The 60,948-nt window shown below is 49.2% G+C and overlaps 1 long non-coding RNA gene and 1 pseudogene across 1 annotated transcript; one reads left to right on the top strand and one right to left on the bottom strand.

The window, feature by feature from the left end:
- Positions 1-2,123: 2,123 nt before the first annotated feature.
- Positions 2,124-29,900, bottom strand: LOC122891948. The gene is made up of 3 exons (XR_006381343.1): positions 29,617-29,900; positions 28,566-28,693; positions 2,124-2,539 (listed from the first exon to the last, which is right to left on the bottom strand). It is a non-coding gene; the product is annotated as an uncharacterized LOC122891948 (long non-coding RNA).
- A 10,484-nt stretch (positions 29,901-40,384) lies between these two features.
- LOC122891947 lies at positions 40,385-41,245 on the top strand (annotated as a pseudogene).
- The last annotated feature ends 19,703 nt before the right edge of the window (positions 41,246-60,948 follow it).

Raw genomic sequence — 60,948 nt, 5'->3', positions numbered from 1 at the left:
GGGCTGTGGGTGGCAGGGCTCCGGACCAGGGCTCAGGGTGAGGGAGGAGGCTGAGCAGAGCAGGGAGGACACCAAGGGCCCAGCATGCGTTGCTACGAGGCAGAATGACATCAGAGCTGGGAAAGTGCAATACACGAAGGCCTATAGAGGAAAGCGGATCACCCCCACGCTCCCACCCCCAGGTCCCTCTCCCCAAAAGTGTCTACAGTCTCCAGCTCACCTGCCGTGGGTCTCCTGACTCTGTGCACGTACAAGGCCGCAGCTGGCAATCTGGGCCTGTTTGTTTCTACTGCGAGAGGGTGGTCCTTCTCTCTTTACTGGAATGCCTCTTGCTTGGGGCTGCGCTGGCAGGTCCCGAACTCAGATGGGGACGGCCAGGTAAGGATCTGCTCCACCCGGCAGTGGAGAAGGACAGGAGCGGGCAGAGGGTTAGGAGCTGAGGGTGGGGGCCCGGCCTCCCTGCCGAGTGACCTTGGGAGGACAGGAGTCCCCACCATAACATCGAGGCTGTTCCAGGGGGTGTGGGAGGATGCGGGGCAGGCAAACACTGGCAGAACCCGACCACTCATAAAAGGATGTTTGGTCAGGCACATTTCTAGTCCAGAATGCCTCCCCCGACGCCGCCCCTCGTTTCTCTGGGTTTGTTTGCTTTAAGCTGGGGAGATTGCTGGGAGGAGGGGAAGCAATGGGGTCCGTGAAGAAGGTGCATTTGTGATTCTCTGCTGCTGAGTGACACCTCTAGCGCGCCTCCCCAAACCCCTGAGAGGGACCAAGGTCACGAAGGGCTGCAGACCCCCCCCAGCGAGCACCAAGGCTCAGCCTGGCCTCCGCCCTCACTAAGAAAGTCTCACTGAATGGAGGAGCTAAGCTCAGTTGTGTTTTCCAGAAGACATGCTCAAGTGCTAAGCCCCGCTCCTGTGAATGTGACCTTATTTAGAAAAAGGGTCTTGGCAGATGAATCTTGAGGTGAAGTCCTCTTGGGTTTAGTGTGGGCCCTGAAGCCAACAGCTGCTGTCCTTCTAAGAACAGAGGGACAGACGAGATCCGGCGTGTTCAGTGGGGGGATATATACAAAGGGATATTACTCAGCCATCAAAAAATTGTAATCTTGCCATTTGCAACGACGTGGATGGAAGTAGAGGGCATCACGCTGAGTGAAATAAGTCAATCGGAGAAAGAGAATTATCACATGATCTCACTGATACATGGAATTTAAGAAACAAAACAGAGGATCCTAGGGGAAGAGAGGAAAAAATAAAGCAAGATGAAACCAGAGAGGGAGACAAACCATAAGGGACTCTTCATCATAGGAAACAAACTGAGGGTTACTGGGGGGAAGGGGGGGGAGGGGGTAACTGGGGGATGGGCATGGAGGAGGCGCATGATGCAGTCAGCGCTGGGTGTTAGAGAAGACCGGTGACCCACGTGCCCGTACCTCTGAAAGCAATCATACATTATATGTTAATTGAATTTAAATTAAAAAAATATATAGGGGCACCTGGGTGGCTCAGTGGGTTAAAGTCTCTGCCTTCGGCTCAGGTCATGATCTCAGGGTCCTGGGATCGAGCCCCGCATCAGGCTCTCTGCTCAGCGGGGAGCCTGCTTCCTCCTCTCTCTGCCTGCCTCTCTGCCTACTTGTGATCTCTGTCAAATAAATAAATAAAATCTTTTTAAAAAATTTGTTAAACTCCCAGACAGTAAAACGCACTCTCTTCTTCAGTGTCGTTCTCGGGGTTTTGACAGATGCATAAACGCAACCACCGACCAGCGTCCATATAAAGAACACTCCAGCGCACCTCCTTCCCGCCAGATTCCCTTCTCTGTCCCCTTGCGGTCAGTTCCTCCCCAGGCCCCTGGCCGCCACGGATCTGTTCTCCTTCTGCATTTTTCCAGAGTGTCAGAGAAGTGGAATCACATGGCACGTGGCCTTTCCAGTCTGGATGCTTCTGAGGTTCACCAAAGCTGTTGCATGGATTCCTTCTTATTCTAGATGATTCCGTCACATCGCCGAGGTGACTGTGCGGCCCGCCACGGTTGGCTTGTCCCTCCGCCCAGCGAAGGATGGGGCCTGTCCTCGGATTGCGGCGATGAGGAACAAAGCTGCTATAAACATCCGTGTCTGGGTTTCTGTGCGAACAGACGTTTTCATTTCTCCTGTGTGAACATCTGGGGCCCAGTCAGGTTGCGACTGTCACCACCAGTCAGGCTGTGCATGACCTCCACGTCAGCCTCGCTTAAAGGTGTGGCTGGGGAGAACACTGCCTCATCGGCTCCAGGTCCCTGCCAGCGGTGCTGGGGCGACAAAAGTCAATCCCTGAGGAGCGGACGAACGTTCGCGGTCACTTCAGCCTCCTGTCATTCCGGGCCTTTTCCCTCCGAATGTCAAATCATTGTTTTGGTTTCATTTCCTTTTATTTCCATGGACGTGAAGAAGTGCACGAGAACACTGAAAGGACCAGGACTGGCTCCAAACAGCCCAGGAAAGTGTTCATAGTCCCCTGAGCAAGATGGCCCCATCTCGAGGAATTGGTAAATCAACCTTAAAAGCCAAAAAAAATAAGTCCTTTAAAAAAAAAAACAAAAAACTCTGATTTTTTTCTTTATCACAAAACATTATATATATTTCCAACTTGCCCTGAACGTGACAGCAGGGAGGATGTCTAACGGCGATGAGGCCGTGCCCCCCATCGGAGGACAGCTGGCTGCCGGTCGGTCTTAGGACTGTCTTAGGACTGGGCTGGGCCCACTCTGCTCGGGGCTCTAGGACCAGGACCCTCGGTCTGCAGGACTCGTTCCAGAACTGCAGCTGGGAAGCCACAGCTGTCTATGCCATTGCCCTGAGCCCCAAGCCCCAATTCTGCCCAAACACGACCCGGCCTGGCTCAAGGTGGGGGCACCTGGCCTCCCTGACTTGTCGGTCTCCCTCGACCTCTTGTTAGAAAAGTCATGGGAGTCCATAGTCTCTCATGGTTCACCTATGGACTCTGAAAAACAGTCTGAGGGGTTTGAAGTGGCGGGGGGGTGGGAGGTTGGGGTACCAGGTGGTGGGTATTATAGAGGGCACGGCTTGCATGGAGCACTGGGTGTGGTGAAAAAATAATGAATAATGTTTTTCTGAAAATAAATAAATTGGAAAAAAAAAAGTCATCAGGGTTCTCCAGAGAAACAGAACAGATAGGGTGTGTGTGCGTGTGTGTGTGTGTGTGCATGTGTGTGTGTAAGGAGCTGTATTACCAACACTGTCCCACAAGACTGCAGAGGCTGAGAAGTCCTAAGACAGACCGCAGCCAGCAAGCTGGGGGCCCAGGAGAGCCCACGGTGTACGTGCCAGCCTGAATCTTAGTCCGAAGGCGGGAGAAAACCAATGTCCCAACTTGAAGACAGCCAGAGAGAACACAAACCCTCTCATCCCCCTCGCCGTTTTGTTCTGTTCAGGCCTTCGACAGATTGGAGCTTCAGCAGACCCCCACCCCTGCACATTTCCCCCTCACTACCCACTCCTTCCCAGCAGTGTGCCAACATGCAAACACACTGTCATTTCTCCCTTCTTACAAAACCATCACTAACCCCACAAAAGCCTCTCTTGGCCCAGCATCGCTTTCCAAGAAGCGTGCAGGTCCTCTGATCTAGAAGATTCCTTCAAAGAATGTCTGCATTGTCTGTGTCCCTCCCCCTCCTTCCACTCCCTCCAGATCTCTCTAACGTCCCCTCCTCTCTCTGAGTGGCCCTTTTCGAGGTGCAATGATCCTGGGGCTCTAATCCCAGGCCACGCCCCCTTGGCTCTGGGATCCGCTCCCTCCTGGTTTCCCCTGGCAAGTCCTAGGCTGTCTTCAAACCTCCCTGCTCACGCTCACCGGTGTGATAAGTCACTGGAGGGCTTGGACTCTCAGCTTCAGCCCTCTGGCCAACCCCTTAACCCTGACTCCAGACTCCAATGCCCAGTGTCCTCCTCAAAGCCTCCACTTGGGGTCCAGTGGGCTCCTCTGATCTTCCACCCAAGCCCATTGTCAAGCCCCTCCCCCACCAACCTGTTCTTCCCCACCATCACCCCTCCCCAGCAAAGGACGAGGTCTTCCTCCCCCCCCCCCCCCCCCATCCTAAACTCTGGAGCCTCCGCCTCACACTTTCCTCCACACCTTCCAGCCACACCACCGTCCTCACTGGGTTGGAACGCACCAGACATCGCCTTGCACTGGCTGTTCCCCATTTTTGGAATGTTCTCCCCACGACCCCCACCTATCTCTGCACGGTTTGTTCCTACCCCCTCCTGGATATATTTCCTCCTTGGCAGGCTGTCACTCTCTCTCACACTATACATGTGATTGGCTGATGGGTTGAGTGAGTGTCGGTCTGTCTCCCCCCACAACTAGAAAGTGCCAGAATGCCATCTCCTTTGTTCACTAGCAGAGCAGTATCTAGTACATGGCAAGTTCTCACAAAGATGTCCTGGATGAGAAAAAATGACTACGATTGTACTTGAGGATTTAATGTAAATGATTAAAAAGTTTAAATGCCAGGTGTCTCTGCAGGGCATGTGGAAAGAGCAGAGTTTTGTGTTTTCAGATTAACTCGGACATTAGTGTTCGCCAGAAAACACCGCCCAGCTGCAACTCTCCACAGCCTTGCTGGGGATGGTGGGGACTGAGGGTTCCAATGGAAATCTAGAACCGAGCAAAAAGCACAGAAAAATCAAGACTTGCGTGGGAGCTCCGCTGAGTCAGATACTTTGAGATACGTGATCTGGGTCGAAATTCCAAGATGCTTTTACTCCAGTGGCCGGTTCACACCGTAGAACCAGCGCGGGGACCACCCGCGGGACCCTTGCAGACACGCCCCCTGGAGCCAGGCTGCCTTTCAGACCCAGCCCCGCCCGCTCCTGGCTCTGGGACGCTGTGTGGATTGCCTACAATGTCCCTGCGTCGTTTTTCTCATCTATAAAGTGGGGTCGGTAATACTTCCTTCATAAGGCTGTTGTGAGAGTTAAACGGGTAAAGCCTGGGGCAGGCTAAGAGGCAGCTTCTAAAAGGCACTCGATCCCCGCCCCCATCCCCCGTTTCCCCCATGCAAAGCAGCGTGTAACCCCTTCCCTCCTGTAGAGTTGGACTTAACTGCCTACTTCCGACCAACAGCAGGACTGATGCGCTGTTGCAGCTGAGATCAGGCTCTAAACCACAGTGACTTGCGAACCCTCCCTCCTTCTCCCCTCCCCTCCCTTGCCCTCCTACTCTCACTTGCTCTCTGATTCTGTATCATGAGCTGATTCTATACCATGATTCTATATCATGAGCTGCTCTTTGGGGAGGCCCACACAGCAAGAAACTGAGGACAACCACAAGCCACCCATCTGCCAGGAAATCCCACCAAAAACCCCATGAGTGAGCTCAGCCACTGGTCCTTCCCCAGCCACAGCCTTGGCGACACTTTGATGGCAGCCTCATGGGACACTTGGGAGTCAGAAGAACCAACTAAACTGTGCCCAGACTACTGACCTGCAGAAACTACCAGATCAAATGTCTATTGCTTTAAGCTAAGATCTTTGGTTTTTTTTGTTGTTGTTGTTACACAGCAAGAGCTAACTCATACAGCCTAGAAAACGCTCAGCATGGGACACCAGTCTGGCTCAGTTGCAAGAGCGTGTGACTTTTGATTTGGGGGTTGGGAGTTTGAGCCCCATGTTGGGTGTAGAGGTTACATAAAAAAAAATCTTGGGGCGCCAGGCCGGGTCAGTCAGTTAAGCATCTGACTCTTGATCTCAGTTCAGGTCTTGATCTCAAGGTTGTGAGTTCAAGCCCCACATTGGGCTTCACATTGGGCATGGAGCCTACTTAAAAAAATACATAAATAAAAAGTAAAATCTTTTTTAAAAATAAAAAAAATAAAATGCCTAGTACAATGACTGGTTCAGGGCATACATTCAATAAATGACTCGTAATGACCATGCTGTGTATACAAGGGGAATTCAAAATACATAGACTATAAACCTAGTCATCAGGTCATTGATATGGCCTTCGAACAAGGAACCCATGTCCTTTGCCACTTTATAAAGCCATCAAATGGGGCGCCTGGGTGGCTCAGTTGTTAAGCATCTGCCTTTGGCTCAGGTCATGATCCCAGGATCCTAGGATCAAGCCCCAGCTCGGGCTCCTTGCTCTGGCTGTTCCCCATTTCTGGAATGTTCTCCCCATGACCCCCACCTATCTCTGCACGGTTTGTGCAGGGAGAAGCCTGCTTCTCCCACTCCTACTCCACTTGTTTGTTTTCCCTCTTTCACTGTGTCTCTCTCTGTCAAATAATAAATAAAATCTTTTTAAAAATTTGTTTAAATCCATCGAACAGGTGCACTGAGTCCAGAGGAGAAAAATGTATATTGTATCCTACTTTTCAAGAAGGAGAAGTGGCCCAAGCATATAAAAGTATTTGTTTATATTAAACAAAGAAAGGAAAACCTAAAAGCCAATATCAGACAGATGGGGTGAGAGGGAACAGTGTAGAGAGAACGTGGGTAGAGCTAGACTTCTCCAAAGACACTGTTTTGTACTTTTGACTCTGGAACCATGGAAATGCTTTATTCGATTATAAACCCTAATTAAACTGAAATGGAAATAATCCCCTAAAAAATAGAAGCAAAATGAAACTAATAGACGTAACTGTATGTAAAGTTGGTGGCTCACCCACCCAGAGGAACTATTTCAAGAGTAAGTAATTTTACCATGGGGAGCCTGGGTGGCTCAGTGGGTTAAAGCCTCTGCCTTCAGCTCAGGTCATGATCTCAGGGTCCTGGGATCGAGCCCCACATTGGGCTCTCTGCTCCGCAGGGAGCCTGCTTCCTCCTCCTCTCTCTCTGCCTGCCTCTCTGCCTACTTGTGGTGTCTCTCAGTCCAATAAATAAATAATATCTTAACAACAAAAAAAAGTTATTTAGTAAAAAAAAAAAAAGAGTAAGTAATTTTACCATACATTCCAGAATGAGATACCCTAAATATTTTTTTAAAGGAGCAAATAAATGGGGGTGCCTGGTTGGCTGTTGGAAGAGTGTGAGACTCTTGATCTCAGATTGTGAGTTCAAGCCACAATGGGTATAGAGATTACTAAAACTAAATAAATAAACTTAAAAATAAATTAAATAAATAAAAATTTAAAATAAAAGGATCAGGGCCACATGGGTGCCTCAGTCAGTTAAGCATCTGCCTTTGGCTCAGGTCATGATCCCAAGTCCCACATCAGGCTCCTCGCTCAGCGGGGAGCCTGCTACTCCCTCTGCCTGCTGCCCCCCATGCTTGTGCTCTCTCTCTCTCTTTCTCTCTCTCTCTGACAAATAAATAAATAAAATCAAAAAATTAAATAAATAGGGGCACCTGGGCAGCTCAGGTCGTGATCTCAGGGTCCTGGGATGGAGCACCACATCAGGCTCCCTGCTCAGCAAAGAGCCTGCTTCCCCTACTCCCTCTCTGCCTACTTGTTATCTCTGTCTGTCAAATAAATAAAATCTTTTAAAAAAATTAAATAGGGGCACCTGGGTGGCTCAGTGGGTTAAGCCTCTGCCTTCGGCTCAGGTCACGATCTCAGGATCCTGGGATCGAGCCCCACATCAGGCTCTCTGCTCAGCAGGGAGCCTGCTCCCCACCCCCTGCCTGCTGCTCTGCCTACTTGTGATCTCTGTCTGTCAAATAAATAAATAAAATCTTAAAAAAAAAATATATATATATATATAATAAATAAATAAAAAGAGCAAATAAATCTTTTAGTAGTTATATTGTTAGCAACACTATTGGTATTTTTCCAAAATATGTAATATAATTTAATATATACTATATTATGTTTATAACAATATAATTATGCATAGGGATAAAACAAATAAGTAAATGCTAATGTTCTTAGGAACCAAGATTTTCAGCAGAAGAGAAAAAAGAAAAGAAAAAAGAAACAAATCAAAGAAGATAAGTAAAAACTCCATAATCCTAAATTTAAGCTGGCAATATGAACATAAATGCATGGTGCGTCACCTATTTATTTATTTAATTTAAAATTATTTTATTTCTTTTTAAAAATTAAATTTAATTAATTGACATATAGTATATCATTAGTTTCAGAGGTAAAATTTCGTAACTCATCAGTTGCATATAGTACCCAGAGCTCACTACAAGTACCCACCTTAATGCCCACCACCCAACTACCCCATCCCTCCACTTACCTCCCAAATATATTTTATTTTTAACTAATGTCTACACCCAACATGGGGCTCAAACTCACAACCCTGAGATCAGAAATTCCACACTCTACTGACTGAGCCAGCCAGGCACTCCACATTTTCTCTTTAAAATGAAAGGTATTTCCCAGCTCTATCCACTAAAGACACTTAAAAACTAATAATCAAGCAGTGACAAAACACTTGACTCCAAGATTGTGGTCTTTAAACACCATTTTCCACTAAAAGGAGCTAGGGCTTCTTGGCTGATTCATAGTCTAGGCAAAAAGGACAAGATGAGCCAGGAAAATCTGGTCAGGCAAGCAAGAAAGGTCTGATAGACTACTGCAGCTCTTCCTCTTTTCTTTTCTTCTCCGCTTTAGAAAATACTCACTGGTTTTCCCCCCTTTTTGTAGGCTGTTAGGACCTGGTAGACCCCTAATGAGTTTGGGGGGGCATTCAAGTCACACACTCAGGTGAATGGCAGCCCACAAGGTCTGGAGGTAAATGTCAAACAGAGTAAATAATGGAAGCCAATTTCTGTCTATCAGAGAAGGGAGATACAAATATGGGAAGGGGGAAATCTAGAATAGCTTTAGCACTCCTGGAATTGTCAGTAATGCTGAGACTCAAGGTTTTTTTAATAGATAGGAGGGGAGAAATGTAGGAACTATTGTAAGGTTTTTATAGTTTCCACCAAGCAGTATATTATCACTTAAAGGTAGATTGTGATTTCCTTCTTGTTTATTTATATTTTTTAGTAACCTTTACACCAACCATGGGGCTCAAACTCATGACCCCAAGACCAAGTGTCACACACTCCTCTGACTAATCATCCCAGGTGCCCCAAGATAGACTGATTAATTCAAGTTGAATTATAAACCCTAACGCAACCATTACAATAATAAAAGTTATAATAAGCCAATAAATGAGATACAATAGAAACTTTAAAATATTCAATTAGGCCAAAAGAAGACAGAAAAGGAAAAAACCAATAAGACAAATAGAAAATTAATAACAAAATATTAGATTTAAATCTTTAGAACAATGGCCATATTAAATATAAATGCCTTAAATATTCAAATTTAAAGGCAGTGAGTGTCAGACTGAATAAAAAAGCAAGACTCAGCTGCATGCTGTCTATAAGAAACACAACTTCAGGGGCACCTTGGTGGTTCAGATGTTTAAGTGTCTGCCTTTGGCTCAGGTCACAATCCCCAGTTCCTGAGACTGAGTCCCACATCGGGCTCCCAGCTCAGCGAGGAGTCTGCTTCTCCCTCTGCCTCTCCCTCTGCTCCTGCTCTTTCTCTCTCTCAAATAAATAAATAAATAAATTTAAAAGAAATAAAGAAAGAGCTCTTAAAAAAAAAAAGCATCTGACTCTTGATTTTGACTCAGGTCATGATCTCAGGGTTGTGTGACTGAGCCCCAAGTTGGGTTCCATGCTGGGTGTGGAGCCTACTTGAGATTCTCTCTCTCTCACTCTTAATCTCACAAAACAGAGGGTTTCTGGGGGGAGGTGGGGAGGGGTAGGGTGGCTGGGTTATGGACATTGGGGAGGGGTAGGGTGGCTGGGTTATGGACATTGGGGAGGGTATGGGATATGGTGAGTGCTGTGAAATGTGTAAGCCTGATGATTCACAGACCTGTACCCCTGGGGCAAATAATACATTATATGTTAATAAAAATAATTTTTAAAAAAGCATTCTTTCTCTTCCTCTCCCTCTCCCCCCCACTCTGCTTGCACATGCATGCACACCCTGTAACACACACTTCAAAATAAAGACACAAATAGATTAAAAGTAGAAAAATGGAAAAAGATGGTGCTATCATTAATCAAAACAAAAAGCTGGACTGACTATATTAATATCAGACCTAGTAGATTTTACAATAAAATATATTACAGTGATAAAAAGGATATATAATAATGACAAAGGGGCCAATTCATCAAGAGGACATAACAGGGGGCACCTGGGTAGCTCAGTCAGTTTAAGCACCTGCCTTCAGCTCAGGTCCTGATCTTGGGATCTTGAGATCAAGCCCCACATCAGGCTTCCTGCTCAGCAGGAAGTCTGCTTCTGCGTCTTCCTCTTCCTCTGCCCCTACCCCCCGCTCATGCACTCCCACTCTCTTTCTCAAATAAATAAGTAAAATATTTAAAAAAGAGAGGACATAACAATTCTAAATGGTTAAGCACATAATAACAGCTTCAAAATGCAAAAAGAAATACACGAATTGACAATTATAGTGGAAGATTTCAATATCCTTCCTTCAATAATTGATAAAACAAGTGGACAGAAAACCAGTAAGTTGGGGGCACCTGGTTGGCTCAGTGGGTTAAAGCCTCTGCCTTCAGCTCAGGTCATGATCCCAGGATCCTGGGATCAAGCCCCGCATCAGGCTCTCTGCTCAGAGAGCCTGCTTCCTCCTCTCTCTCTGCCTGCCTCTGCCTACTTGTGATCTCTGTCAAATAAATAAATAAATAAATAAATAAATATTTAAAAAGAAAGAAAGAAAGAAAGGAAACCAGTAAGTTGGGGTGCCTGGGTGGCTCAGTGGGTTGAGCTTCTGCCTTTGGCTCAGGTCATGGCCTCAGAGACCTGGGATCGAGCCCCACATCGGGCTCCCAGGTCAGCAGGAAGCCTGTTTCTCCTTCTCCCATACCCTTGCTTGTTCCCTCTCTCTCTCTCTCTCTGTGTCAAATAAATAAATAAAATATTTTTTTAAAAAGTCTGAAAATTAAATATCACACTTCTAGATAACCCAAGGATCAAAAAGGAATTCAAAGGGAAATTAGAAAGTATTGTGAATTGACTGAAAAGGAAAACGTGACATATCAAAATTTGTGGGAGTATTAGCTATCGATTTTTTTTTAATTTTATTGATTTATTTGACAGACAGAGATCACAAGTAGACAGAGGGGCAGGTCAGCGGGGTGGGGAAGCAGGCTCCCCAACGAGTGGAGGGCCCGATGCGGGGCTCAATCCCAGGACCCTGGGATCATGACATGAGCTGAAGGAAGAGGCTTTAACCCACTGAGCCACCCAGGCGCCCCTAGCTATTGATTTTTTGGAGATGCTCTTTATCAAATTATTCCTCCTATTCTCAGGTTGCTGAAAGTTTTGGGGTTATTTTAAGCCATGAATGGGTGTTAGATTTTGTAAAAAAGTCTTTTTCTATATTAAGTGATAAGATCATATCCTTTTTCTTCTTTAGCCTGTTGATCTGGTGAGTTACATTAATCGATTTTTTAATATTGACGCAGCCTCACACACGTAGACTGTGACCCACCTGGTTATGTACGGTATGTAATTCTTTTTTATGTACTGCTGAATTTGATTTGTCAGAATTTCACTGAGGATCTTTCCAAGTTCATGAGAACTATCAGTCTATGGTTTTCTTCACACTGTCTTTTCTGATTTTGATATCAGGGTAATACTGGCTTCATAAAATAAGTTGAGAAGTATCCTTCCCTCTCATTTTCAGGAACAGATTGTGTAATATAGGTGCCAATTTTTCCCTAAATGTTTGGTATAATTCTCTTTGAACCCACCCTGGACATAGACTTTTTTTTTTTTTTTAAGATTTTATTTATTTATTTGACAGAGATCACAAGTAGGCAGAGAGGCAGGCAGAGAGAGAGGAGGAAGCAGGCTCCCTGCTGAGCAGAGAGCCCGATGTGGGACTCAATCCCAGGACCCTGGGATCAATGACCTGAGCTGAAGGCAGAGGCTTTAACCCATTGAGCCACCCAGGTGCCCCTGGACATACTTTTTTTAAAAAGATTTTATTTAGATATTTGAGAGAGAAAGAAAGAGAACATGTACATGGGGAGGGGCAGAGGGAGAAGCAGACTCCTCACTGAGCAGGCAGTGGGGCTCACCCCAAGGTCCTAGGACCATGACCTGAGCCAAAGGCAGACACTTAATCGACTGAGCCACCCAGGTGCTCCTAAAGACATCTTTTAAAGTTTGTTATTTTTTAGTTATCTCTACAAACTACATGGTGCTCCAACTCATGACCTCAGATCAAGAATCATATGTTCTTCCAGCTAAGCCAGCCAGGTGACTCTGTAGACATTTTTTTATGGGAGATCTGAAATTATGAATTCAATTTCCATAGTAGTTATAGGACTTTTCAGATTACATATCTCATCATGATTGAGTTTTGGTGGTCTGTGACTTTAAGGAGTTGGTTCATTCCATTTAAATGATCAAGTCAAATCAAGAAATGGGCAGAAGACATGAACAGACGTTTCTGCAAAGAAGACATCCAGATGGTCAACAGACACATGAAAAAGTGCTCCATATCACTCGGCATCAGGGAAATACAAATCAAAACCACAAAGAGATATCACCTCACACCAGTCAGAATGGCTAAAATCAACAAGTCAGGAAATGACAGATGCTGGCGAGGATGCGGAGAAAGGGGAACCCTCCTACACTGTTGGTGGGAATGCAAGCTGGTGCAACCACTCTGGAAAACAGCATGGAGGTTCCTCAAAATGTTGAAAATAGAACTGCCCTATGACCCAGCAATGCACTACTGGGAATTTACCCTAAAGATACAAACGTAGTGATCCAAAGGGGCACGTGCACCCGAATGTTTATAGCAGCAATGTCCACAATAGCCAAACTATGGAAAGAACCTAGATGTCCATCAACAGATGAATGGATAAAGAAGATGTGGTATATATACACAATGGAATACTATGCAGCCATCAAAAGAAACGAAATCTTGCCATTTGCAACAACATGGATGGAACTAGAGCGTATCATGCTTAGCGAAATAAGTCAAGCGGAGAAAGACAACTATCATATGATCTCCCTGATATGAGGAAGTGGTGATGCAACATGGGGGCTTAAGTGGGTAGGAGAAGAATCCATGAAACAAGATGGGATAGGGAGGGAGACAAACCATAAGTGACTCTTAATCTCATGAAACAAACTGTGGGTTGCTGGGGGGAGGGGGGTTGGGAGAAGGGGGGTAGGGTTATGGACATTGGGGAGGGTATGTGCTTTTGGGTAAATTGGAAGGGGAGGTGAACCATGAGAGACTATGGACTCTGAAAAACAATCTGAGGGGTTTGAAGTGGCGGGGGGGGTGGGAGGTTGGGGTACCAGGTGGTGGGTATTATAGAGGGCACAGCTTGCATGGAGCACTGGGTGTGGTGAAAAAATAATGAATACTGTTTTTCTGAAAATAAATAAATTGGAAAAAAATTTAAAAAATAAAATAAAAATAAATGATCAAGCAAGTTGTTCATAGCGTTCTTTTATTATCCTTTTAATGGCTGTAGGATCTGTAGTGATACTCCGTGTTTCTTTCTTTCTTTTTTTTTTTTTTTTTCCTTTTTGAGAGAGCAAGAAGGTGAGTGAGAGGGCATGAGCAGGGCTGGGGCAGAGACTTTTGATCCCAGGGCTCTAGGATCACGACCTGAGCCAAAGGCAGACACTTGACTAACTGAGCCACCCAGGCACCCCAATACTCCTTATTTCATTCCTGATATTGGTGATTTATGTTTTCTCTCTTTTCACCCTGTGGTCATTTTGGAGGTTTATCAAATTTTATTTTATTTTTTTTCAAAGAACCAGTTTTTGTTTCACTGATTTTGTCTGTTTTCCTGTTTTCAATTTCATTGATTTCTACTCTTTATCTTTCCATCCTACTGCTTGCCTTGGATTTATTTTATTCTTCTTTTTTTTTAATCTAGTTTCTTGCAGTGGGAATTTAGGTTATTGATTTGAGACCTTCCTCTTTTCAAACGTAAACTCTCGGTGCTCTGTATTTCCCTTCCAGCTCTACTTTACCTGCATCCCTCAAATGGCTCTATATTTTCATTTTCAGTACTACGTAGCAGGTGATTTTGGGAGGTGGTACCGAGAGATGTCTAGAGAAGACAAAGACAGGATCTACCAAAAGTCACACTCCAGCCCTCAAGAGCAGAGGTGCTGCCAGGAAGTGGCTGTCCAGCCATGTTTCCACGTTTTCCTTGCCCTTGGTGAGGCAAGATGAACAGTTCTTGCCAATGGAGTGTGAGACGCACTGTGTGTTTCTTCCAAGCCAATGCAGTTAAGAAATAAATATTCTTGGGGCACCTGGGTGGCTCAGTGGGTTAAGCCTCTACCTTTGGCTCAGGTCATGATCTCACGGTCCTGGGATCGAGTCCCGCATCGGGCTCTCTGCTCGGTGGGGAGCCTGCTTCCCCCTCTCTCTCCGCCTGCCTCTCTGCCCACTTGTGATCGATCTCTCTTTCCCTCTGTCAAATAAATAAATAAAATCTAAAAAAAAAAAGAAGAAGAAAGAAATATTCTTTGTCTATACTCTCCCTTTCCACTGACAGAGGCAAGCAATGATGACAAATCCTTCAGGGGTGGAGCCAAAAGATGGACGGAATATAGGTCCCTGAATTACTGTGTCTTGGAGAAAAGCCTCGCACCAACCACGATCACGCGTATTAGTCCGTTAAATGGGCAAGACACATGCCTTTTGAATTAAGCCATTAATAGTTTGGAATGCACGTGGTAACAGCAGCTAGTATGTCTTTGCCATTAACCCCAAAAATCAGCCAGTGCACCTTCAGAGATGCCTGGTAATCATACGTATCAATGAACATACTTGAACTTGCTGATTTTATACAGAAGCCATTCTTGGGTATTAAAGGCTCTAAGTTTATTGCCTTGTTATACCTACTACACTGAGAACACTTGAAAAGAGAAGGAGGAGAAGAACATTCTGGACATGAGAGCTGATCAGAACCCCCAGTTCAAAAGCCCTGGGGAGTGACGCGGACAAGTGCACTTCAGAGCTCCTGTTTCTGACGGTTCCTGCCTGGACCTTGGCTCTCTCCCCACTGACATCTGCTGAAGGCAAACATCTGGAGGACGGAGAATCCCTGAACGGTCTCCCCAGACTGTTCTTGCTTCCTACCTTCCCACAATGGGCACGTGGATGCCCTGGGAAGAAGCTCATGCTCCATGGCCCGGAGTCTCATTCTCTGGTCTTGGTGCTTCATTTTTGTATATCAGGGGGGACCGGGTCCAGAGCCATACACAAAACACAACCCCAAACGTCTGCTCTGTCCAGCTCGCAATTAAAACTACCTGCTCTCATCTTAGATCTCCTCTGTATCGCTGTATCTGTATCTGTTCCATTGCCCTCCTCTTTTCTAGCCCAATGCATTACATTCAAAATAGGAAGTTGAAATGGTTGTACCTTTCAATGAGAAATATCTTCACTCCCAGGCCAAATGAGGGTGCTTTTCCCCATCTTTGCTCTCTGCACTTCCTCTCCCATGAGAGCTACTGAATTTGAGAACTATTAACTCCTCTCTGGTTTATAAGCTCTGATTTATAGGACAAATTACCAATGTAGCGCTCGGGAAGGAACTTTTCTGTCGGCTACTGTCGGCTACCGCCGGGGCTGGAGCCCACCGCCCCGCCCCCACGCCCGTTTATTCATTCATGGCATGGAGAGATCCAGAGGGCTGGAGCAATTTCATCAGCCCTTGGAATTCAGGGACTGCCAGCCTCCTCTCCCCGGACCACGCCGCTACCATAAATAGACATCACGTGGCTTCCTTTTATGATAAGGTCAGAGGAAAGGAGTGCACAGGGAGAAGGTATTAGGAGAGCCGGAGCTCGGAGTGTCCCTATAAAACCTGAACACTGCTCGTCTTCTTGCCTGGGGCTGGATCAGAGAGTGGGGGCAAGGAGGAAGCACACAGTGCACCTTCCAAGGCAGCTCCCCTGGATGCCCAAACCCTTCCCTGACCCCCTGCAGTGGTCTCTGCCCTCAGCCATTCTTACCAGGGGGCTAGGCCCGCCGCCGCCTCCCCTCCCCACCTGCCTCACCGGGCTCTGTGGCTCCCCTGGCTCATTTTCTGATAGAGCTGTCAGTTTTTATTGCTGATAGGAGAAATCATTTCCTCTCTTAGCTGAATGTTAATTGGCCTTTCCCCTCTCTCATTCAGTTACTCCACACCATCCCCTAGTCCCTACCTCAAGCAGAGAAGCCTCCCAGAAAGACGAGAGGAAGGTGGTTCTTTTCGAACTGCTAAAGCAGAGGTTTAGGGGAAGCTAAACAGGAAGGTGCAGAGGGAGTTTTACCCCCGTCCTCAGTAGCTGCCTGTGAGCTCTGCCCATCACCCGCTGCGCAGAGGACTCAGATTTCATGAGGCCTGTTGCATCTAGCTGAAGCCTCCACGGAGCACGTTTGAGGGGCCAGGCTCCAAGACGGGGCTCTGAGAGGCAGACTCAGAGACTGGAGGCATCGGTTCGATGTGACCAGAGCCGTGGCAGAGGTGAGCTGGGGTACCAGGGACTCAGAGGGTCGGAGAGCTGCTCCGGAGAAGGCGAAGCCACGGGCCCACTGCACCGATTAACTAGGGTGGGAGGGGTGGCCCCATGGAGGGGACAGTTTGTGCAAAATCATGGGCGCATGAACAGCAGAGTGCACGAGAGGAATGGTGGGAGCTTGATTGGGCTGAAGGTTAAGGTCATGTGGAGGACCCGCCACAGCAGGGCTTGGGTGCAGGGTTTCCCCCCTCATATAATTTCAGGCACTTAAAAAATAAATAGCCTTGGAGAGTCTGGGTGGCTCAGTGGGTTGAGCCTCTGCCTTCTGCTCAGGTCATGATCTCAGCGTCCTGGGATCGAGTCCTGCATTGAGCCCAGAAACGGGGCTCCCTACTCAGCAGGGAGTCTGCTTCTCCCTCTCCATGCTCATGCTCTCTCAAATAAATAAATAAAATATTCAAAAAAAAAAAGGGGCGCCTGGGTGGCTCGGTGGGTTAAGGCCTCTGCCTTCGGCTCAGGTCATGATCCCAGGGTCCTGGGATCGAGCCCTGCATCGGGCTCTTTGCTCAGCAGGGAGCCTGCTTCCTCCTCTCTCTCTGCCTGCCTCTCTGCCTACTTGTGATCTCTGTCAAATAAAATAAATAAAATCTTTTAAGGGCGCCTGGGTGGCTCAGTGGGTTAAGCCGCTGCCTTCGGCTCAGGTCATGATCTCAGGGTCCTGGGATCGAGTCCCGCATCGGGCTCTCTGCTCAGCAGGGAGCCTGCTTCCCTCTCTCTCTCTCTCTCTGCCTGCCTCTCCATCTACTTGTGATTTCTCTCTGTCAAATAAATAAATAAAATCTTTAAAAAAAAAAAATCTTTTAAAAAAATTCAAAAAAAAGAAACAAAGAAAGAAAGAAAGTTCACCAGCTTAAATTGTACAATTCAATGAGTTTTAGTATATTTACAGAATTGGGCACCTATCCTTATAATCTAATTTTACAACATTTTTCATCAGCCCCAAAAGGAAATCTCCTTAGCAGGGTTTTTGACAGGGGCCCAGCCCAGCCCAATTATGCCTCCCATCAGCTTGGTGGCAGTCCAGCGAGGGGTTCAAAGGAGCAAGCCTGGCCCCATTCGTGGAGCCTAAGACATAAGGGATGAGCCCAGCCACAAATGTTCAAGATTTGTGGCAGCCACGGCAGGGGTGGGGGGTGGCGGGGTGGTAGGGGCGAGTTTAGTCTATCTCCTAGATTTTTATTCCTTGACAGGAAGAGAACTGGGTTATGAACACTCAGGCCATTTTTTTGCTGGATGGCTATTTAGTGGCAGTGATACAAATCAGTATTAGAGATAAATGTCGCCTATTTACAAAGAAAAATGGATAGAGAGGCCATATCGCAGCCAAATCCAGAATTCTGAAGTTTCTGCTATGCGGGAGCGACACACAGCCCCGTCCATATAGTTCATGTAGCAAACCTCACAGCTGGTCTGTACCGATGAAAGGGCAGGGCCTCTGTCCTCAAAAGCCCTGGAGGGTGACCAAAAAGCAGTCATTGTGAACCAGGTCAGTGACCAGTAGCACAGCTCTCCCATTCAAACCCAAAGTCCTTAGCAAGGCAAAGACCAGAGAGAACAGTGGCCCCTATGCTGGGGCTCTGGGGGCAGTGGGTCTGATCTGAGCATCATGCTATGGTAATTGTGTCTTTTAAAAAATATATTTATTTATTTATTTGAGAGAGTGTGTGAGTGTGAGTGGGGAGTGTGGGGGTGGGGAGGGACAGAGGGGGATGGAGAATCTCAAGCAGACTCCCCACTGAGTGGGGAGCCTGAAAGGGGGCTCGGGTCCTCAACCCCGAGATCAGGACCTGAGCTGAAATCAGGAGTCAGACACTCAACCAACTGGGCCACCCAAGAACCCCTGTTATTATTATTTTTAATTCCAAGTAAGAAACAAAAAACAAGGGGCGCCTGGGTGGCTCAGTGGGTTGGGGCCTCTGCCTTTGGCTTGGGTCATGATCTCAGGGTCCTGGGATCAAGCCCCGCATAGGGCTCTCTGCTCGGTGCGGAGCCTGTTTCCCCCCTCCTCTCTCTACCTGCCTCTCTGCCTACTTGTGATCTCTATCTGTCAAATAAATAAATAAAATCCTTAAAAAAAAAAAAAAAGAAACAAAGAAAAAGGAAATGAAACTAGTTTTCACAATAAAGGGAACTCAGTTCTGAGAAAATCTTGCCTAGGATCATGTAAAAAAAAACTCTCCCTACCAAAACAGAAATGTGTGATAAGGTATAACCACACACACAGATTGTAAGTGTGTGGGGTGTGATTTGACCCACAGCTGAATCCAGGAGGGAGGCCAGAGAGGGGCGGGAGGATGTCAGAGCTGATAACCCAGGGCCCTCGGCTTTGGCCACGTCGAGATGAACGTAGAGATTGAAAGTAAGATCGCCAGCTGACAGCACATAGAGAGTTGAAACTGTGACTCTTTGGGAAGCCAGGCTCCTTAGAGATCCTCCAAGGGCTGATCACTCAGGGAAAGGCCAGGCTAGGAAAACCCCATCACCAGACACAAGGAAGCTTGTCTGCCACAGCATGGGCAAGAGTAGTGGGGTCTTCAAAAAGCGTCCTCTGGAAACTGAAAACTGCCTGTCTGAGTGGGTTGAAGGTCTAAATTTATATTGCATGCATGGTCTGGGATTCATACATCAAGAGAAAAAAACTGATCCCGAGCTGGTGATAATCCCAGACCACCTGGTAAAGCAGATGCTAAACGGCTGTAGAGAGACACTCTTTCAACTCAGGCGGTAGTCTCCAAATCCCACAGAAGAAACACGCTCCTCCAAAGATGAGCTCACAACGTCGAATCCCAGGATGTGTGAAGAAAGAGGTCATCTTGGACATGGCAGCAGGCGCTGCAAGCATGAGGATGGCGTGCTCAAACCGGGGGGACAGGAGAGCCTGCACAGGAGAGCATACCTGCAGAATGTTTCTCGTGATAGAAGGCCGAGAGGAAAGAGTCAGACACTTAAGGAGACAACAACACATCACGGAGCGAGAACGAACATATCTGGACAATATTTACGGAGGGAGTGACGTGGTGTCTTCGAGTTGGGGAGCAGTATGTGTACAATAGGAATGGCCGTGGGTGGATACCTGTTGAGGGTGAAGAATAAGAAGTGTCTCGGGGCCTTTTGTCCTATTGTCTCTAATTTCACATACATTTGAACATGTCCGTATGGAAGATCAAAAAACAAACGGGTCTCCAGACAGAACTTCTAGAAAGGCACTATAGACATAATGAGATGTAAACGTCAGGACAGACAGGTCTGATGGCAGATCGTACATGGATGAAGAAAGAAATGATGAACTAGAAGGTGTAAAAAAATTCCAGAATGCAAAGTAGAGGGATAAATAGATGAGAACCTTCCAGAGAGATTAAAAGACACAGAGGAGAGACCAGCCAGTTAGAGAGCAGTTTGACATCATGTAGTGACATGCTCCTGTTTTACTTCTAGGCAAGTATCCTAAGGAAACGTACACAGGAGCACTATGCCACGTGTGAGAATGTTCACAGCAGCACTATGTGTAATCGAGAAAAGACGAGGATGAGCTAAATGCCCTTCAGTGGCAGAGAAGATCCACTGATTGCATTTTATTCATATAACCCACGACTAAAGAGCAGTAAAAATAACCTGCAGCTAAATGACATATCAGATAAAGGGCTGGTATCCAAAATCTATAAAGAACTTATCAAACTCAACACCCAAAGAACAAATAATCCAAACAAGAAATGGGAAGAAGACGTGAGCAGACAATTCTGCAAAGAAGACATCCAGATGGCCAAAAGACCCATGAAAAAGTGCTCCACATCACTGGGCATCAGGGAAATACAAATCAGAACCACAGTGAGATATCACCTCACACCAGTCAGAATGGCTAAAATTAACAAGTCAGGAAACGACAGATGTTTCTGTCAATGCGGAGAAAGGGGAGCCCTCCTACACTGTTGGTGGGAATGCAAGCTGGTACAGCCATCTGGAAAACAGTATGGAGGTTCCTCAAAAAGTTGAAAATAGAGCTACCCTATGACCCAGTAATTGCACTACTGGGTATTTATCCTAAAGATACAAATGTAGTGATCCGAAGGGGCAGGCGAGAATTCTACAACTGAACCACCCATGCATTGATCCGAAGGGGCACATGCACCCCAATGTTTATAGCAGCAATGTCCACAATAGCCAAACTATGGAAAGAACCTAGATGTCTATCAACAGGTGAATGGATAAAGAGGAGGTGGTATATATATACAATGGAATACTATGCAGCCATCAAAAGAAACAAAATCTTGCCATTTGCAATGATGTGGATGGAACTGGGGGGGTATTATGCTGAGCAAAATAAGTCAATCAGAGAAAGACAATTATCATATTATCTCTCTGATATGAGGAATTTGAGAGGCAGGGTGGGGTGGGGGTTGTAGAGGTTAGGGAAGGAAAAAATGAAACAAGATGGGATCAGGAGGGAGACAAACCATAAGAGATTCTTAATCTCATAAAATAAACTGAGGGTTGCTGGGGGGCATGGGGGTAGGGAGAGGGTGGTTGGGTTATGGACATTGGGGAGGGTATGTGCTATGGTGAGTGCTGTGAAGTGTGTAAGCCTGACAATTCACAGACCTATACCCCTGGGGCAAATAATACATTATATCTTAATAAAAAATAAAAATAATAACCTTCAGCTAATGTATCTCCTTGGATATTTCTTAAAACCATAACTTGCAGAAGCATACTTCAGAATCATAACTTTTAGGTAAAGCTTAAAAATATAAAACAATACTAATTTTGTTTAGGGCTACAGACCCTCTTAATAAAATGATAAAATGTACTGTTAGGAATAAACAAGATTGTTGCCTATGGTAATAAGGAACATCAAGAAGACATAAGAGGTCTGAACTCTTAGGGACCCAACAACATGTCAAGGATGATCCGAATTACACGCAGAAGTTGACAAACCCATTGTGCTGGTTTGGATCGTCCAAGAAACATGCCCAGATGCAGTGAGATACCCAAGAGATTTACTGGGGGAAGCGTCCATGAGGGACCACGGGGAAAAGGTGCGGGAGCAGGTCGGAGAGCCTCAGCCCACTCGGGCAGGTCTGACACCTGAGAGAGAAGGAGGAAGCCTCCCACTGCAGTATGACTGAGAGGAAGCTCTGGCCAGCCAGGTGGGCTGTCCCCAAGCAAAGACTGGGGCAGAAATGGTCCTGCTTGGCTCTGTGGTGATTAGCAACCCCTCTCCCCCAGAGCAGCTCAGGGAGGCAGGAGGTGGGAAGGTGGTTTTGGTGTGAGTGTCACAGCAGGTCTGAAGGTGTCCCGGATGGAAGCTCGAGGGGACTATATACTCCCCACAGCCGGTTCCTCTAATGGGGACTTTGAGCTGCACCCGTCCACGGCTGCCACAGGTGCCGTCACAGTAGAGTATTGTAATATACACCAGACACAGCCCTCAGTGACTGATAGATCAGGCAGGCAAAATTCAAGATCTCCTCCTGAAGATTAACAGACAATAATCACCACCTATATCCAGAAATTAGAGAACAGACCTTGCAAAGCACACGTGGGACTTTTATAAAAAATCACACGTGTAGTAGGTCACAAAGCCACTTTCAACCAATAAAAAGAACTGAGAGTTGGTCATATAAAATAAAATTAGAATTAAATCGTAAAGCTTTGGTGGGTGTTTGAATGGCTCAGTCGGTTAAGCATCTGCCTTTGGCTCGGGTCATGATCCCAGAGTCCTGGGATCGAGCCCTACATCGGGCTCCCTGCTGAGTGGGAAACCTGCTTCTGCCTCTCCCACTTCCCCTGCTTGTGTTCCCTCTCTCGCTGTGTCTCTCTGTCAAATAAATAAATAAAATCTTAAAAAGAAAGAAAGAAAAGTAGAAGGGAGGAAACACAGCTGGATCTTGGAGAAGACAGGCAAACCAGGCAGATCTTGGCAAGAAGGGCTGAGGACATGAAGGACATAAAGGCGAACACACAAGGCAGGTCCAGAAGGAACAAAAAGAATGCAACACAGCTAGAGCAGAGGTTCAAAAATAAGGGGAGAGCTCACACGTACAGTTAGTCTTTCACACCTCATTCTATAATACAGATTTTATTTAGTTTAGGCTAAAACACAAATCCCTTGCCTGTAGTAGCAGCGATGGACTAACACTTACAGAGGACTTACTGCGAGCCATTCCCTAAACCTGCCCTGTTCTCTCTGGCCTCCCTACCTTTGGCCAGGCTGTTTCCTCAGCTTAAAACCCCCTTTTCCTCTTATGTCTCCTTCAAGGTTTGGCTGAAATGCAAATCCTCTAACTGTTCCGGCCAGTAGCATGCCCATTATTCACTGTACCCCTCTTCCTTACCAAGAGAACCGTAATTTTGTTCAGGATGATAATATGCTCCACTGAAAATGACCACATCTACAATACTATATTCCTAAGCTCCCCTGCATCTCATGGTGGTGCACGACATGATGTTGGCCAATGAGATATAAGTAGATATTTGCTAGGCATATGTTTTGAATTTTTTAAATCTATCTACCCATCCATCTATCCAGCCAGCCAGCCACCCATCCATCCATCCATCCATCCATCCATCCATATATCCACATATCGATCCAGCCAGCCAGCCAGCCAACCAACCAACCATCCATCCATCCATACACCCATCCGTCTATCCATCCATCCATCCATCCATCCATCCACTTGTCCATCCATCCATCCATCCATTTATCCATCCATCTATCCATTTCTATTTCTTTATATAGAGCCTATAAAGTGCCAGGTACAATATTTAGGCACTTCATACAGAAAATGAGTGATATTTGTCCCCTGCCTTATGTAACTACACTCTATTGTAAAGACAGATAAGAAAACAATATCCATTCATGGTAAATGCTAACTAGAGATAAAAGGGGAATATATTTTTTAATATATTGATACTTTTTCCTTCTTTTATTCAGCCAGAGGGAGCTGTTTGCCTCAGGAGGATGTGATTTCCATAAGAATAATGTAACAAGTGAAAAAAAAAAATGGCCTTTTTTGCCTTTTGAGTATTAAGACCAACTCTGAGTACATGAGACAATAGCCTAGAAACTAAGCTTGTTTCGGAAAAGAAAGGGACTTTCTAAATTCTAAAGGCATTGATTTAAGAAGTGATAATTGAGTCTAGTGGACTTGGACATAAGCAGGGTACAGGACCAGAGATGTATATGATTTGGGGAAGTTCCCATGAGGTAGGAAGAGACAGAAGATCTGAGAGGAGGGCCCTGGCTCCTTCCTCCTGGTCAGAACACTGGTGGGAAGGCCCAGCATGAACGTGGGACCAGAACCCAGAAATGCCCAAGCTATGGTTTCAAAGCACATGGGTGGGAACCTGAGACCCAAGCCGGACAGCCTGCCACCAGGAACTACCTCAGCCCCATGCCTCAGAGGCAGGAGCCAGGAGCCTGGACCAATTCTGGGGAAGAAGCAGGAGAAGGCGCCCTGACAGGGAACCTGAACCTGAATGTACTTGAACTACTATCTTGATTCATTTGCATTAAAGTGGGAGTTTTTGAAGCCTGAAAAGACGGTTAGCTTTTATTAGCAAGTTCACGATGTTTTAATTTTTTTTTTCTTTTTCTGGCCCTCATGAGAGTGGGGACTTGGGAGTAAGATGGAATCAGTAGGCCATTTTCAGTTCCACTTCTGTGCAGCTCTGCTCACAGCATGAAGACTTGTATCCCAAGATGGAGGAGTGCACAGAGGGCGAAGGAGCCTGAGGGCTGGGTGTCAGGGTCAGCTTTATGGGCACATACCCAGGGCAGCCAAGTCAACTCAGAAGGGCCTGTATCTAGTTTCATGCTCCACAGTCACTATCTTGAAATTCTTAATAATTTCACCTACGAGTCTGTGTTTTATAAGTGAAGTCCGACGGGACAATGGAAGTGTGGGCCGAGGGCAGTCCCCATCTCTGGACTAGAAGGTTCTCAGCTACCTGCCACCTGACCTCCCCCTCCCCACCCCAGCCTGCTCTGCCCTCAGCCCAGGCTGGTGACTCTGTCATGCTGATGGCAGGGGGACCTAGGGGAGGCTAGTGTGTTGCTATAACCCTCTGTTCCCAGCAGAGGTCTAAGGGGGGACAAAGTGGCAACTGTCTTTGCCCTGGGCGGCCTAAGCCATGGTGTGCTTGACTCGGTGGGGGCGTCGCTTTGCCTACCCCCCTATCCAGGCACCAAGTTGCATTCCCTTGGGGTTCCCCATCCACTGTGGGCTGGGGCGGCAGGCCCACGGGAAGGAGAGATTGACTTCCAGCCCCCAGCCAGGGCACCGTGGTCCCCACTATGGCAAAAGGGGGATCTGACAGTCCATACTTGTCCTCTGAGTATCCTCAGGCCCAAGGGGACACAGCATTAAGTAACAAACCAAAAGCATCCGGTCAGGCTCTAGAAGGTAGAGAAAAGCTTTGTGAGTGTCTGTAATGGCACTTTTTCCTACTTTCTGAACAAGAGGCCCGCTTTTCCATTGTACACGGGGGCCCCCCAAACCACGCAGCCAGCCCTGGCATCAGGGAGGCTCTGCAAGGAAGGAGGGCAGCTGGGCCTTCGGCGGGCTGGCGCATCCCTCGCAGGCCTCCTTGATGGCCGGAACCCAAAAGGCATTGCCCTGCTGTCTAGTGGGACCACCATCAAAGTGGGGCCACAGTTTCAGAAAACCCAAGGCCAGGGGTTGCCTGGGTGGCTCAGTGGGTTAAGCCTCTGCCTTTGGCTCAGGTCACAGTCTCAGGGTCCTGGGATCGAGCCCTGCAGTGGTCTCTCTGCTCAGCGGGGTGCCTGCTTCCCCCTCTCTCTCTCTGCCTGCCTCTCTGCCTACTTGTGATCTCTCTTTCTATCAAATAAATAAATAACATCTTTTTTAAAAAATGGAAAAAAAAGAAAACCCAAGGCCGGACTCTGCCACCGCTCGAGACATCTCCAAGTTCCACCAAGGCTATCCAAGGGCATCTCACTGATTCTCAGGCACAGTTTTCTCAGCTACTGCATAATTGTTGCCATCTTGCTTCTCTTTGACCTGGGAGGGCCACGTTAGGCTCTGTCTGCAGCCCTCAAAGTCCAAGAGAACTTTCCACCACTGTGCGCCTCTGTCCTCCCCAGCACGAACAGATTGGTGTACTCACAGCAAAGATGCCTGCGGGCCTACTGGGTGCCAGGCACCCCACTGTGCACGGACTCATTTAAATCTCTCATCACCCCAAAGAAGTACGAGCTTAGCCCTGCCACTCTGCACGTGGAGGGCGTGCATGAGTAAGCTGGGGGTGGGGAGTTAGGACTTGAACCCCAGCGGGGAAAATGGCAGTTTTAATGATAAAACACAGGAGTTGACAGACGCCTGAAGCGGCGCCAGTGCTGGAAACCTGAGCGCAGGGGCTGAACTTGGAGCTTCACCTGCCTGAAAAAATTTGCCCAGCCGAAGGGAAACGCGGAGTCACTAATGTGACAATGACAGAGCCTTCAGCTCGGAGAGCTTTGGTGAGGTTGGGCAGCCTCCCTGGGATGGAGAAGAGCAGGGAGGGCGTCTGGGACCCAGGAACACAGGGTGGGACCACAGTGGGGTGGGGACGGCATCCTATGGCTGGGGGCGCGGACCCCCCCCCGAAAAGCCGGGATCCGATTGCTCACCGGGGTCCCAGGCCCTCAGGATTCCCAGGCCAGGGAGCGGCCGGGTCTCTAATGCCTACATAGCCGGACCCCTAACTCTAGGTTAACAAGGCCTAGCGCAGGAAGTCATAACTCTACATCTGGTTGGCTTAAAGGCCACGGTGAGATTTTAAATTTTTAATAAAAATCGTACGTACTTGGCCACAGCTGATTTATTGGAAGGCTGTCTTTATTTCTTCCGGTCACAGGTGCCCAGATTCCATTTTTGAGGTTGACTACCGCCCCCCTCCCTCCCAGCAACTACCACGTCTCAGAGACTTCGCCTTTCCCATCGGACCCCAGACCCCTCTCTGCGTTTCTCCCGTGTGGCACCAGGACCCTCTGGGGTTTCGTCAGGAGCCTTGCATGGTTTGTCACTGTCACAGAACTTTCTAGGAACAGATAAAGACCTGTGGCCTCCCCAGCCTGAAGCCTGCAGTGGGGAGCCGTGGTCAGCCCTCGGTTCACCCCTGGAAGCAGGCGCCGCCCCTCCTTCCGGGCCACACGTGTGCGAACAAAGCAGAGGCCACGCTTTGAAGATCATGCTGCAAAGTTTCAACCGTGACCTTTGTTAGTATAGCTGTTTCTGGGAAAGTGCCTGCCTTTGCTCAGACACAACTTTTCCTGAGATCTTTGCCAAAGAATCCTGGATTTAAAATTCGGTCGACTGCAAAATGAAAGTGGTATGTATGTTTGTATGTATTTAAGATTTGTTTATTTATTTGACAGAGAAAGATACAGCGAGAGAGGGAACATAAGCAGGGGGAGAGGGAGAGGGAGAAGCAGGCTCCCCACTGAGCTAGGATGTGGGACTTGATCCCAGGGCCCTGGGATCACCCCTTGAGCTGAAGGCAGACACTCAACTGACTGAGCCACCCAGGCGCCCTGATTTTTAAAATAACATCGAATTCAGTGCCGCCCATGCACATGGGCACGCATACTCAAACCTCAACAGTCTTCTAGGTTCGATGTGGAAATAAAGACCCACCAACAGAGAAAAGCAAAGGCCGTTCCTTGCGAATATGCTAGAGCCAAGGAGTGGGGCCAGGGTCACTTGCATTTTGGCCAAGATTCAAGGCAGGCAGGGTGAGGAAGGCTTGCACTGGAAGAAGGGAAGGCTTCAGGGGGTGCCCTGATTGGAAGCTGTTGGCCCCGGGAAGCTGCAGGGGGCTGACTGCCAGGGGCTGTCCTATGTAATTGTTCAGGGGGACCTACTTGGTTTTATCTGGCTAGTCCTAAATTGGAAGAGGGGACAGAAATTAGGGAAGCTGTCAGTTCTTAATCACCAGCTCGTCATTCTGGATCCATTGTCACGGAAGCCGTTTAGCTTAGTAGATCCTCACCCTCACAGAGCGAGGAACCTGGCTTCCTGCAAATCTGATTTACAGCAGCCTGGCCTGCCAGGTTGTTTACTGTTTACTCTAGCTTGGGGGGCTGAGGGGGGGGGGTGCTGATGTCCTGGGCAGGCAGCGGCAGCCTGTGGGTCCAAGTTCTATCTTTACATTTGCTTGGGCATTGGTCATTTTTATATTCAGACTCTCAGGCTGATTATGTAAGAACTGGTCAGCTAAGTCCATCCCTTCTCTCTGAAGTGTAAATCCGTCCACGTAGCAGGTTGAAAAGGTGACCTTTCGAAGAGGAGCAGGTATCTGCTCGATTCCATCAGACCTCGAACAATGTCATGGAGCAAATTCCCCGGAAATACGCATTACTAAAGGGTAGCCGCCTCCCACATAGAGCCAAGCTTGTATTTGGCGACAGCCTGGGGATCAGACTGGAACTGGGGCTGAGAGCAAAAGGATGGCGTCTCTTCCCGACACTGCGGGCAGCTCCCGACTTCCCGCCCTCCCTGCCTGGGCTCCACGCAGGGTCTCACCAGGCAGTGCGCCTGAAGGAGTCCTGGTGGAAGGGCAGAGAATTAAGGAGGGAGGAAAAGGGGCTTGTTGATACAGTTCAAAAAACCTCATGCTTTCCTCCTAAGTGACTGGGACAAATAACCCAGCCAGACTGCCCTCGGGCGGTGGGGATGAAGGAGGTAACTTCAGAAGATCCGTCCTCGGTCTCCTGGCCATCCGGACGGGGGCAGCCGAGGCGATGCTCCTGAGGCTGGTGCCCTTTCTCCCACCAGGGGCTCTTAGAACTCTTCCCTGGGAGCAACTCTCCATCCTTCGTGCCTCTGCCTCTGAACCTGGGTGCTCCCAAGGCCATTACTTCACTGAGGCACCAAACAAAGGCAAGGGAACGGGTCCAGGAGGTGGGGCAAAGAGGCCCCGGGCCCGGTGGTCACAGAGATAGCATCAGGGGACCGCTGGGCCCAGAGTCAATAATGACTTTGGGCAAACCCGTTGTTCAATGTATTTCGTTTCAGATTTCTTACCGGCACATTGACAGTGAAGAGACCAGTTGCTTTCCACCCGTTCTTTCACTCAGATGCCCACTCCGGGCCGGGCATCACGGGCTGGGGCCGTGAAGACACACAGGGTCCCCACCCTGAGGACCTTCCAGCTACAGAGAGGCAGATGACAAGCACATAAGCAAATCAGCAAATTGCAGTCTGGAAGCAAGGAGCCTGACGCGGGGCTCGATCCCAGGACCCTGAGATCATAACCTGAGCTGAAGGCAGATGCTTAACCCACTGAGCCACCCAGGCGCCCCGAGGACAATCCTTTGATAGCATAAGCCCCATCACATGATTCTGCTCAAAACCTTTGCACAGTTTCCCAGCTCCCCTAGAGCGACCGCCAACATTCTCAAGGTGACCCGCAAGGTCCTCCCAGACACGCCCCCAGCCTCTCAGACCTCATTCTACTCCTTCCTTCCTTCCTTGTGGTCCAGCCTGCCCATGCCTCCCAGCCCAGGGACCCTGCTGTTGCAAGGTGACCTGTGTCCAGGAATGTGGCCATTGGGCTGGCACGATTATTGATGGCACCACTTCCCCTCTCGGGGGCCCCAGCTGGGATGAGGAATTAGATGGCCGTGCTGGCCTCTGCAGTTGCTGTTTTCTCTCTTCTGCCTGGCCTGCTCTCTCCTCCGATAGCCGCTGCCTTCCCTCCCCTGCCTGGGGTCTCTGCCCACACGTCACCTTCAGGGACACATCTGTGACCGTGCCGTTCCTGCGGCACGGCTCCCCCCTCATTTCTCTCCCATGTTGACGATGGGCCCCCCCCCACTTCCCAGCACGCAGGCTCTGTGAGGGCGGACGTCCTCCAGGTCTGACGCTGGATCCCCCATACCTAAAACAGTGCTTAGCCTGCAGCGGGCGGCCTGAGAGAGGAACCGGCTGAGTGTGGGGTGCTGCTTTAGGTAAGACGGTCAGGGACGGTTTCTCTGAGGGGTTGGCAGAGAAATTACAATCTGCGTTACTTTCCCTGGGCTGGTGCAACGAGGTCCTACAAGCAAAACAGCTTAGTACGATATGAATTTATTACCTGAGAGTTCGGTGGGTCAGAAGTCCAAACTGGGCCTCACAGAGCTAAAACGAAGGTGTTGGCAGAAACGCATTCCTTTCTGGAGGCTCTGGAGGAGGGAAACAGGTATCCCCGCCTTCTCGAGCTTGGAGAGGCCGTCCCCATTCTTTGGCTCACGGCCCCTGCCTCCCTGGTCAAAGTCTGCAAATCTCCCACAAGACACCGTCTCTTTGGCTCTGAATCTTCAGCTCTTCTCATCCCCACATGAGGACCCTTGTGATGATGCCGGGCCCACCGAGAAAACCCAGGGTAATCTCATTATCTGAAAGTCCATCAATTAACGAACTTTATTCCATCGCAAACTTAATTCCCCCTTGTATGGAACGTAAGGTAGTCCCAGGTTCCAAGGATTAGGATCTGGGCATCTTTGGAAAGGGGCATTACTCTGCCAACCGCAGTGGGGAAGCTACTTTGTTTTTTGTTGTTTTTTTTTTTTTTTAAGATTTTATTTATCTGTTTGACAGAGAGAGATCACAAGTAGGCAGAGAGGCAGGCAGAGAGAGGAGGAAGCAGGCTCCCTGCGGAGCAGAGAGCCCTATGCGGGCTCGATCCCAGGACCCTGGGATCATGACCCGAGCCGAAGGCAGAGGCTTTAACCCACTGAGCCACCCAGATGCCCCGGGAAGCTACTTTGGATACGGTAGTCAGGGAGGGCTTCTCTGAGGAGTTGACCTCGAAGGCAAGGTATGAAGGACAAGAAGGAGCCACCCATGTGAAAAGCCAGAAGAGCTTTTCAGACAGAGGGAGTAGCATGTGCAAAGACCCAGGGGCAGGGAGAACTTGGCGTATCAAGAGGCAGAAGGTCTCCCAGGGTGGTTACAGTATTTTGACTAAAGGGGACAACAGTCCCGGCTGAGGCTGGGAAGAAAGGCAGGAACTGGATGGTGCAGACGCTTGGCTCTCTCTCCCCATCTAGGTCACGTACGATTCCCGGACTGGGGTCTTGGGACTCCAGCAGCTACATTTCATAATGTGGGATTCTTGTGGGTTTGTACGAAGTTGTTTGTGATTTGACTGCGTAAAGCAGATAACTGCTATTCGTTGATGAGGCCACCTTTTACACTGGAAAAATGGACAGATGTGCCCTTCCAAGAGAAGGGGTGGGTTTATTTTCAGACTACTGGAATGCAGGGAAGCCAACAGATCAGGGTTGATGTTGGGGGCTTTTCCTGGATCACACCAAAGCACAGGGCAGCAGGAGGCTCTTGAGAAAATGGCCACAGCCCTGTTCCCATGACCTGTAATGCTCACTTACTCGGCATGAGGAGGTTTCTATCAGGCATTGACCTTATTTATTTATTTTAAAGATTTATTTATTGGAGAGAGCGAGCGAGCAGGGGGAGAGAGAGATTCTCAAGCAGGCTTCCTACCGAGAGCACGGAGCCAACGCAGGGATGGGGCCCACCCCACGGGGATCATGACCTGAGCCGAAACCAAGAGTCCGACACTTAACCGACTGAGCCCCCCGGGCACCCCCATCGGGCGTCGACTTTAAGATTTTTTATTTATTATTTTATTTGACAGAGATTACAAGCAGGCAGAGAGGCGGGCAGAGAGAGAGAGGAGGAAGCAGCCTCCCCGCCGAGCAGAGAGCCGGAAGCGGGGCTCGATCCCAGGACCCCGGGATCATGACCCGAGTCAAAGGCAGAGGCTCAACCCACCGAGCCACCCAGGCGCCCCTGGGCATCGACTTTAAAACACGCCCCATCTCCTAGCTGCTGCCGCCTTTCCCTGTGAGTAACTGGAGTTTGGGAACTTGTGTCCAGAAAGCAGGTGAGGTCCTGGGAAGGGGTCCCCTTCCATCTGGGGAGGCTGCCCTTCGGTGGCGCCACAGAGTCTGTGGAAGAGGAAAGAGGACGGGGCTCCCTGCAGTGCCCAGCGGTGGGCATCAGTGAGACACAGACGTGGGCTCCCCCAGCTTGCTCTGAAGATTCCTCTCACCGTGCCCGCTTCCTCCAGCAGCCCCTGGGCCGATGGCCACGAACTGGGGGTCCGAAAACAAGAGACGTTCCTTCTCTCACAGTTTTGGAGGCCCGAGTTCAAAATCAAGGGAGCACGATGGCCACGCTCCCTCTGAAGTCTCTGGGGGAGGGTCCTTCCTTGCCTCTTCTAGCTTCTGGTGGTTCCTGGCTGTTATGGACCCAATGTCCCCCCACCCCAGTCCATGTGGTTGACAGCCTAACTCCCAATAGGATGGTCTTAGGAGGTAGGGCCTCTGGGAAGAGTCTAGGTTTAGATGAGGACGGGAAAGGGGCTGGTAGCCCATGATGAGATTTGTGCCTTTATGAGAAAAGACGTGAGGTCTGTTGAGAACGCAGCAAGAACACAGCCGTCTGAAAACCAGGGAAAGAGCCCTTCCCCCATGCCAAATCTGCCAGCGCCTTGATCTTGAACTTCCCAGCCTCTAGAACGGAAATGGGCTCCTGCCCTGCCTTGGGTGCTGTGTGCACTCCCACCCCGAGATTCCAGGTCCGAGGTCCCCAGCACCCGAGGTCACAGAGGCCAGCGGAACGCGGGCTCCCAGTGGTTGTGTGGTTGGGCACCCACAAACCCAGTTGTCCTCTGCAGTGGCTCCTGTCCCTTTCTGCTTCGAAGGCACCTCTGCTTATGCCCACTGAACCTGCGCTCCACAGAAGACGGACACGATTACAGAATCCCTACAACACTGCATTTCACTCCCTTTCTTCCCCACTGGACAGGCCCCGAAGGCTCTGTGTCCCTTTGGCACACAGCAGAGGACCTGACGCAGCAGGGACCCCCTGACTCATGCTTGACGGAGGGATCCCTAGGCTGTCTCCAGCGTGCAGTTCCCAAGGGAACGTCCCTTTCTCATGCTTTATAAATTCCTCTTGGTGAGGAGGGGGAAAGTCAGCAAAGATTCCGCCTGCAGGAACTTTAGAAACGGAAAGCTTCAAATAATTTGCTTTAAATGTACTGCTAAACCAGCAAGGCCATTCTGATCACTGATCTGCAAACCAGCTGGGTCAGGAATTAACACTGGTGCGAAACGCTGATGACGGCGGCGTCCAAGGATGTGGCAATTTGGCCCACTTGGGGAAAAGGCCGGGCTGAATGGGTGAAAAGTCTGAATCAAACAAAGTTGTGTATAAAAATGTAACCATCTTTTCCCTAAAGATTTACCTATTTATTGGAGAGAGAGCGTGCACACGCACGCGCCTGCCACGCATGTGCAAGCTGGAAGGAGAGAGGAGGAGGGAGAGGGGGGAGGGAGAATCCCAAGCAGACTCGCCTTGAGCAGGGAGGAGAGAGGGGGGGCGGGTGCTGGGCTCCAACTCACCATCTGGGATCATGACCAAAGGAGAGTCTGATGCTTAACACACTGCACCAGCCAGGGGCCCCAGACCGTAACCACTGTAAGTGATGCCTTTCCAACCTTATTTTAGACTATTGGTGCATACCATAAAGAAAGGGTCTGTGAAGGCAAATTGATAAGGCCGGTACCTAACTCTCAGAAGTGAAAGAAATGATGTTTTGACGCATGCTATAAATACAGTCAAGGACCGAAGTAAATCATTTCAACTTCATACAGTTTCTTTCGCCCAGGAGGAATGAAAGTGCAGTATTTGTCACCAAATAAGACACTCAAGTAAGAAAGCTTTTCTTTCATTAACTTATAAAACAGTATAACAAAAGATCTGGGAGAATGTGACCAAATGATCAGTATTTTTTTTTCCAATCAGTATTTGGCTATTTAGGAACCAAAGTATCCTTTGATCCCCAGAATATAAGGTTCCTAACACCAGAGAAATCATTTTAACCGTGATCTTTGACCATCTTAATGTTCTTTGCAGGTAGGACTTTCTGAGAATGCTTTACTCTGCACTTAACTTGTGCCATTCGGAAGTTTGCAGAAAAGCTCGCTAAGGCAAAAATCAATCCTGAATTAACACCAAGACTCTTACCAAGACTGAGCTCCCCCTATGAGTTGCTAAGTATTTATCAAACACCTTTAAGAGTGGGGCACCTGGGGGCACCTGGGTGGCTCAGTGGGTTAAAGCCTCTGCCTTCAGCTCAGGTAGTGATCTCAGAGTCCTGGGATCGAGCCCCACATCCGGCTCTCTGCTCGGCGGGGAGCCTGCTTCCTCCTCTCTCTCTCTGCCTGCCTCTCTGCCTACTTGTGATCTCTGTCTGTCAAATAAATTAAAAAAAAAAAAAAAAGAGTGGGGCACCTGGGTGGCTCGGTCCATTGAGCTTCTGCCTTCGGCTCAAGTCATGATCTCAGGGTCCTGGGATCGAGCCCCGTGTTGGGCTCCTTGCTCAGTGGGGAGTCCGCTTCTCCATCTCCCTCTGCCTCTCTCTGCTTGTGCTCTGTCTCTCTCTCTCAAATGAATAAATAAAAATTTTTTTAAAAAGGAAAAAAGAAAAAACAAACAGCCTTAAGGGAAAATCATTAAGTCCATGAATATGCATTACAGACAACCAAATGAACGTGTTTGTGGTTTTTAAAATTTATTTATTCTGGGGCGCTGGGGCAGTGCCGTCAGTTAAGTGTTGGAGACTTGGTTTCAGTTCAGGTCGTGGTTTTAGGGTAGTGAGGTAGAGTCCCATGTCGGGCTCTATGCTCAGCAGGGAGCTTGCTAGAGATTCTCCCTCCCTCTCCCCCTGACCTTACCCCTCCCCAAAATAAATGAAGAAATCTTAAAAAATTTAAAATGAAGTTTGGGGCACCTGGGTGGCTCGGTGGGTTAAAGCCTCTGCCTTTGGCTCAGGTCATGATCCCAGGGTCCTGGGATCGAATCCCACAACGGGCTCCTGGGATGGAGCCCCGCATCGGGCTCTCTGCTCTGTGAGCCTGCTTCTCCCCTTCCCTCTGCTGCTGCTCCCCCTGCTATGCTCTCTCTCTCTCTGTCAAATAAATAAATAAAACCTTTAAAAAAAAAAAAAAGAGAGAGGGAGAGTATGAAAATTTTTCCCTCTTCTCCAAATTAAAAAAAAAAAATCAAGAATAGAGTGGGCGAGGCGCCTGGGGGGGCTCAGTAGATGAGGCGTTGGACTCTGGATTTCGGCTCAGGTCATGATCTCAGGGTCATGGGATCCAGCGCAATGGGGCTCCACACTCTGCCCAGAGTCTGTCTGTCCCTCTCCCTCTTCTCCTCCCCCGCGCATGCTCTCTCTCTCAAATAAATGAATAAAATCTTTAAAAAACGGAAAAACAAAAACAGCCCGAGGCAGCAAATACTCAACTTTTGTATCAGCATGGACGGGACGGGAGGAGATGATGCTGAGTGAAATAAGTCAAGCAGAGAGAGTCAATTATCATACGGTTTCACTTACTTGTGGAGCATAAGGAATAACATGGAGGACATAGGGAGATGGAGAGGAAAAGGGAGTTGGGGAAATCGGAGGGGAGACAAACCATGAGAGACTGTGGACTCTGAGAAACAAGCTGAGGGGCTTGGATGGGAGGGAGGTGGGGGGATGGGGGAGCCTGGTGGTGGGCATTCAGGAGGACTCAGACTGCATGGAGCCCTGGGTGTGGTGCATAAACAGTGAATACTGGAACACTGAAAAGAAATGAAATGAAATGAAAAAAAAAAAAATACAGTGGGCATAATCTAAGAGAAAAGCCTTCAGGCGGAAGTCAGGAGACCCTGGGTAGATCATTTTTCACTTCTCCAGGCCTTAACTTCCTGCTCCCCAGGGTCCCGGGTTCAGCTTACACCAGGATTTAGGACCTTACCTTTCGCTGAGCCTTTCTGTCCAAACCCCAAGCCTTCCTTGAGAAAGCTCGTTCAAAATCACTTTCCCTCTTTTGTTTAGGGTCAGTCTCATGCTATGGGGCTCCTCCACCGGACCCAGGCTCCTCCACGTGGGGCTCAAGGCATGTTTGCTAAATGAATCAATAACCCGAGAAAACACACACACATTACTATGATGAGGCCATGTGGTCTCGTGAGGAAGGAGGGACCGGCATCTGCTTTCTGCACTGCCATTAAAGAGAATGCTTGCCAGACTTGTAAAGCATTTCCCCTTTCCTATCTTTCATCCACCTGTTAAGATATTTTGCAATATCCTACTTGGGGCTGACTTGCCGAGTTTGCTAAAAGCAAAGGACCGAGGGAGGGTAGGAGGTGAGACGCCCGTAGAGCTGTGCGTGTGTTTCTACTGACACCAAAGGTTTGCTCAGAGACGGACTCCGCAGCCCGCTCGCAGCTTGCCGCTAGGATTAGGAAGTGCACACCTGCTCGGTCGGTCTGAGAAACGCACATGGGGAGCTGTCTTTAATAGGAAAATGGGGTGTACCAACCACTGACCAAGTCTTACATGAAAGTTTCTTCCCCGCTGTTTCTGGTCTGTGTCTAATTCTGTGGGTAGGTATTAGAAAACTACACAAGCACTCACAAAATCCCCCTCTCAGCCTGTCAAAAGCTATAAAGGAGAAAAGGAATTAATTACGCTGAAAGTGGAGTCATAAACCCTCAATGGGGATGGCAGGAAGGGCCCAGGATGGTCTATTAGGATCAAACAGACGGCTTCAGCCCTCCTTCTAGAATCATCTATGCACCGCCACCATTTAGAAATCTAGTAATAGTCAAAAACAAGGGGCACTAAGCCACCGAGCGGTTGATGGTTAAGACAAAGAAGCTTGTCTCAGGTGCCCTCTCTGCATGGGAGCCTGGTCTTAGGTCATTGGGTCCCTTCCCCCACACAGATGGAAGGCAGCAGCTTGGTTTAGCGTCTGGTCCTCCTCCTGTGGCCCAGGCTCTGCCCCCGCCTTCACGATCCCTCCACCCCTGCACACATGGTGCCCATCTATGCCCCCAGCTCTGTCGAGACAGCTGTTTTGAATGGCCTCCATAACCCTTTCCAGAAGTCTCCCCAGGTAGGTGGTCAGACAACAGTAAGCCCCTTCGGAAGGAAGCAGAGGATGGAAACATGCGAAAGTCTTTGCGACCTAGCCGGATGGATAAGCGAACTGACCAAAACAACTCGCATCATTTAAGATCAAAAACAAAAAGTGCATATATGGCCACAAGCAAAGTAATTTGTTGTGTAGTCTGGACTCCCTCTGAGGTTTCTTTTTTTTTTTTTTCCAATTTATTTATTTTCAGAAAAACAGTATTCATTATTTTTTCACCACACCCAGGGCTCCATGCAAGCCGTGCCCTCTATAATACCTGAGGTTTCTTTTTAAGAGAAGTTCCAAAAGTATTTTCTCATCAGTGATACGACCAGTGTAGTATTTCCAAATCAGCCAGAAAAGGCTTATCAAGGTTTATATTTTACACATTCTTCTGTCTAATTTTTAACAGACTTCCAGGAACCAAGCCTTCCAAATCAGCTACTTAAAGAAGTGTAAATTCCTGGGGTTAGACACTTGGCACAGTCCCATTCTCTGGGACAGAGAAGATTAGGTGTAAAGTTTCCAGAATTGAGGCCCATGTGTTCCGAGCTAGCCCTTCACACTCAGGGCTATCATGAAATAGCCAATCACCTTTCCAGTTGAAACACAAAAAAATTTTTTTAAATATTTTATTTATTTATTTGAGACAGGCAGAGAGAGATAACAAGTAGGCAGGGAGGCAGGCAGGGAGAGAGGGGGAAGCAGGCTCCCTGTTGAGCAGAGAGCCCGATGTGGGGCTCGATCCCAGGACCCTGAGACCATGACCTAAGCCGAAGGCAGAGGCTTAACCCACTGAGCCACCCAGCACCCCGAAACACTAAATCTTTTATAGGAGTTTTTGCCCAGGATCCCACTGTCAGTAATGAAAGCCCGGATGTGTATATTCACACTGGCCACGTGCCACAGGACAGCCTAAATCTCTACGTAGATTCACTTGCTCCGCATGACTCATCCCCAGTCTTCGATGAAGAAAGTGAGGTTTCCAGAGGGGAGATCATTCATTCACGGCCCCACCGCCGGGCCCACTGGGCTAGGATCCCAACTCAGGCAGTCCAGCTTCAGATCCTGGGTGTGTACCCTTGCTGCATGAGCACGAAACACCTTTCAATCAAGTTACTAAACTCTCTCAAAGTGGGGACCCAGGGGCAGAAAGAGCCACAGCAGTGACATTCCCCAGTGTCACGGTGGCCGGGGGGTCTGAGGCCCTCAGTAGACATATCTGGGTCTGTCCTGACTTGGGGCTCCTAATGCTCTGTGGGTGACAGGTCCTCTGAGATTCTAGGGAGGGCTCTGGAACATTCCCCACAAACATGCGCATGGGTACACCCATGTACACACATGAAACTTCACACAGTCCACAAGATCATTCCCATTAGGGGTACGTCCTGCTCCCCTCTTCTCTTCTCCTCATCCAAAGCTTTTTTTTTAATTTAAAAAATTTTTTTAAATTAAAAAAAATATTTTTTATTTTTTTAAAAATTAAAAAAAAATTTTTATTTATTTATTTGAAAGACAGAGATCATGGGGGGAGGAGCAGAGGGAGAGGGACAAGCAGACTCCATGCTGAGCCCAGAGACAGAGACCAGGTTCAATCCATGCCCTTGAGATTATGACGGGAGCTGAAAGCAAGGGTCAGACCCTTAAGCGGCTGAACCACCCAGGCACCCCAAAGTTTTAGAATTTTTGATTCACTCATTCCCATACCTGAAATGGATTTGGAATAATAAAGTCACTATTTTCCTCAAGACCAAATGTCCTGGACACCCTTGCCTCCTCCTATTCCCCATCCCCACCCCAATACAAAACCACACTGAAATTCCAGAATAAATCTGCCTGAAACCCCAAGTTCGATCCCAGTCGGGAGCTAGTGCTGCAAGCAGGTAGGCAGAGCCCGGGGTGCCTGGCCCTGAGCCGCACTCATTTGTTCACTCAGCTTAGTAAGGGCTCCTGGGTGCCGGGAGCTTGGGATACCCTGGAAGGGAAACAAGTCGCGCCCTCCCCTTGCAGAGCCCCGGTTGCAGCAGAGGGAGACAAACAATACTAGACGTGAAAAGCAATTCCATTCTCTGTCTAGTAGATGACAAAGTGGTACCGCGAAGAAAAAGGAGAAGTTCGACAGGGATGTGGGGGACCCAGATGTCGGAGCAATTCTGAGTCAGGTCCGAGCGGACCTGGCCGAGGAGGTGACCTTCAGGTAAAGCCTTGATGGAGATGGCAGAGCCGCTCCCGTGGATAACTTGCAAGGACACCCTCCTGCTCACGGGGTCGACCCGGGTAAGGAGGGCAGATGCTCCGCGCGTTCCCCGAGGCCGGAGTGGCTGGAGAACAACAAACAAGATCAAGGGCAGCGGATGAGCTCAGACGGGGCCTGGGGCCTGGGGCCCCTCCAGCGGGACTCGAGAGGTCGCAGGAAGGGCGCGGGCTTCCTGGAGGGACGCGGGGGGGGGGGTGCTGCGGCGAGGTTCGGAGCAGCTGCTGAGAACAGACTCCAGCAGACGGAGGAAGAGCAGGCTGACCTCTGGGGGGGGGGGCGGCTACGGCACCGGTGCAGAGGGGAGCCGGAGGGTGGCTCCACAGGTCCGGCCGCACCCACACGCCCACGGACAGACGGACAGACGGACGGACGGAAGGACGGACGGACTCCGCATCTATTTTGACGCAGAGCCCATGGCAGCTCGTGGCAGCTCCGCTCGGGGGTGAAGGAGAAGGAGGAATGGACGGCTGTAGGGCTCGGGCGCGGGGAGAGCTGCGGCCAGCTGCGCGGGGTCAGTCAGTCTGAGAGGTGAGCCTCCCGTGTGTGAGAGGAGGCAAGGGGAGTGGGGCAGCTGGAGATGCGCATGCGCAACAAGCAGGGAGGCTGGGAAGGTGCCTGAGCGCAGGAGCGCAGGAGGGGTGGGGGTGGCGCTCAGGGAGAGGTTCCTGCAGAGACAGAAAAGGGTGGGGAGGGGCATAGGGCATGGGTGGCAAAGCCCTGAGAAAGTGCGGGAGAGAAAAAAGTAAAAGAAAAAATTAGTTTCTGGCTCAAGCAGAAATGTTAATTTCACCCAAAGAAAGAGAAGGCCCCAAACACGTTCATCAGGGCTTTGGGGGAAATCCAGCGATCACGCACAGATTTGGTACAAGCTGTCATGGAGTGGATGATTCTTTCAGCACTTTCTTGGGCCTCTTTGATCCTTTTTTTTTTTTTTTTTTTTAAGATTTAAAAAATCTTTTTATTCAAGAGAGCAGAACAAAGGGCGAGGGGAGGAGCAGAGGGAGAGGGACAAGCAGTAGCCATGCTGAGTGTGGACCCTGCGGCGGGGTTGGATCCCACCACTCCGAGCAGAAACCAGGAGTCCAGGGCTTAAGGGACTGAGCCACCCAGGCACCTCTCCCCTTGATCCTATTCTTATCAGTGTTTAAAAAGTGTAAAACCTGGGGCGCCTGAGTGGCTCAGTGGGTTAAAACCTCTGCCTTCCGCTGGGGTCATGATCCCAGGATCCTGGGATAGAGCCCCGCATGGGGCTCTCTGCTCATAGGGGAGCCTGCTTCCCCCTCTCTGTGCCTGCCTCTCTGCCTACTTGTGATCTCTCTCTGTCAAATAAATAAAATAAATAAAATCTTTAAAAAAAAAAAAAAGTGTAAAACCTGGGGATGCCTGGGTGGCTCAGTCAGTTAAGCGTCTGCTTTCCACTCCCGTCCTGATTCCAGGGTCCTGGAACTGAGTCCCACATGGGGCTCCTTGCTCATCGGGGAGTCTGCTTCTCTCTCTGCCTGTTTCCCCCCTGCTTCTGGCCCCTCTCTCTGACAAATAAATAAAATAAAACCTTCAGGAAAAAAAGTATAAAACCTTATGCATCACTTAGATTGTCCTGTGCTCGGATGATCTGTCCACCCTATGCCATTTACGATGATGCCGGCCTCTCCAAGGGACAAAAAAGACTACATTTCTGACATCGAATCAGGGAGGAAGAATATCATCTATTTTAAGATAAAAATTGGGGGTGTCCATTTGTTCGGTCTGCTGCTGTCTTTTCTCTCGTTCTGTTCTGCCATGCCCTGCTCTGAAGCAACACCTGCCATCTCCCCCAGCAAGACGCATGGGCCTGCGGAGGACAGTATGGGTTTCGCTTTGTCCGGCTCTCAGAGCACGCCACCACCCTGACCAAGGGGTCCATGCGGGCCACGACTTGTACACTGCCTATGATTAGACACTATCCCCTGTGGAAGAGGCCCTTGTAAAAATGGACATTCATGGGACGCCTGGGCGGCTCCGTTGGTTAAGCGGCTGCCCTCGGCTCAGGTCATGATCCCAGCGTCCTGGGATTGAGTCCCACATCTGGCTCCTTGCTCCGCAGGGAGCCTGGTTCTCCCTCTGCCTCTGCCTGCCACTCTGTCTGCCTGTGCTCACTCTGTCTCTCTGACAAATAAATAAATAAAATCTTTTTTAAAAAATGGACATTCAGGTAACTTCCTTCTGCGTACTATGGAAGAGTAGCTCCCCATTCTGGTTTGGCTGCAAAATACTTCACTGATGCAGGAGCTGGCATCCTAGATGAAGATTACAGAGGAAATGTGGGCATCATACTACTTAATTTTGGCAAAGGAAGTTTGAAGTCAAAAAGGGCGATCGGATCGCACAACTCATTTGTGAATGCATTTTTTTATCCAGAAATAGAGGAAGTTCCCGTTTTAGATGACACTGAAAGGGGTTCAGGAGGTTTGGGTTTTACTGGGAAGAATTAAATTATGCCAAGAATAGAAAATGAGAAAACACACTTTTTCTTAAAAATAGTTTTTGCCTTAGGGCACCTGGGTGGCTTAGTGGGTTAAAGCCTCTGCCTTCTGCTCAGGTCATGATCTTAGGGTCCTGGGATCAAGATCCGCATCCGGCTCTCTGCTCAGCGGGGAGCCTGCTTCCTCCTCTCTCTTTGCCTGCCTCTCTGCCTACTTGTGATCTCTGTCAAATAAATAAATAAAACCTAAAAAAAAAAACAAAAAAACTTTTTGTCTTAACAAAAAAAAAAAGATAAAAATTGGGTTCTGAAGGTCACTAGACATCCTATTTCAGAACTTGCATTCTTGTATCATTTCATAGCTTATATCCAGGATCCGATGTGAGGATGAAAACCTCTGTGAGGCAAATAAGGAAGCATTATTTGCTGAATGCCTGACCCACTTTCCTGGGCGCGGTATGTGAACCCGGAGGATTCAGGGACCTGCCCCAGTAGCCTCGAAAGGCTCCAGCCAGGCTCCCTGGCTCTGGGCCCAGTTCTCTATTTCTTATGGTTCTTTTGGACTATGTTGCTATCTAGCTGAACTCAGCTACCTGAGGGCAGAGTGTGTCCTCTGTGTCTGGTGTACCTATATTAGGCCTCACATGGAAGGTGTTCAAAATGTTTGCTGTTGGGGAGGCCAACAGTAGGTACTCGGATATACTAGGGGGAAGAGAACACTATTCCAAAAAGTGGACAGCCATCCCTATTATTTGGCCAAAACTACAAGCAAAGGAGGGGCAGGAAAAAGTGTAGTTGGGGACAGAAATTCAGTTTGGAAGGATGAATGTCCTAGAGAGGGACGGAGGTGGCAGTCACACAGCAATGGGAATGCACTTGCTGCCACTTAAGTGTATGCTTGAAAATGGTTAAAATGGTACATTTTATGTTATGGATATTATTAAAAAAGAAAAACTATTAAAAAAAAAAAAAAACACCATGAGCAAAGGCACTGAGGGGTAAGTAATATGTCTTAACAACCTTGTGTTTCCAGAGCCAACCAGGGATTTTACAGAATGTAAAATTCCACTCTACGTGTTTTTTGTTTGGGGAAAAATAGTTGTTCTTCATAAAAATATGCCGTTTATGTTCATCTTTAATGGGCTTATTGTAATTTTCAAATGCACTAATGCATCTCTTTAAAATTTCTCAGCTTTAATATCAACAGATGTAATATTACTACATAAAGGGTCCTTGATATTTTCAAGCACATAAGGGTCCTGATACCCACATGCCTGGGACACTGGCTCAGTGGGAGAGACAGACAGACAAATGGGTGAACAAGAAATCAGGAAGTGCCCAGTGCCACCAGCATGAATGTTGACAGAAAGGGAAGGTCTCTCCAAGAAGCAGAGCCCTGAGGGTAGCAAGGAGCCTGGGCTCCAAAGCCCAGACTGGGTCAAGCACGGTTGCAGGAAGAGAGGCTGGCATTTCCTTAGGCCCCATTAACAAAAAAACAAAACACCCAAAAATGCCAGTCCCGTGAAACCGCGTGGTGGTAAGCCAGAGAGGAACAGCACACAGAGCGGATCATGCAGACCGGGGTCGGGAACGGAGAGACAACGTCACGGCTGCTGAGTGGAGAATATTCTAGAAGGCGCTGTGTAGCCAGGACACTGAGTGGGAAGCGCAGATTGTAGATGGGGCCTGAGCTGGGATGGGATGGGAGGAGCACAGGGGCCAGCTGCCACCCCCTTGGATCTTTCCTTACCAGGGAGCTCCGCCCTCCAGGGAGCGCTACTGTCCAGGATTCCCTGAGTGCACCATGGGGCAGAGGATTACCCCAGAGTTGTATCTGCTACCTGGCTCCCCTACTGGGGCAGGCAGTCCGGGGCAGTGAGACCTACATTGTCACCCCTGTCCCTGCACTACCCGGGAAAGTCACATGCAGCAGACAGTAATGCTGGTGAATTCTGCGCTGGGCACGGTTCCCAGCGCTCCACATACATTAACTTACTCAATTTTTACAACAAAAGGCGATGTAAATGAGATTCTTGGGCCCACTTTCCTGATGAGGAAACTGAGGGACAGAGTGGTGAAGCATCTGTCTGAGGTAGCAGCGGTTGCAGGATACAGCCTAGAATTTCTGGCTAAAATCAGCCTTCCCCCCCACCCCCCACCGCGGTACCCAGTAGCTGTTCGCTATGGGAATGAAAGTGTTAATAAACACAATAGTGGGGGGGGGTTGATTGATTTTTCACCTAGTGGCTATACTCAAGGAGGGCTTTGAACTCACAGCCTGGAGATATCAAGAGATGGAGAGCTCCACACTCCTCCATATGAGCCGCCAGGCACCAACCCCCATCCCCCGCCCCCATCCCACCTTTTGTTTAAGTTTATTTACACTGCGCTGTTTTTAAGTAAGCCCGTGGAATCAGCAAAATGCAATACACCCGAGGCATTCCTGACTGTCGTGGGGGCAGTGAGACACCCTACCTGCTGGATGTCTTCACCCAGCTCAGTCTAATCAGCTCAGCCCACTGGGCATAACTGCAGAAAACAAGTATTTACTGAGCTCCGGGCTGTGCCAGGCAGGTCGTAGGTGCTGAGGAAGTAGTAGTGAAGGGGACACAAAGTGCTCAGGCTCAGGAGGCTTCCGCGCCAGCAGGGAGACCGACTGTAAATCCAGGAAGCAGGAAGAAGGGCCCTCGCATGGGGCAAGTGCTGGGAAGGGAGATGGGGATGCAGGGGGACCGCCTGAGATGGACCGGTCCAGGATCAAAGCGGCAAGCTCCCGCAGAGCCCCGGAGGCCTGGACTCAGTTCTGAGTAGCTGGGGAGCCAGGGAGGGATCCTGAGGTGAAGTGGAGCCTTGTCTTACCTTTTATGTATTTAATTTTTAAATATTTTTTTTTATTTATTTGAGAGTACGTGCACCACTAGGGGCAGGGCCAGAGGGAGAAGCAGACTCCCCGCTGAGCAGGCAGCCTGACATAGGGGGCAGGGGAGGGGGGATTGATCCCAGGACCCTGAGATCATGCTGAGCTGAAGGCAGAGGCTTAACCCACTGAGCCACCCAGCGCCCCTGGTCTTACCTTTTATAAGGATCATTCCATCTACTCTGGGGAGAATAGGCTAGAAGTACAGAGACCAGTGAGAGGCCACTTCCCTGGCCCAGGGGCCAGGCTGGGGTAGTGGTTGGGGGGATCAGAATGGACTCACTCTGGGATCCAATTAGAGGATCAGGCCAGTGGGATCTGCTGATGGGACTAGAACCCGCTTATGCCGTGTTTGAGTCCTGCCCCTGCCTTATCTGCCCTACCAGGTTCTGCAGATTCTTCTTCAGGACTCAAGTCAAATCCCATTGTTCCACCCCTCCTGTGAGTGGTCAGGGCGCCCCACCCCCCACTGGCTCCCCTCTCTGACCCTCATCAGGCAGCACTCCTGTGAGCCAAGTTCTGAGCCTGCCAGCCTTCCAGGGGCCACTGTGTGCCCACTGTGTGTTTACTGCAGCATTGTTTAAAAGATGAATTGAGGGGCACCTGCGTGGCTCAGTCGGTTAAACGTCTGCCTTTGGCTCAGGTCATGATCCCGAGATCCTCAGATCAAGTCCCACATAGGGCTCCCTGCTCAACGGGAAGCCTGCTTCTCCCTCTGCCTGCCGCTCTCCCTGCTTGGGCTCTCTGTCAAATAAATAAAAAATAAAATCTTAAAAAAAAAAATAAATAAAAGACGTATCGATGTTGACAACTCAAATTCTCAGCAGTAGGGGAAGGAGTCCATAAATCATGGTACACCTATGCTCCAAGGAACTACAGAACTGTTTGTTACAAAGGTTGAAGTAGATCTTTGTATACTGATAGGAAAGAGGTCTGCAACTTACATATTTTCAGTAGGAGTAAATTGCAGGGGCCTCTGGGTGGCTCAGTCGGACACGTGTCTGCCTTCAGCTCAGGTTGTGATCTTGGGGTCCTGGGATTGAGCCCCAGTCTGGCTCCCTGCTCAGCGGGGAGTCTGCTTGTCCCCCTGCCCCTCCCCTCAACTCGTACTCTCTGTCAAATAAATAATAAAAATAATAATAAAAATCTTTAAAAGGGAGGGGTGCCTGGGTGGCTCAGTGGGTTAAAGCCTCTGCCTTCCGCTCAGGTCATGATCCCAGGGTCCTGGGATGGAGCCCCTTATCAGGCTCTCTGCTCAGCAGGGAGCCTGCTTCCTCCTCTCTCTGCCTGCCTCTCTGCCTACTTGTGGTCTCTGTCTATCAAATAAATAAATAAAATCTTAAAAAAAAAACATCTTTAAAAGGGGGCGCCTGGGTGGCTCAGTTGGTTAAGCATCTGCCTTCACTTCAGGTCATAGGCCCAGAGCCCTGGGATCCAGTCCCGCATAAGCTCCGTGCTCAGTGGGGAGCTTGCTTCTCCCTCTGCCCTTCCCACGACTCAAGCTAGCTCTCTCTCTGAAAAATAAATAAATACTTAAAAAAAAATCTTTAGAAGAGTACATTGCATGAAAATATGTATGCTTTCCATTTTTTATTTGAAAAGACTTGATATGTATATTTGCACGGGCAGAAAAGAGTCAGAAGGACACACACCAAATCCTGTATGGTAAGTCCCCGCAGGCATGGGGCCCTATCTCTATCTCTGTCTTAGGTTTTTACAATGATTCAGTGTCATTTTTATAATAAAAAATGCCATCTTTTCCCAAGATCCCACCTGGCCCTTACAGGTGCTGGGGAAGCAGTATCCCCTCCACCGGCACCCCCCCATCTCCCCTCCACATGCAAACCCCACCCCCCAGCCCCATCTCCTGCTCTCAGTCCGCAGAGTGCTGTGCCAGGTCCTGCCACTCTGTGCCCTGCAGACTATCGCTGGCTCCGAGCTTTTGGCTTCCCTCCCTGGACTGTACCTGAAGAAGCCTCTCTTCTGGTTGCTGGCAGAGCCCACAACCCCCTGTGGGGACAAACCCTCGGGCCAGTTCCTACCCTGCCAGGCCAGCCTCCCTCTAAGTATTCCCATGCCCCTTCTCAAACCTGGCCTCCATTATCTGCAGCTTTGAATCACTTCCCTACTGAGAAACTTCTAAGGCTTCCAATGCCTGAAAATAAAATCCACTCTGGCACTGCAATAAAGGGCTTTTGCAAAACTTGGCTCATGTTCCCTGCCCACTTCCAACCATTCCACGGCTCCCCTGCTCCCCATGCTGGAGCCAGGCCAAACCCTCCCAGTTCCAAACACACCACACCCTCCATCCAGGTCGGCTAGTCTTTGTGCCTTTGCTCAAGCAGCCTGGAACGCAGCTCCGCTTCCCATCCCCTTCAACAGACCCCCTGGTAAACAAGTACTTAACCTTCAAAACCCGTGTGCAATTCCCCTCGTCCAGGAAGCATCCCCTGAACCTGGCTGGGTCCTGCAGGAATGGCTGACCTCTGCCTGCCCTGTTTCCCTGCATTCTGGGCCTCCATCTGTAACAGTCCTTTTAGGACTCAACACATCCACTACAGCCCATGGCCCCCCATCTGCTCTGCCACCGGTTTCCACGAGACCTGGGAGCTAAGCATGGTTTATACATCGCTAAATGGTTGAACAAAAATCAAAAAGAGGGTGTTTCATGACACTTGACCGTTGTATGAAATGTGTACCAAGGGGCACCTGCGTGGCTCAGTCCGTTGAGCGTCTGCCTTTCGATCACGTCATGATCCCAGAATCCTGGGATCCTGCCCCGTGTTGGGCTCCCTGCTCAGCAGGGCGTCTGCTTCTCCCTCTCCCTCTGCATCTCCCCTCATTATGCGCACTCTCAAATAAATAAATAAATAAGATCTTAAAAAGAAACATATACTGAATTATGTGAAAATGATACTGATAAGGAAGGCCACACTTAAGGTATATAAAAAATATATATGGCTGCTTTTCACCCTCGGATGACAGAGATAAATGACCCCAGAGCCTAAAGTATTTACTGTCTGGTCTTTTACAGAGTTTGCCGACCCCTGGCCCGCTCTCCTTATGTATTTACAGGTCGATGTTCAGATCCACAAGACCAGATTACATTTCCCCGTTGATCAGTTGCGGCTTATTATGAAAGACTCCGCATATAGACACCCCCCCCCAGCCATTGATTAACTAACTGCTTCTTGGCTTTTCTGTAATCGCTCGCCCTTCCCCTGTTAGACCCCTCCCCCAGTTAATTGTTTAACCACTCCCTTGCCTTTCTGTAACCACTTGGCTTTTAGGGGGTGATACTGGTCTCCTGTTTCAACAGGATACTTTATGTGCATAGTCATGTAGGCAAGGGGGGTCGCCTAGGTACGTGGGCCTAGTCACGTAGGCAGGATGTTTCTCTGCTGAGTAATAAGGTCCAACTCCCCCTCCTCACTCCCCCTCCCCACCTTTCTCTTCGCGCGCCGGGGTCCTTCAAAGCCAATCTACAAACACCGAGTATGCCTTACATTCAAACCAGCCAATAAGAACCTTGTAACTATGTTTCTGCTTCTGTACGTATGCTTTCGCTTCCCCAAACCCCATAAAAAGGCCCTGAACAAAGGGCTGGCGCGCGAGTCTTCCTAAGACTTGATCGCCCGCAGGTACCTGTGTCAACTCAATAAACCTCGTGCTGTTTGCATCTGATCAGTGGACTCGGCTTGGTTTTTGGGTCCGGGGGTCTCCTCCTGAGAAGGGGTCCATTCCGGGGTGCTTGGAGCCCCGGGGGATCTTTCAATTACTGTAGCCTGTGTGACGGGGGATCTCAGCACGTACGGAACAGATGCCTAGCTGCTCAGTCATGGCGATGTGGTGGGGTTTTTTTTAAAGATTTTATTTATTTATTTGACGCAGAGAGAGAGAGAGATCACAAGTAGGCAGAGAGGCAGGCAGAGAGAGAGAGGAAGAAGCAGGCTCCCTGCCAAGCAGAGAGCCCGATGTGGGGCTCGATCCCCCCAGGACCCTGAGATCATGACCCAAGCTGAAGGCAGAGGCTTAACCCACTGAGCCACCCAGGTGCGCCAGCAATGTGTTCTTGAAAGGGAAAATGCAGCGGCTTCCTGATTTGTGGAGGAAACATGGCCATAAAAGAAAGGTCAATGTCAGACATCCCCGGGGTCGGGGGTCAGCATTTTTTTCTCCCCGGGAAAAGAGTAAAACATGTTACAGCCTCAGTTCCGCTCACGATTCCTCTGGACTGAGGACAAAAATGGAGACCTAAGTCGACACTTAAAAGATAGATTGCTTCTCGCGAGAAACCCCCACACCCCCAGTTCTGTGGATCTTATTATCCTCACACAGGTGCTTGCTGTCATTAGTCTAGACGGGGCTTAAGAGATGCAGGTGCTCTTTCCTCTCTTTGCCATATCTAAAGAGGTGGTTTTTTAAAAAGATTTTATTTATTTATTTGACGGAGATCCCAAGATCTCTGGCAGGGAGAGAGGAGGAAGCAGGCTCCCTGCTGAGCAGAGAGCCCGATGCGATGCGGGGCTCGATCCCAGGACCCCGAGACCATAACCTGAGCCAAAGGCAGAGGCTCTAGCCCACAGAGTCACCCAGGCGCCCCTAAAGAGGTGTTCAGTTGCCAAAGTCCCCCATAACTTGCTTCCACCCTACCCCTCCGACCCCAAACAGGAATTCTCCCCCACAGGCAAGCACAGCCTCTCACTCTCCCAGGGAACCTGTCTCCTGCCAAGGTCGACTATGCACGCAGTTTTGGAAAGTTGGTGCAGTCCGGAGCTGATAGCCCAGAAAGAATTCTCGAGACATCTTTGATGCAAAACAGTGGGGACAGGGCGCAGGGACAGGGCGCAGGGACAGGGCGCAGGGACAGGGCACGGGGACAGGGCATGGGGGGCGGAAGGAGCTGCTGTGGCTGTGGGATCCCTGCGGCCCTGGGGTTGTGAAGAGCAAGTGATTATACACCTAGGGGCTAGGAAAAGTGAAGATACGGGGAAGTTCCAAGAGGACTTTCCTGCGTTAAAGCGCTAAAGCCTCAGGATCTGGAGGAAGGTTATAATGAGCCTATCTCCAGCACTTATCAATGGGCTGCAAGTTATAACGACATTAAAATTTATCTGTATTTCCTTCTGCCTTGGTCCCCCATGTCACTATCCAGCTCCAGGTGTCCTTGAAGACTTACCTCCAAACCCCGCCTCCTCGGGGCCCACCCACCTGGGTGGCTCAGCCAGGAGTCCTCTTGAGTTTCTCTCCCTCAACGCCCCCCCCCACACTCCCGAGCGCGTGCACACACCCCTCTCTCCAAAATAAATAGATAAATCGTAAAACCAACCAACCAACACTCCTCCTTCCTTGAAGATTCGGACTCCTCTAGATCTGCAGGCCACGTATTAGAACCAGAGCCATTGCCTGTGCCCTACGTTTTGGCACCGGTCAGAGTTCTGCAATTTAGTAGCCACAACGCAACGCAAGTGTGTACTTTGCAGAAAAACTCCGTCGCATCTCGTCAGTGTGTCCCACACAGGCCTAGACCCTCGGCGAATGCTGAACGGTTTCCTGAAAAGAGGAGGAGCCGAGAGCAGACAAGAACACCAGATCCGTAGTACGTGAAGAACTAAACTTGGCAATGTAGATGCACCTGCTTGCTAACGACAAGTCCGTCGGATTCTCAAGCCATTTCAGGAACAGATGCACTCGAAATAACCACCAGTGAATGCTGGGGAGGCCTTCGAGATGCAGGAACACAACGAATGGGAAGGTAATCCAGACCCTCTTCCAGGTGGGAGATGAGAAAAAAATCAGATTAAGCTGGCTAACAACTATTAAGGGTTGGACATGGACGACTAAAGTTTCCCAGCAACCCTATGACATCGTTCCCCCTTTTACAGTCAGGGACACGGAGGCACGGAGAGGGTGTGGGCAGAAAGAGCTAGGGATCCCCAGAAAAAGAAAGCCAAAGCATACCTTTTTGAACATAAGTCATGGTAGGTCCCTGGCCATCTTGGGAAAGAATGTGAGATCTCCATGGGGCGTCTGCGTCTCCCTCTGCCCCTCCGGAGGGCAGACGCACGCACACCCCCAACCATTCTCCCTCAAATAAGTAAAATCCTCAAAAATTTTTTTTAGAAAGTGAAGACTGATGTGCCACTCAAGCAATCTCTGAGCAGTCTTCGCAGGATCTAAACCCTCTGAGCGCCCAGATACCAGGCTGACCAAAGCCAGAGAATTAATGATGCCAGTTCTTGCCTGCCCTCGGCACTCTGATCTGCTCTCCGTCACCTTAGATGACTTTTGCCACAATTCAATGCTCTTCCCCACCGCACGAGACCCTTCAGGATTCATGTGCACCCTTAGCTTCTAATGTCCCCAGTTTTGTTGTTCGGGGAGACACTGCTTTGCGAACTATCCCCAGTATTCTCCTTCCTTGTTTGTTCGTTTGTTTTTAAGATTTTATTTATTTATTTGACAGACAGAGATCACAAGTAGGCAGAGAGGCAGGCGGCGGTGGGGGAGAGGGGTGGGTAGCAGGCTCTCTGCTCTGCAGAGAGCCTGATGCAGGGCTGGATCCTAGGACCCTGAAACCATGACCTGAGCCAAAGGCAGAGGCTTTAACCCAATGAGCCACCCAGGCGCCCCTAAGATCATTTATTTTAAAGATGTTATTTATTTCTTTGAGAGAGCAGGCACACCTTCGTGCTAGTGGAGGGGAGGGGCAGAGCCAGGCGCCAGACCGGGTACTTGATCTCACAACCCATGAGCGATCCTGACCTGAGCTGAAACCAAGAGATGGACACTTCACCAGCTCAGGCACCCAGGTGCTCTCCAGGACTATGTCGTTTTTGGCTAATAGCCAGAAGAGGAGAACCCAGGCTCAGGTAACAAGGGTAAGAATAACATGTCACCACGTCACAGGTTGTCAGTGTCAGAACCTGGATTTAAGCCCAGAACAGCAGAGTGCAGAGGCTGCTGTAAAAACTGACCCACCACACATACGAGGTTAGTCCTGGGGCAGGGAGCACAGGTCGGGAGCCTTCGACAGAACTCAACCTCAAACTGATTATCATACTATTTTTCTTCCCTTAAAGATCTTATTTATATATTTGACAGAGAGAGACACGGTGAGAGGGAACACAAGCAGGGGGAGCAGGAGAGGGAGAAGCAGGCTCTCCACTGAGCAGGGAGCCTGATGTGGGACTCGATCCTGAGACCCTGGGATCATGACCTGAGCTGAAGGCAGAGGCTTCATGACTAAGTCACCCAGGGGCCCCCATACTATGTCTTGACATGCTGCATTCATCATTTTTTGAAAAATCAATTTCCATTTAAGTATCTGTTTTCTTGAATGTAGCTTGGGTTTATAAAAGCTTCAACACACCCTCCTAAAATGCCCGTCAACGGGGAGCCACCAGCCATGAGAAGGACCAGGGTGTCCCTGCTGGTTGCCGCAGCATGTGAGGAAGACTCTGCCCTTGGCCGAACCGTGGTCCCGCACCGCAGCCTACAAATCCTGCACTTTGCAGGGCTGTCCCTTTCACCCACCCCACAAGAGACTTGAACAAACCCAGGCGTGGTTTCCAGCTGCCCACGGCTGTCCCTAGGAACGCGGACCTCAGCCCTCTTCAATGCCCGCCTGACCAAGCTCAGGCTGCCCATTCCAGGCAATCCCTGAAGCGAGGCCTCCGAACCCCCCCGAGAGCAGTTACTTGAGAAGGTTTAGGATTTAAGTCCCTCCTCGTCTCTCTCAGATAGACATGTATCCCCCACCCCCACCCCAGAGTGTCATTCTCAAAGGCCCACATGCTCAAAGGCCATTCCCTTTGAGAGGATTACCATCAGAGGGACAGGCCCCCTGTCCCCTGGTCTCTGTGGTAGGGCAGGAGCCCCACTTGGACAATCACTGGTCATCGGGCCTGCTGGCATTGACACTGACCGACTCTGGTACTCACTGTAATTTTCCATGTGTCTGACTCTCTCCCTCTCTCTACTCCCTCATTCTCAATTTTTAAAAAAGATTTTATTTATTTATTTATTTATTTTTAAAGATTTTATTTATTTTGAGAGAGAGAGTGAGAGAGAGCATGAACAGAGGGGAGGGGCAGAGGGAGAGGGAGAAGCAGACTCCCCACTGAGCAGGGAGCCCAGTGCGGGGCTCGATCCCAGGACTCTGGGATCATGACCTGAGCCAAAGGCAGATGCTTAACTGACTGAGCCACCCAGGCACCCCACCCCCTAATTCTCCCTTTGAAACACCGCACCAGCCTTGCACAAGTTGGAATGCAGCTTGGCTCTTCCCTCCCTGGCAGTCTGGCTTTATAAGGGATCACCAAGATATGCTGTTGACTGGAAAGCGCAAGGTGTGGGATGGTGACCAGGGACAGTGTGGGCGAGGCCACACCTCCCCAAGTGCCCCCTCTTCCTTGTCAGTTTTTTTTTTTTAAGATTTTATTTATTTATTTGGCAGAGAGAGATTACAAGTAGGCAGAGAGGCAGGCAGAGAGAGAGAGGAGGAAGCAGGCTCCCCGCTGAGCAGAGAGCCCGATGTGGGGCTCGATCCCAGGACCCTGAGATCATGACCTGAGCCGAAGGCAGCGGCTTAACCCACTGAGCCACCCAGGCGCCCCTTCCTTGTCAGTTTTAAAGCATCATGCTTAGTCATGGTTTTCAAAGTCAAGGCACAAACCCTACAATAATTTTTTTTTTAAAGATTTTATTTATTTATTTGAGAGAGAGAACATGAGCGAGGAGAAGGTCAGAAAGAGAAGCAGACTCCCCGTGGAGCTGGGAGCCCGAAGCGGGACTCGATTCCGGGACTCCGGGATCATGACCTGAGCCGAGGGCAGTCGTCCAACCGACTGAGCCACCCAGGCGTCCCAAACCCTACAATAATTTGAGGTAATATTGGGCACCTGGGTGGCTCAGTGGGTTAAGCCTCTGCCTTCAGCTCAGGTCATGATCTCAAGGTCCTGGGATCGAGCCCCACATCGGGCTCTTCACTCTGCGGGGAGCCTGCGTCTCCCTCTCCCACTCCCCCAGCTTGTGTTCCCTCTCTCGCTGTGTCTCTTTCTGTCAAATAAATAAAAATAAAATCTTAAAAAAATTTTTTTTTAATTTAGGTAATATTTATTGAATGTTAGATTCAACCAGTTTAATTCATCCCATTTTCATGGCTCCCATAAAGGGCTACTTTTATCAAACTCATTTTACAGATAAGACTCAAAGCCACAGAGGGGTGCCTGGGTGGCAAAGTAAGTTGAGCCTCCAACTCTTGGTTTCAGCTCAAGTCATGATCTCAGGGTCCTGGGATTAAGCCCCAGGGTCAGAATCTAGCTCCTACTCTGTCCCTCTCCCAGCTTCTGCGGGGGCGGGCACTCTCTATCCCTCAAATACATAAATAAAATCTTTAAAAAAAAAAATCACAAAGCTAGTGAGTGGCTGAGCCACACCCCACGTTGTCTCTAGCAGAGCAAGTCTGTTCTAAGGACATGGATAAGCATCTATATCCACTCGGTAACAAATTTGTTATGTTTGAAAAAATAAAGTAAGGAGCGCATCGTAATTTTATTGTATTTTTTATTTTTTTAAGGTTTTTTTTTTGGACACAGAGAGAGACACACACAAAGGCAGACACTGAACAACGGAGCCATCCAGGCGCCCAAGTGCATCGTAATTTTAAACCAAATGTAAAAACAGCCATTGCTTAAGCTTCTCTTAGAAACATTTCAAACAAAGAGAACAAACAAAAAGATAAGGAAGTGGGAGGAGGCAGACAGCCAAACCACACAAAGGTTTCTCCCTCACCTGCTTCCTGCTGGAAGATTTCAATTTCTTGTTCTACCAAAATTAAGTGAAACAAAAACCCAAATTCATGAAAACTGGATACACTTGGTATTTAAGGAACCATGTTTCCTTTGTCCGAAGTGGGTTTCTCTTTATGGATGAAATGTATTAATTTTTTTTTTAAAGATTTTATTTATTTATTTGACAGAGAGAGATCACAAGTAGGCAGAGAGGCAGGCAGAGAGAGAGAGGAGGAAGCAGGCTTCCTGCTGAGCAGAGAGCCCGATGCGGGACTCAATCCCAGGACCCCGAGATCATGACCCGAGCCGAAGGCAGCGGCCTAACCCACTGAGCCACCCAGGCGCCCCTGAAATGTATTAATTAACGGAAGTAAAGCAGCCATAAACCCAAGTCACTCCAGCCTCCAAAACAAACTTGATTTCATAGAACCTGGACCAAGATGAAACACGCAAACCCTTCCCAAGGGGCATTGGAGATACAGAGGGTCTCTGCCCACATGCATAGGTAGACCCTATCGCCTTTATAAAGCAGTTAGATGCACCTCTCTCTGAATAGTCTTTTTTTTTTTTTAAGTTTTTTTTTTTAAAGATTTTATTTATTTATCTGACAGAGAGAAATCACAAGTAGATGGAGAGGCAGGCAGAGAGAGAGAGAGAGGGAAGCAGGCTCCCTGCCGAGCAGAGAGCCCGATGCGGGACTCGATCCCAGGACCCCGAGATCATGACCTGAGCCGAAGGCAGCGGCCTAACCCACTGAGCCACCCAGGCGCCCTTTTTTTTTAAAGATTTTACTTATTTATTTGACAGACAGAGATCACAAGTAGGCAGAGAGGCAGGCAGAGAGAGAGGAGGAAGCAGGCTCCCTGCTGAGCAGAGAGCCCCAGATGCGAGATGTCATGTGGGGCTCGATCCCAGGACCCTGAGATCATGACCTGAGGCGAAGGCAGAGGCTTTAACCCACTGAGCAAACCAGAAGCCCCTCCCTCAGAATAGTCATAGTCTGAATGCCCAGCAAGCCAGTGACTCCTAGTTCATCTTTCACCACTTACTTACGGGCCTTGCGTAACTCAAGACTATTTCTGAGAAAGCGGTCTCTCTCATGGTTATTTTTATTTCAACTGTTTAGTTCAGAAGTCAAACTAATAATTGATCACTAATAACTGAAAAGGGTTTTCTCCCTCCCTTTCCCCCTCCTTCCCCCTTCTCTTTGCTTAGCCAACACCCCCTTCTCCCACTCCCTTAAACATTCCTCCCATGTTGTAAAAAGTGATAAGATACTACAAGGAATGTTGAAAGGTCAGTCTACATGCTAATAAGGGATTGTAGTCTGGCCAATGCCGATGGTCAGTCTACATGCTAATGAAGGATTGAAATCTAGCCAATACTGTCTGTTTCCCTTTTGTTAACGACCAATGAAAGTAACTTCCCACTATGTAAATGAAGGATGCTGAGCGAACCAATCAGGGGTATTCCCGCGCGCCAAGTATGCCTTTACATTCAAACCAGCCAATGAAAACTTTGTAACCATGCTTCCGCTTCTGTACGTATGCTTTCGCTTCCCCAAACCCCATAAAAAGGCCCTGAACTAAGGGCTGGCGCGCGAGTCCTCCTAAGACTTGACCGCCCGCAGGTACCTGTGTCTACTCAATAAACCTCGTGCTGTTTGCATCTGACCAGTGGACTCGGCTCGGTTTTTGGGTCCGGGGGTCTCCTCCTGAGAAGGGGTCCATTCCGGGGTGCTTGGAGCCCCGGGGGGATCTTTCAATAACAGCTGCCACATAGTGAGCACATAGGACAGCAAAACTGTGCTAAATATTGTGTATATAAATATGTACATATATATGAAAATTACTGCATATTAAAATAAATCAATACAAATTAAATAAGTACTTTATTTAATCCCACAACAGGTTTTAGGTAGGTAGCATATTATTATCTTTTTAGAGTTGACTCCAAACCCAACATGGGGCTTAAACGCCCAACCCTGAGATCGAGAATCCCATGCTGGGGTGCCTGGGTGGCTCAGTCCTTAAGCGCCTGCCTTCAGCTCAAGTCATGATCCTGGGGTCCTGGGATCAAGCCCCACATCAGGCTCTCTGCTCAGCGGGACACATGCTTCTCCAGCTCCCCCTGCTTGCGTTCCCTCTTTCTCTGTCTCTCTCTGTTAAATAAATAAATCTTAAAAAATAAAAATTTAAAAAATCACATGCTGGGACTCCTGGGTGGCTCAGTTGGTTAAAAGCTGCCTTTGGCTCAGGTCATGATCCCAGCGTCCTCAGATTGAGTCCCACATCCTGCTCCGTGCTCAGCAGGGAGCCTGCTTCTCCCTCTGCCTCTGCCTGCCTGTGCTTGCTTTCTCGCTGTCCCTCTGACAAATAAATAAAAATAAAATCTTTAAAAATAAAATAAAATATAAAAAATCACATGCTCTACTGACCGATTCAACCAGCCCTGGTATTTAGCTTTATTTAGAAAATACCTATGTATTGTAGGGGCGCTTGGGTGGCTCAGTGGGTTAAGCCTCTGCCTTTGGCTCAGGTCATGATCTGGGGGGGTCCTGGGATCGAGTCCCGCATCCGGCTCTCTGCTCAGCGGGGAGCCTGCTTCCCCCTCCCCTCTGCTTGCCTCTGTCTACTTGTGATCTCTCTCTCTCTCTGTCAAATAAATAAATAAAATCTTTTAAAAAACAAATAAATAAAACCTTAAAAAAAAGAAGGAAAATACCTATGCATTTAAATCAATTACACCAAAATATAAATATTTAAATGAAAGGTATACAGCTTAAAAACGTGACATTCTTAAAATACATCACACCAAGACGCTCAAAAAGCAGTTAAAAATGCATTTTGAACACTTATGCCAGTTTTCATCTACATAGCAGAACAGAAGTGTTTTGACCCTGCATAGAAGTAGCGCTGCTGATAGGCTTAAGTGCAATTAAGAAGTTTTCTATCTGAAATCTTTCTCATTGAACAACTTTTTAAAAAGATTTTTCAGGGATGCCTGGGTGGCTCAGTCGGTTGAGAGGCTGCCTTCCTTCGGCTCAGGTCATGATCCCAGCGTCCTGGGATCGAGTCCCACATTGGGATCCTTACTCTTCGGGGAGTCTGCTTCCCCCCACCCCTCTCTCTGCCTGCTTCTCTGCCTGCCTGTACTCTCTCTATCTCTCTGACAAATAAATAAATAAAGTCTTTAAAATATTAAAAAAAAAAAAAAGATTTTTCATTTAGGGGGCACCTGGGGAGTTCAGTTGTTAGTGTCTGCCTTGGGCTCAGGTCATAATCCCAGGATTTATCAAGCACCTGTTGGGTTCCTTGCTCAACAGGGTGCCTGCTTCCTCTCTTCCCCTCTTCCCCTTGCCTCCCCTCTTCCCCTCCCCCTGTTTGCATTCCCTCCTTAGCTGTCTGTCAAATACATAAACAAAATCTTTAAAAAATAAGATTTTTCATTTATCTGACAGAGAGAAAGCACAAGCAGGGGGAGCAGCAGAGGGAAAGGGAGAAACAGGTTCCCACTGAATCCGGAGCCAGATGTGGGGCTCGATCCCAGGACCCTGAGATCATGATTTGAGCCAAAGTCAGACGTTTAACTGACTAAGCCACCCAGGCGCCCCTCATTGAGTAATTTTTTAAAAAACCTATTTGTATCTATCATTTATTCTATGCTGGACACCGAGCCAGGCACCCTACTGACCTTATTACATTGATTTAACAATTCAGTACATAAAAAGTTCTAAGAACCGTGCTGGACCTGGCGCGTGCTCGGTACCTGTTGGCTGCTGTGATCTCCGTCTTCCCATGCCTACTAATTCCTAATGAGGGAAGGATTATTATGCCCCACCACAAAGGAGGGCCTGGTGCTGTGTCCAGACTGACCCAGCTGGTCAATGGCAGAGCCCAGCGGAGGTCAGGTTTGTCTGTTCTTACACTTGCTGGTGCATCAAAAAATGTATGCATTAAATATAAGTCCAGTTCAGGGCACCTGGCTGGCTCAGTTGGTTAAGCGTCAGCCTTCGGCTCAGGTCATGATCCCAGGGTCCTGGGACCGAGTCCTACATCAGGCTCCTTACTCAGCGGGGAGCCTGCTTCTCTGTCTGCCTGCCGCTCCCCCTGCTTGTGCATCTTCCTTCTCTCTCTCTCTGACAATAAAATATCCTTAAAATACATACATTTAAGTCTAGTTCAGACACATGACACAATGTAGATCCCATGAGGTCTGAAGAACTCATTCCCTCTGGGAATTGGGAAGTGATAGGGGACGGGGGACATAGGGTGCAGAGACTGCCAGAAAACCCATGAACACTGACCCTACCTTGCACACAGCCTCCAAGAGGGCTTGTGCCTCCCCGTTTGCTCAGAGCCTGCAGCAGGCACAGTACTGCCGCTGGAGATCTGAGGGGTTGGGGAGTGCCCTTGAAGAGCTAACATAACAGACACCTGGCAATACAGACAAAGTAATGCAAACCGCGTAAGTGAAGAAAACTGACAAGGTGCTGAGCCAGGGACTAGACTTACAACTTCAGATGTGCTGAAAGCAGTTTCTTATAGTTTTCCTATTAAATGTCACATAATCAAGTCCTATGGACAAGAGAAGCTATATACTCTCCTTTTCTATCTGGCACTTTGCATAACAATAGACTGGATGCATGAGGACAAGGAAATAGGAATCTATTTCTATCCAACCCTTTATGGATCAACCAGCAACTGTGTCCTCAATGATATAGGTAAGGCGGGTTTTACGCCTAAAAGGGTCCCATTCTGTCTTCCATTATCCTGATGAAGTTTCATCTAGCAACTATTTATCCCACTTGGTCATAGTTCTAGAATGATCCGATCCCAAGACCCGCAGGGGCTGCAGTAAGGTGGGAGGCCCGGCGGAGGTGTTGGTCTGCCTGGGGCGGGGGTCAAACCCAGCGCCCTGGGTCCCCGCCGCCCGAGCTCTGCGCGGTGCCCCCAAGCCGTTACGGACCATCCAGCGGCCCCTTGCACCTGCGTCCTTCCCCCTTTGGCTCCCGGTCACCCTAAACTCCGCAGCGCCCGCTTCCGTCCTTGCCCTCCTGAACCGCCTGCCCTGACCGAGCCGCTTAAGAGGACCGAATCGGGGTCTTCAGGAGCGGGTCTCCCTCTACCTACCACCCACCCGCCAAGGGCAACTTTCAGAAGTTCTCCTTCGCCAACAAGAAAGACACACACACACACACACACACACGCACACACACACACGCCCACACACACCCCGGGGGCGGCGCACTGAGGGCGCAACACACACGCGCGCGCGCGCACGCACCACCGACCCCGCACCCCCAGCTCCCGCCGCACCCCTTCCCCCCAAAGACCACCCCCCTCCCTGAGCGAACGTCTGTCCGCGCGCTCTCGCGGGTCGCCTCTTCCAACGATCCCCCACCCCCGCCCGCCCGCGCGCTCTCCTCCCCCCGACGCCGCCCCCATCGACCCCCGGGGCGCGTGCCCGCCCGCGCGCTCTCGCCACGCTTCCCCGCGCGCGCATCCGCGGTAACCTCGCACCCCGCCTTCCCCGAGCCCTTGTAAGCAAATCAGCGCCACAAAAACCAACCAAAGGGCGGGAGGCGGGTGGTGGCGGGTGGCGGGGAAAATCAAATCGAACTGAACCGCCTTGAATCGGACCTCTGCCAGGGGAAAGCCTTTCCCCCACCAGCCCGCCCCGGGGCTGCGGGATGGGGTTAAAATACTCACCCCTCCTTCCTCGGCTGCAACCTGAGGGCCTTGGGGGCGGTTTTTTCCTGGGGCCTTGGTGAGGGCTTCTAAGTGTCTAGACCGCCATGAGCCTGGGGCTTTGGCCGACTGCGTGGCGACGGAGCCGCAGTCTTCGCAGGGGAGGTAATGGTCAGAGGAGGAGCAGGAGGGAGAGGTGGGAGGGCCGCGGTTAAAATGCAGCCGGTGGTAGTTAATGCACGTACGTGACGCGGCCGGGTTGGACCCAGTTCAGAGCCGTGTGGCCGGAGACCCACGAGGAAACCAAGCCTGCACCTGGTGGGCTGGCAGGGGTCCCTCCCGTCTCCGCTGCGGGACAGTGGGGGCAGGCCTGACCTCTGCGTCTGGGAGAGTCCAAGAAAGGACCGCGTGCTAGGGCCCGAAGAACTACCTCCCTCTCCAGGTTCCTGCCCCCTCACCGGCTTTGGGAGGCGGAGGTGATCACCACCCTGACCTCAGCCCAACTGTTCACTCAGTAAATGTCAGTTTAGCGAGGCCCATGGCTAGGACCGTCCGGGAAGCTGAGATGTGCGCCCTGGTAGTTCCTGCTGCCGCCCTCACAGTGCCGTGGGAAACAGAGGCAGAAGAAGAATTAAATTTCTTTACTCCCTACAGCCCATTGACAAATCCTTGAAACAGGCAGAGTGACATTCCTCTAGGAACTCAGCTGCCTGGATGTTAATATTTAGCTAACAAGGGACGCCTGGGGCGGTCAGTTGCTTAAGCTACTGCCTTCAGCTCAGGTCATGATCCCAGGGCTCTGCTCTGCTCAGTGGAGAGCCTGCTTCCTTCCTTCCCTCTGCTGCTCCCCCTGCTTGTGTGCTCTCTCTGTGTCAAATAAATTTTTAAAGTCTTAAAAAAAAAACCACTTGGGGTGCCTGGGTGGCTCAGTGGGTTGAGCCTCTGCCTTCAACCTAGAAATTCCTTCTAAGAAGTTCCAGCAAAGCAGATTCTAAAAGATCTATATGATCACACTCACGGTTCTTGCTGAGCTTATGTAAATAATAGGCAAAGTTTGTTAAGACTTGTTTCTCAAGTGAATTAGTCCTGACTTGGTTATCTCTGGAAATGAGGGTTATTTTAGAGAGAAAAATTGTGTTTTAGTAACACACCTTTATGGATGTTAAATTCTAGATTTGATGGTCTTTAAATGTTTATTTACCTAAGCTAAACAATTTGAGGTAAACTTCAGAGAAGTTGCACAATAGCTTCTTCAGTCAATCTTATTATTTGGTGGGGATATTAGAACCCCGTGGCACATGATTAAACAACT

Source organism: Neovison vison, chromosome 12 (genome assembly GCF_020171115.1).
Source record: "Neovison vison isolate M4711 chromosome 12, ASM_NN_V1, whole genome shotgun sequence".
Taxonomy (NCBI): Eukaryota; Metazoa; Chordata; class Mammalia; order Carnivora; family Mustelidae; genus Neogale; species Neogale vison.
This window is presented reverse-complemented; position numbering and strand designations above follow the sequence as displayed.